This window comes from Corythoichthys intestinalis, chromosome 11 (assembly GCF_030265065.1).
Source record: "Corythoichthys intestinalis isolate RoL2023-P3 chromosome 11, ASM3026506v1, whole genome shotgun sequence".
Taxonomy (NCBI): domain Eukaryota; kingdom Metazoa; phylum Chordata; class Actinopteri; order Syngnathiformes; family Syngnathidae; genus Corythoichthys; species Corythoichthys intestinalis.
The window spans coordinates 47,996,228-48,068,316 of record NC_080405.1 but is presented as its reverse complement, the minus strand read 5'-3'; the positions used below and the strand labels follow the sequence as shown (position 1 = coordinate 48,068,316).

Genomic DNA, 72,089 nt, shown 5'->3' with positions numbered 1-72,089 from the left:
CGAAAAAGAAAAAACTATCCAGTGAGCGGCAGTTCTGTGGGCGGAAATGCCTTGTTGATGCCAGAGGTCAGAGGAGAATGGCCAGACTGGTTCGACCTGATAGAAAGGCAACAGTGACTCAAATAACCACCCGTTACAACCAAGGTAGGCAGAAGAGCATCTCTGAACGCACAGTACGTCAAACTTTGAGACGGATGGGCTACAGCAGCAGAAGACCACGCCGGGTGCCACTCCTTTCGGCTAAGAACAGGAAACTGAGGCTACAATTTGAACAAGCTCGTCGAAATTGGACAATAGAAGATTGGAAAAACATTGCCTGGTCTGATGAGTCTCGATTTCTGCTGCGGCATTCGGATAATAGGGTCAGAATTTGGCGTCAACAACATGAAAGCATGGATCCATCCTGCCTTGTATCAACGGTTCAGGCTGGTGGTGCTGGTGTAATGGTGTGGGGAATATTTTCTTGGCACTCGTTGGGCTCCTTGTTACCGATTGAGCATCGTTGGAATGCCACAGCCTACCTGAGTATTGTTGCTGACCATGTCCATCCCTTTATGACCACAATGTACCCAACTTCTGATGGCTACTTTCAGCAGGATAATGCGCCATGTTATAAAGCTGGAATCATCTCAGACTGGTTTCTTGAACATGAGAATGAGTTCACTGTACTCAAATGGCCTCCGCAGTCACCAGATCTCAATCCAATAGAGCATCTTTGGGATGTGGTGGAACGAGACATTCTCATCATGGATGTGCAGCCGACAAATCTGCACCAACTGTGTGATGCCATCATGTCAATATGGACCAAACTCTCTGAGGAATGCTTCCAGCACCTTGTTGGATCTATGCCACGAAGAATTGAGGCAGTTCTGAAGGCAAAAGGGGGTCCAACCCGTTACTAGCATGGTGTAATAAATAAAGTGGCCGGTGAGCGCATGGCATCCAATGAGTTAGTAGTCATCCAATCCATTTGAAGTGAGAGGAAATTCAGCTGCCACCCTATCAAACTCATTTAAACATTTAAATTCACAGTAGAACTATGATTGGATGTCTATCTTAATCTTGGGAAGGCAGCATGCATAGCTGGCGGCCATCTTGAGAGTCGGAAACTCGATCTCAAAGTCTACAAAGTGTGCATCGACATGCTTTTTCTTAGTACAACTTTTCACCTGCTTTATGATTCTGCGTTGGGCTGGCGGCATAGCTACGCCGTCGACCCTGCACCGCCGATGAGCATTTGAAATTTTGCTTAGAAGCAGCACTTTGTGCTGTAGTGTGCTGTCCAGTCACTCGGGAGGTGTATCCTTATCTCTGTGTTGTTTTGTGAGCTTTCACAGGGCTTTACATAGCACTCCTTGGTTTCCCACAAATTGTCCTATTGGTCTGAATTAGGGTTGTTCCGATCATGTTTTTTTTTTTTTTAACTGGGGGGCGCCCCACTATTTGAGAAGTACTGCCCTAAGCAAATCATATGACGTGGCTAATTTAGCTTAGCACAAAAACATGTTGGTTCGCCTCACATAAATGACAACATAGTAACAGAATAAACACACCGAAATGATATCAGACCATCTGTTAAAACGTGCAAACTTACAGATTTTTGTTTTTTCAAGGGTTCTCAACAATGTGTAGTGCAGAGGAGCTGTGTAGCATCTGTAAACCTCAATAATTCTTTTCCAACTAAATTAAAAAGTTCTTTATGCCTGATGTTTCCAGTAAGTCACCACTAGAAGCTAAGCGCACATAGCAAAACCAAGGAAAAACTGTAGAAATTGTAGAACTTGTAGAAATACCACCTAAAACAAACAATGCAATGCAATAAATGTCTGCAGCATAAGACACTCTTAAACATAGGCAAAAGAATATGTGTGAATGTTTTCTCCGCGAGATTTTGAAAAATAAACCTCTTTGTGAAAGTACACTCCTGTGGAAAGAAACTTCTTCATATTCAAGTTCAAAGACTGATATTTATTTACAAGTTAAAAATAGCCATGTGAGAAATTAATAGCCAAGTTAATTGAAAGTTCATATAATTTAAAGAAATAATTGAGAAGAAATTAATATAATCTATGCAATTTTTTTACCCTGCCTATTAAAAGAATCGGAATCAAGAATCGTTTGAAACCGGAATCGAAACATGGAATTGGAATCGGAACCGTTCATATTCAAACGATGCCCAACCCTAATTGTAGTATCGGTATCAGTGCAACACCACTATAAATAGTACCTCAGGTGTGACGAAAAATATCACTACATCTTGTCAAAATCAAATTATATTTGGTAAAATGCCAAAATCTGAAAATTAGGGTCCATGACGGCAAACAAAGGAGGAAGAGTACAAGTAAGAGGCAGTAAATATTTCAACAATTCCCTTCGTAAAAGGCTAAATTATTAAAACGCGTCACGACTACAATGAATGTTTTTAGTGGGGACCGTAACGTGTGCAATATTAATAGCATTCTCCAAAGCCATCCGTCATGGAGTAAACAAAGAGGCTTTTTAATTGAACCCGATGCAGGGAATTTGGCTCCTGGCGGCGTGTCGTGACGACGGCAAAAGCAGAGTTGCTGAGTCGTTGTTTGATCTGTGGAAAATTTTGAGGAGGAAACCTGCTGGGACGTAACATTGTGGTGGAAAAATTTGGGGGCGTGGTTAGATGACAATTGAAACTATAATGGCTATCTCTGAGAACAACCTAAATATAAAGTGTCTCACCTGTATCAGCCCAAAAAATTGTATTGGTGTAACACTCATTTATAAGCTTTAAAAATAGTTTTCCATTGATTTGTCAATCTTGGTCTCCCTGGCATTTGAATAGGCGAAGTGTAGACTTTTGATATTGACTGTAAAGCACGCAGAGGAGTACTAGTAGTTCTTGTAAATATCACCACGAGGATAGATTTGTCTTCCTACGGCATTTACCATGACCGCGAGGAGCTCTCTCATCGTGTCAACGCACAATATCCATCTCACGCCTCCAAGGCAATGAGAGGGTACGAAGCAACTAAAGCGACCCACGAAAAACCAAACAATGACTTTCACTGGCTGTAAATGTGAACAATTATTCATTTGTAATGTGTCTTTAAGTCCGCCTGAATTTCCTCACGGTGTTCATTAAAAAAGCATGAGTGCCGAACCTCCCCGTGAGAGCCCGCAATATGGAACTGAATCACTCTGATTTGCAGACGGACGGCAGATTAAAAATAAATTGTGCTCTAAAATATTTACAGGCTTAGGAGGGTAGGGTGTGGGGGTTTAATGGAGATTTGTTACTTTGCTTTTCGGCGTGGAGCTGCTGACTCAATCTAGATGATTGAAAATTGGATCCAACATTTTAGACCCAAAAAGACAAAAAATATTCCCAATTTTTTTGTCAAGATTTGTAATATTGATGTCCCATTGACAACCAAACATGCTCAATGGAACGTTTTGAAGCTTGATAATATTTTATTCAACTTGTTAGGATAAACATTTAAAAGAAAAAAAGGAGATTGAATAGTTTTAAAATGTATTAATTCAACAGAAACAGCAGGTATGGTCATCGGCATTGTTGTTCTTTGTACATACTATTGTCAAAATGGGTTATATACAGTGGACCAACAGTGTACAGTGGAATGAAAAAGTATCTGAACCTTCTGGAATTTCTCACATTTCTGCATAAAATCACCATCAAATGTGATGATATTTGTCAAAATCACACAGATGAAAATACAGTGTCTGCTTTAACTAAGACGACCCAAACATTTATAGTTTTCCATATTTTGATGAGGATAGCATGCAAACAATGTCAGAAGGGGGAAAAATAAGTAAGTGAACCCTCTGTCTAAGGATGTACTTCTCAAATAGTGAGGCGCCCCCCCGAGCGATGCCAGGGGGGGCGCATGTGACCTCGGGGAATATGCTTTTTTTTTTTTTTTTTTTTGCCGTACTGGAAAAAAGTGTACTTGCACATCCACTCAGTGGGTGGCAGTGGCGTCCTCATTTTCAGAGTGCCCGCAGTATTTTTGAACTAAGCAAGAGCACTCAGCACTAGGGATGGGAATCGAAATCAGATTCCAATTCGGAACCGGTTCCGAGTGTTTCGAGGCCTCGACATCATAATGAAATAGCCTTAACGATCCCTTTAACGAGTCCTGAAGACGCATATTGCGTCGTGACTGTCTTGTTGTCCAAACACATCAAACTAGCATGGCACCAAGAACCACCCGCTCCAAAGTTTGGCTACACTTCACCAGGAAAGAGGGTGAAAATGAAAGGTTACGATGGTTTAGCACGAGCATTGCAGCCGTAAACATAACAATGACAGCACGAGATTCAAACGATCGAAAGTGTGTCTTCACTTCACGAGGAAAAATTACAACAAAACGACTTGCAATCATTGCAAGGTGGAGATAACTACATCGGGAGGGAAGGTAGAGATAACTGCATCGGGAGGGAATAGACTGTCGGGAGGGAATAGACAGCACTGTCCTCACCGAGACAGCTATACAGCTAGCTAAACTCCGAAATGACGATACAGAAGACGTTGGTATAATTTGCTGACTTTATTCAACCATCACTTGAAGAGTGAAACTAAAAATAGAAATGAAACAAATCAATTTCGTCCCCAGTAACAAACAGGTTTGCATCAACGTAAATCAGCGATGATTAGCTGTAATAACAAAACAGTTAGCATGCGTTCGCTAGCATTAGCACATCGTTCAAACCACTACACAACTGGATTTAAGTGTCCGATCGCGAGTGGAAACACACAACAACAACAACACAAAAGATGATACATACAGGCGTTGCCTCTGTAGATATTGTACAAGCATTAACAAAGAACATAGGGTCGTAGCAGTGCTTCCCTCTCTAACTCTCACGCTTTCTCTCGCGTTCTTCTTCACGTGAGGAAGCGCAAGGATGCCCCCACTTGAGCGTGAAAGCACCATAAAAACTAAAAGGCATGCACTTCAATATACTGGTAAATAATGCTTTAACAGGGGTCCCCAAACTACGGCACGCGGGCCGAATACGGCCCGCCCTAACATTCAGTCCGGCCCCCTGAACAATACCAGAGAGCATTTTGATTTTTTTTTTTTTTTTTTTTCCTCAATAGTGTTATTTATTTTCTGGCCTTTTTCTGTGAAGAACTCAGAGAGGGTTATTTGGTTATTATCTATTTGATTAATAGTGCTATTATTATTAATTATTATTATATTATATTATTATTTTTATTTTATTTACTTTTGTTCCGTGAAATATCCAGAAAGGGTTATTTGATTGTGGCTTTCTGAAAAACAATAATTTTTTTACATTCAGGCACTCCTGCAATCGTCACACTTTTTCTGTTACAAACTGACCCCGGCCCCTTAGAGAAGGGAAAAGTTATGCAGCCCTCACTGGAAAAAGTTTGGGGACCCATGCAAGTTTAACACATATTGCTAACGGCAGACCAACTACCGATATGCTAATATATACCAATATTTTTTATTTCTATTAGAAAAATGTTTCAGTAAAATGTTAAACATTTTTGTGCATTTGCCACTTTTTGCCACAGTTAATATTGAGGCTTTGGGCCTCTTTTGACCTTGTTGTGAATGTGTAAGGTTGTGACTTCTGATTAAACAAACTCAATGCCAATCTAAATGTTTGTTCTTTTTTTCCCCCCAAATTAGAATCGATAAGAGAATCGATAAAGAATCGAATCGTTAAGCAATATCGATAATGGAATCGGAATCGTAAAAATCCTATCAATTCCCATCCCTACTCAGCACACAAAAAAGAGATATGAAGAGCAGTGCGCCGCCGCCATTTTCGAAAGCCGTTTTCCGGACGGACTCACTTACGCAGCGACCCACTGTCTTCTTCGGTTCTCACGTCTCCGCCCGAGAAGTGCCACTTTCGGCTTGGGATCGTCACAACAACCGCCCTCACCTACGGTTCTACCTCGGCCGCCGAGAATGCGCTTTTTTTCGTGCCGTTTGCCTTTTAGCTTTGACTTTTAATACAGTGTGTGATGAGGAAAGACCACTGTTTACTGTGTCTAAAAATAATTATAGCGGACAGCCGGAAGCCAAATCAATTAAGACGCCACTTAAAGACATTAGACCCCGATCTCATTAATAAGCCGCTTGATTGTTTTTCAGCGAAAACTTGCCGAATATTGCCAACAATCGTCCTGCTTTGTCAGTGTTATGTCAGTACACCAGCGAGCATTGTTAGCATGCTCAATGCAAAATAACCCCACACAATTGCAAAGGAGGTGATACTGTGAGCAGCAAAAATAAAAACTGTCCTTCTGTCCAAAGACACTCTTTTTTTTCTTTTATTCAGTTTTGTTTTTTCGGTCAAATTTTGGGGCATATTGTCCTCATGCGTGAATGTTTCTAATCAATTTAAATTTGTTATTATTTACTGATTTTATTACATTTTATTTTTCTGTATCAAATGGTCAAAAATGTACCTTGAGTGTATTTTTACAGTATGGATGTGACTTTTTTTTTTTTTTAACTCAGGCAAATTGATGCGCGTTATGTATTTCCTGTTGCAAACAAAACAATGTTAATAATGTTATACCTTATTATAAGTTGATCTATGTTACTTTTTTTCTTTAATAGAAAAAAAGGACACAATGTTAGGCAGATGCGTACTTATAATAGTAATTTTATAGACAAATGATACTATTTACAGATTTACAGTGGCGGCAGAGAGTTTGGGGGGGCGCGAAACATTTACGTCTTCCTTGGGGGGGCTAACAGAAAATAATTGAGAAGCACTGGCCTAAGGAGAGAGCAATTGAAACCAATTTTTACCAAACATTTTAAGTCAGGTGTAAGCCCAATCACTGATAAGTGGTTTGAAGCTCCCCTGCCCATTATAAAACACACTCCTGGTAAGAATAGTCTTGGGAAGCATTGTCTGATGTGCATTATCGATCAGTCAAAAGAGCTGTCTGAAGACATACGATCAAGGATTGTTGATTTGTATAAAGCTGGGAAAGGATACAAAACCATCTCTAAGTCTCCATGTAGATCTCCTCCAGAGCAGTGATGTTTTGGGCTGTTGTTGGGCAACACGGACTTTCAACTCCCTCCACAGATTTTCTATGGGGTTGAGATCTGGAGACTGGCTAGGCCACTCCAGGACCTTGAAATGCTTCTTACGAAGCCACTCCTTTCATGCCCTGGCTGTGTGTTTGGGATCATTGTCATATTGAAAGACCCAGCCACGTCTCATCTTCAATGCCCTTCCTGATGGAAGGAGATACTCACTCAAAATCTCTCGATACACGGTCCCATTCATTCTTTCCTTACACAGATCAGTCGTCCTGGTCCCTTTGCAGAAAAACAGCCCCAAAGCATGATGTTTCCAGCCCCATGCTTCACAGTGGGTATGGTGTTCTTCGGATGAAATTCAGTATTCTTTCTCCTCCACACACGAGAACCTGTGTTTCTATCAAAAATTTCTATTTTGGTTTCATCTGACCAATACAAATTCTCCCAGTCCTCTTCTGGATCATCCAAATGCTCTCTAGCGAACTGCAGACTGGCCTGGACGTGTACTTTCTTCAACAGGGGAACACGTCCGGCAGTGCAGGATCTGAGACCCTGGCGGCGCATTGTGTTACTGATAGTAGCCTTTGTTACTGTGGTCCCAGCTCTCTGTAGGTTCTCTGTAGGTCATTCACAAGGTCCCCGCATGTGGTTCTGGGATTTTTGCTCACCCTTCTTGTTATCATTTTGACGCCACGGGGTGAGATCTTGCATGGAGCCCCAGGTCGAGGGAGATTATCAGTGGTCTTGTATGTCTTCCATTTTGTAATAATTGCTCCCACAGTTGATTTCGTTTTACCTATTGCAGATTCAGTCTTCCCAGCCTGGTGCAGGTCTACAATTTTGTCTCTGGTGTCCTTCGACAGCTCTTTGGTCTTGGCCATAGTGGAGTTTGGAGTGTGACTGACTGAGATTGTGGACAAGTGTCTTTTATACCGATAATCAGTGTTGTTAATAACGGCGTTACAATATAACGGCGTTACTAACGGCATTATTTTTTTCAGTAGTGGGTAATCTAATTAATTACTTTTCTCATCTTGGCAACGCCGTTACCGTTACTGAGGACGGAAAGGCATGCGTTACTATGCGTTACTATATTGGTCGAAAAGTCTGAGGGAGTCGGACTCACCGAGACGACAGAGCAGGAGTATGGAGGAGGCAAGAAAGTTGTGACGCCGAGCAAACGCGATGCTAGGTAGCTCCAATAATACATGTTGTAGCCGATAGCTAGTACAAACTACGCGCGCATGTTATGGTAGATATGGTAGACATGATAGCTATCACATGTACTGTACATAGATATAACTAGATGCAAAATGACAGACATGGCACTAAATGAGTTAGTAGACAGCCGCCATCTTAAAGCAGTACTTTTTAGGACGGCTCTGTTGTAGAGAACCTTCCTAGCGAACCTAAGTAACTTTTTTTTCTAAAATACTTCTGAATCGGCAAAATCTTGACTTGAATCTATCTTTAAATGATGAAACAGTTTTAAAACTTTCATATGTCATAAGTAGAGAGAAGGGAACTAATGCAATAATGGGAGCAATTTTAACAACTTTTAACAGCTGATTCAGGGTAAAGGGTAAATTAGGGTAAAGAATTGGGCTCGGGCCAATTGTACCCAAAACCTTCACAAAAAACTTCACATAGTGTGGCCAATGTTTTTTGGGTTTTTTTTGGGAGGAAAAAAAAAAAAGTAATTATCACCAATTACTTTGCCAAGTAACTAATTACTCTTACATTCAGGTAATTGAGTTACTAACGCAATTACTTTTTGGGAGAAGTAATTTGTAACTATAATTAATTACTTTTTTTCAGTAAGATTAACAACACTGCCGATAATGAGTTAAAACAGGTGTCATTTTACAGGTAACGAGTGGAGCCTCGTTAGAGCTCGTTAGACCTCGTTAGAAAAAGTTAGACCTCTTTGACAGCCAGAAATCTTGATTGTTTGTAGGTGACCAAATACTTATTTTCCACTCTAATTTCAAAACAGATTTGGATTATAGAAGATTTCATTGTATATTTGTAATATCTGGACGTTATTTTTGCTGTGAAATATTCCCTTTTAAAAACTATATTTCAGCTAAGCGCATCATCTTATCTTTCTGTTTGACCCTCCTGTCATCCAAACACACACTTTTTACGCTTGCAAACCGGACTCCCTAGAGACCCTGGCCCAGGTGTCGCTGACCCCCAGCATCCCCCTAAACACCGCCCCTGTTTAAGTCCTATTTACTTAAAACGTTGAGTTCAAAGCTTTACCTTGTTTTTTTGAGTGTTCCATCAAATCTAATCAGGCATTAAAAATGGTGGCCAAGTTGCTTCCTCTGCTAACACATCGCCACGTTTGCTTTTACTCAGTTGGTGTTTGTTCAAGGGGGGCCACGTTGCCAATTGCCCTTATTGTCCACTCCTTTTACTTACAACTGAGCGGGAGGAACTATGGATGATGTATAAGCAAAGATGTGGCACTCATGTTCTACACACACATTACAGACGTCACTGAAATAGTCTGAAACATACAACTTATCAACTGCACAGCCCACTTTAATGTATTCAAATAGGCGTGCGTCTCATTTTCACAAGAACGTATTAAAAAAAGATAATCCCATTTGTAGGAGACACGGCAGAGTTAAATATATGAGCAAGGTGTCCCCAATTTACATTTACTGGAAAGGAGTAGCAAGGTAATGAAAGGGCTGCTTATTATTAAGCCTTTCATGCATGAATTATATATCTTTTTTTATTTATTTTAAAGACTTACAAAGCACTTACAGGTAGTCCCTGGGTCAAGCCCGTCGACAAGGGCAGGCAACCAGATATGTTGTCTCGGGCCTCAGGACCAAAGGGGCCCTTGAATGACCCTTAATTTATTTTACTTTACATTCACATATTTCTTTTTTATTTAAATCAGTGTCTGGTTAAATATTATGTTCTACTCGATATATGGCGGAAAACGCTCAGATGACTTGAAGTTCCGCTCTGAGACCCCCAATTTAGCCAACTTTCAAAATTGTCCGATATGCATGTGTGATACATCATTGGAAAGCTTAAAATTTCAATTTTCTGGGAGAAAAAAAATTTGAACAGAAGGGCATTTAAAAAAAATTTTTTTAAACAGTAAAACCCTATCTGGAGGTGAGAGCACGCGAGAGCAGAATTACAGACGCCATGAATCTAACGAGATATTATCGCGTACTTACCTTGTTTTGATCCAAAAACTGGTTTTTTTTTTTTTTCACTTTTTCTTTGTTTGGAGTGATTATTTATCATCTAGCATATCGGAGAAAATGCGACAGTAACAACAACAAAAATACAATTAAGCGATAGTTATGAGGTAGATATCCGTGACATTTTTAAAGACGCCATTTTTTTCATTGTGACATAATTTGTTTAAAAGTTTAAAATATGTGAGTGAATAAATTTTTAAAGTCGTTTTTTTTTTTTTTTTTTTTAACGAAATATGAGACATCAATTAATGATTCTAAGCTAAAAATGACAGACATTTTGAATAATAAATATCATTAACCGGGCAAGGGAGGATGATGACTAATCTTCCGAAGCGGATACAACAGACGTGGGCCTCCATGATACCCCCGGCCATCCCTCCCTACACCAACTTGGACATCAACTGATCCAATGAACCCACTCAAATTGACAATATGCGAAATTCCATGGCAACCAATGACTTTTTGAATGATATGTGCGTAAAAAATTTTTTTTTTTTTTAAACTGAAAATAACTGGACTGTAACACAAACATGCTAGACTGTGCGTCCCGGGCTGTTGGGGGATGGGTATCGATAAGCATTTGCTTTTTCCCGTTTTCCTTTGTCTGTCATCGTCTTTTTTTTTTTTTCGGGCAAATTATTCCTTCGTCTGTGTCAATGTTTCTCCTTTCTGGCCAAAATATCCCACACTCTGAAACTGTCAATGATTCTGATGATGATGACAATGACAATAAATTCATTTTTTTTTTAAATTCATTCATTAATCACCTTCATTTTATGGCTGGGTTGAAACAAAAGCGGTTGCGCCACGTCTGTAAACTGGGGTTTCCAGGGTAAAACAGACAAATTAAAAATAGTTTGGGGGCTTCATGCGCCATGAATCTGCTATGGCAGCATATAGATAGACATTGTTTTTATCAAACTCAACAGTTGTTTTGGCTTAAAATAGAGCAGTTTCTTTTAAAGAGGAGTGCAATAGCAGAAACTGCTTTTTCAGTCTTGTCTGTTTTTTCCGCCATATACTTAAAAACTTAATTTTTTCCTTGTTTTGCAACCCCCCCCTCCCACCCCCACCACCACACACACCCTCTCTGTCTTAGCAGAGAATGGTTTGACCCAGCTCTGGCGCACTCAAGGCTAAATTACGTACGTGCTCTGTAGCGGGAAATTAAAATCTGTCATTGTTATAAACTCTAAACATGGCAAGTCGTCATAAATCGGGTGCGCAAAAAAAGAAGAAAAGAAAAACGAAAAAGAGATGAAGATCATTGAGGTGACGTTTTTAAAAGGAGGACAAGAAGCCACAGAACTAGGGCTAGAGTTGGCTGTGGACGATGATGTCGGTAAGTGAACAACAGCCGCTAACACTGAACGTTTACATCCGCGATCACCGTGACCAAAGCCTGATTCGAGTCTGTCACCGTCTGCTTGTAGCCTTTTGAGCTGAGGGTATGACAAGACATGCTGCTCGCGTTGAGCCCAGGAGACAGAAGATAATGAGAGATCAGGGATTGATAGGGCTTGATAACCCCAGGGATGTAGAGGGAGCAGGCACAGGATTTTTAGTTATACTGTTTTGTTGCTTAGCAGGCAGGCATAGCACTCTCAATTGTATTGTATTATAGCCTACATGGGACAATAGATGGAAATTGTTTGTTTATATTGTGTCACATCACATTACGATCTGTTAAATTTAACTGTCCATCTCAAATTAAATAATTTGAAAATTTACACTGTCATTGCTTGCAAAGCGTTCAAAGTACTGCGTATGTTGTCGTGACAAACCGGTGGCAGGGGTGGGGTGGCGGGGCTATAATGGTCTCTTGTCCCTGGGCCCCTGCAAGTCTGTTGACAGCACTGCCCTGGATTACGACGTACTCGACTTACGCGATTTTGACTTTACGATGCCGAATTCTCGTCCGCCATTTTGTCTCCAGTCATTGTTAACAGTTAATATGCTGTGTTCTGTTCTCACTAGACGTGAAGTTGTTTGGCTTTACAGACAGCAAACAAGGCAATTATGCTTTTTGAAGCTTTTTACTTCCTTCACTTTTGACACTTTGTACAGCTGTAACACACATATGTGAATGAGCATAAGGACACGCATTTTGACAATAAAACTCTTAACACAAAACAACTGGTGTTCAAACGTCCATCAATTTAGTTTATATTAACATTGTACTAGTTTATAATTTTAATTATAAAAATAAAACTACATGATAAATAATGATGAAAACTAGAGATCCGATCACGTAATTTTCAAAGTATCGGAATCGGCAAAAAAATATCGGCCATGGCTTTTTTTAATATATATATTTTTTTTATTTAAATCATTTTCTAATTGTATTTAACGTTACAGACATAATATGTTACACTTTTCCAGAGTCTTTAGTTTAGGCTTTGGGTAGGGTTATCAAATTTATCTCAATAACGGCGGTAATTAATTTTTTAAAAAATGTATCCCGTTAAAATATTTAACGCAATTAATGCATGCGCTGCACGACCCACTCACGCACTGTCGCGCTCCATCTGTAATGGCGCCGTTTTGCCAAAGTAGAGAGCTAAAAGGCAGCGTAAAATGAGTAGAGTGAGTATTGGCAGCCTTTAAAGTCTTATTTTAATTGGCTAATACCTTACAATCCCTCTCTCGACGATCAGAATAACATGGGAAGCAATGTGGGAAAGCAATGTAGCAATTGATCTTGTTCTTAAAACCTTGAATTATATCCCATCGCAGAGAGGATATATGAATTGGTAGCACTACGCACAGTCATGGTTTCACTTGTCAAGGTTCCACTTCTCATCAAGCATTGGGCATGGCCTTCAGTAACATTTACTGAAAAATCAACAAATACACTAGATGGCAATATTTAGTCACAATATACAAAGTCACAAGTCTTTCTATCCGTGGATCCCTCTCACAGAAAGAATGTTAATAATGTAATGCCATCTTGAGGATTTATTGTCATAATAAACAAATACAGTATTTATGTACTGTATGTTGAATGTATATATTCGTCCGAGTTTTGTTCATTTTTTTCTTAATGCATTGCCAAAACATATATAATCGGGAAAAATTATCGGGAATGATTGGAATTGAATCGGGAGCAAAAAAAAAGCAATCGGATCGGGAAATATCGGGATCGGCAGATACTCAAACTAAAACAATCGGAATCAGATCGAGAGCATAAAAAAAAAACATGATCGGAACAACCCTAATGAAAAAAAAAAATTTTTTTTTAAAGCTTATTAAACTACCAACAATTGCTCTGTGTTAAAGGCCTCATTTGCCAGTTTTTTAATAGCTGTCCCAAAAGGGTTAAAATCATCATTTAGCATGACTTAATCCGAAGTTAATTCATTACAGTGAAGAACAAAGTCCTATTTTGTCAGGATGAAACGTAATAATCACAGAATTAGGACATTAATGTCTCTTTCAATGAGGAAAAACTATTTATTTTTGTATTTCGGAAGAGAATCTTTCCTAACCCCCTAAAGAAAAAATCAACTATAATCTCCCCCATCAAAAGAAATTAAGCCTTTTGTGGTTTGAAAAAATGTTCGGATTTTTAAAGTCATAACTGGCAGATTTGAGCTTGTCTGAAATGTGTTTTGATCAGCCTTCAAGTATCACCCTGAGTCCTAGATGAAAAATAGGCGCCAAAATGGGTCTAAGCTCACTTTGTCAGTATTCTTGCAGCCACTTTGAAGGGAGATTTTAGTTTTGAAGAAGAAATAAAAAGCCGACTTTATTAGTTATTCTGCTATTCGTGCGAGAGAGATGCAAAGTGCTTTATGCGTCCCTGGAGATGCTGTACATATCAATTAATGTATGTAAATCTGCAACTTGAAGCATTTGAAGGCCTAAACATCAGCTTTGAAGAAAAAAAGTCTCTATCACAAAATAAAATCCACGTCATACAGCAGTCAGAAAAAAATCAATACACTTGTTTTTCGACAGCTGAAACTTGGGTTTTAGCTGAGGTTGGTCGAGTTGCCAAAATTTTTACTCAAGTAAGAGTAGCGTTACTCACAGACTTCATAATGATATTGACGGGACACATTCCCCAGAAACTGCGCCACGCCTTCAAGTAGGGGCCCGTCCCACACTTCGCTTCAGTCGGTCAAGTCGGTCGCAATTATTCTCAAACACATGCAGCGATCCAACGCCGGGTTTAGGTTGAAAAAGTACGAAAGCTGTACCACATTCAAACAGGGAGGATGTCTCAGGAGTGATTTGTTCGAGGATTCAAGGTAATTATTATATTTTTCGTACCATGCATGCATTTTGAAACGTCGTGAAAATAAATCAATGGGAGAAATTAACCGCTATGGCATTGGCATCATAATTGGCAATATTTACGTAAAATAAATGCTAACTGCCCGTTTTTTTTTTTTTGCTTTTAACCAAGAGTCGAGACTGTTTTACTTTCATATCAATAAAGAATTCAGGGATTAAAGCATTTATTCACAAGAATTTTCAACGTAAAAAGCTCTTTGTGGTGATAAGGCGGCGCCACAGTGGCTTAAAAACTAGCAGTACATTCGGCATATCTACGTAAAATAAATGCTAACCGCCCGTTTTTTTGCGTTTAACCCTTTAACACCGAACGTGTCGGATGCGATACGTTTACGCATATCATCTTTGAAGCCTCGTAACGCTGTAATTAAGTCACCCACGTGCCCCTGGTTGCTCTCGTTTGAAAGTACGGAAGTTGATGTCCACACCAGTTTTTATTTGAAGTCAATTGACCAAGTAAAACGGGAGATAATGTCATTTGAGTTTTATAGTTTTATTGAACTCATAAATATGCATTAAAACGCCGCATGGACCATGTGTCTATCTCCATATTTCCATCATTTCTTGTCCTTTTTTCAAAACCGAAAGCAGCACAAAAGACGACATATCCTAAGAGCCGTTGTGATGTCAAGAAGGACGAACCTAATGTGAACATTTTTAATAAATTGACGAGCAAGGTGCCAACTAAGGAAGACACGCGTAGCAAGCAACGGCGCGGTTTGATTGAGCGAGCGACTTTGAAACGTGCAGAATGAATCGAAAACTAAATTTAGCGCAAGCTAATGCATTATTTCATTAACTCAAGGAATAGAATGAGCTGTATTTGTGATTGTTTTCCTCGGATCAGTCGGCGTCTCGGGGAGTAGAAGTGACAGCAGCGCGCAAACGGCAGATGAGTAGGCTGTGTGACGTTGTATGTGACGCAGTTTAGTGACATGTTCAAAAACTTTATTGAGTGCGCAAAAATTTTTTAAAAAACTTTATTGGGTCGCATGCCTAAAAAAAATTTAACTACTTGTCAATATTTTTTAAAATACTTTTTTTTCAATGTTTATTATTATTTTTTCTTCACTATGAATCTTTTCAATTTTTATATAGATGTGTGTTCGAGAAGCTTGATTGCATGTACATATATACCTTTGATAAGGTGATGGGTACAATACCTAACTTCACAAAGAGATATCCTCCAAACCCTTTTTGTTTTGGATATTTTTCTTACTATTTTGCACTGTATATAACATGTTTTGACCATAGTATGTGTGAAGGCCAAAAACGCCTATGACCATAGCTGCTGTTTGTGTTGAATTGTCAAACATAAAACTATTCAATCTTATTTTTTTCTATTGAATGTTTATCCTAGCAAGTTAAATAAATATTATGAAGCTTCAAAACGGTTGGTCGAGCATGTTTGGTTGTCAGTGGGACTTCAACATTACAAATTTTGAAAAAAGATTTTGGGATTTTTTTTTTGTCTTTTTGGGTCCAAAATGTGGATTAAAGTTGGTCAGTGAAGAAAACAACAGTTTGGACATGAAGTTCAAGGTATCCTGAAAAAAGGGACCCATCTTGGCCATTGTGAACAGTTTTTTCTTTGAAATATAAAGGCAACATCAAAGGCATGCAAATTCGGCCAAAATAGGCTTAGGTGTTAAAGGGTTAACAAAGAATCAAAGACTGTTTTACGTCCATATCTATAAAGAATTCAGGGATTTAAGCATTTATACACAAAAATTTTCAACGTAAAAAGCTCTGTCTTTGTTTCTACTCGGTCAGCTTTGACGGAGATAGGCCCCTATTAATCGGCCCTGCGCCCCGTGTCCCATCAATATATTATGACGTCTATGTGTTATTTCTAAGTAACATTACTCATTCATTCATTCATTCATTCATTTTCCATGCCGCTGTTCCTCACGAGGGTAAAAGTAGTCATACAAACATGTACTTCAATTTAAGTAAATAAATATCCATTGGAAAGAATACTCAAGTAATGAGTAATGTTGTGAGTAACTGCTTGTTGCTTTCTGATTTTTTAAAAATAATGTTATATTTTTTTTCTCAGCCCAACTTCATCTTTATGAACAGTTATTATTGTACTGTACTATAGCCCAGTGGTCCCCAACCTTTTTTGCACAAGACACCGGTGTGATATGGGCCTTTTTTTCACGGACCTGCAATATGTGAGCAGAAAATGTCAATAAATATAAAATAATACGACGGGGCTAAAATCGAACATTAAGTGCAGGGAAAATGTAAATAACCATTATAACCTTTTTTAGCAGCAGTCTCTCCTAAAACTTGACGGCAAAGATCCTTGGTCGCAGGCATAATGAGTTCTCCAATCGTGAAAGGTTTCTTAGCTTTAGCAATACATTTCGCCACAATGTATGATGCTTTCAGTACACGTTTGTTGCCTTGTTTGCTAGCTTTTAGCCACATATTATGCAGAATGAACATGATTGTAGGCTCCATTTCTGGCTCAGAACTTGGCCCTTTCCCTGTAAAAAAGCTGTCCTGAGACACATCCAACACCAGCTAACTTTACTGTTTCCATTGGCTGATGCTATGCTGCTATAGGTGTCCAAACACCCCAGTAATGGCGGCCAACCACTAGAGGGTGACGTACGCAAATCTCTACTGAGATTAGTCAAGAGGCACAGGCCAGATTGCGGTCGTTGACAAATTATTTTTACCAAAAATGTACCATTACAGCCCATTGACATTCAACATGGCACCCAAGTAAGTCGATGCCATTGACGGCCATGCACGTCCATGTACAGTGCTGGCCAGAAGTATTGGCCCCGCTGCAATTTTGTCAGATAATGCTCAATTTCTCCCAGAAAATGATTGCAATTACAATTGCTTTGGTAGTAATATTTTCATTTATTTTGCTTTCAATGAAAAAACACAAAACAGAATGAAAAATGTTTTAAACAATTATCATTTTACACAAAACTCCAAAAATAGGCCAGACAAAAGTATCGGCACCATCAGCCTAATACTTGGCGGCACAACCTTTAGACAAAATAACTGCGAACAACCACTTCCGATATCCATCAAGGAGTTTCTTACAATGCTCTGCTTGAATTTTAGACCATTCTTCTTTGGTCAACTGCTCCAGGTCTCTGAGATTTGAAGGGTGCCTTTTCCAAACTGCCATTTTCAGATCCCTCCACAGCTCCAAACGTCCTTGCCAAGTATGTTGATGCCATTGACAGCCATGTATCTCCATTTCATTAATGGCCATATATGTCGATTCGATTATTCATGTCAATGCATTCGAAACCAATTTACACATATTTAAGTCGATGCCATTGGCGGCCATGTACATCAAAATATCAACAGAAAATGACCTGATATCAACAGGAAGTGACCATATAATATCTCCTAATCGAGAGGATATGACCATAGGCGGAGTTTGACTTTCGGGGCAGGGGGGGCACAACATGTTGATGACCCCGAAACGTAGTGTAAGCAATAAAATTAACATACAAGAATATTTATAATAATAAGTTGACAATGAGTGTTTTCTGTTTCCCATCATTCTTGAGCAGAATTCTAAATCAGGCTGCTTAGGAAATACTTTTTGTCAAGATCATTATCCATTGAATATGGTACGCTTACCGGTGTCATGTCAATGTACTTACACCCGTCAAAAATTGGATCCCCTGGGCGGAGCCATATGGAGGTAGATTTGTGTCTTTAGTATTCAATCAATACAAAAGTTGCATCAAAATATATATTTTCAACCAAAAAAAAAAAAAAAAAAACTCACTTCAATTTTAAAAAAAAAATGTGTTTGAATGCAAAAATAAATTTGAAACTCAAAAAACTCCCAAAAAATGCATGTGAAAGCTATTTTTCTCTGATTTTTTTTTTTTTTTTTTTTTTTTGATTGAAGCAACTTTTTTGATTGAAGTAATGTTGATTTGTGTTTGGGCCACATTTTGGCTAGGACATTTTTGTCTTTATTATTCAATCAAAAAATAAGTTGCTTCACAAAAATGTATTTTCAAAAAGAAAAAATCACTTCAATCAAAAAAAAAGAGTCGTAGAAAAAGTTTTTGAATGCAAAAAATAAAATTGCCCTCCCATAATATTTTATTTTTTGAAAATTCGATGCAAAATAAATGACCGTCTAAGGTGCTAGTCACATGATCTGTTTGAAAAATAATTTTGACCCATTATCAAAATTTTTTTTTTTGTTCATTTCATTCATTTTTGTTGCAGTTTTATTGCTTTACAACTTTTATATATGTAAGAAAGTCAATTAACATGCAATGACACTTTTCGGTCACCAGGGGGCCTGGCACCCCTGGCACCCCCTTAAAATCCGCTTATGGAAATGACCCCAAATCAAATGGATGTGACCCCAAGGGGTATACCTGCGAAAGCAAAGCTACCATTGCAATTTCTCCAGAAACAGAATTTTCTAGTATCAAGATAATATTAAGAACTGGATGAAATTAGTTAAGTTAATTTATATGATCAAATTTGTAAGTCATACTTAAATTTCTGTATATATGCCTATCAATACGTGGGAGAACTTACGCTAATAACGTGTTTGAAAATGGAGGGGTGATTGAGGTAAGCCTGGATAATGTCTCTGACGACACTTCATTCGGTTGTCAGTCCACTTTTCAACAGCTTTCAAGATGATGCCACTAGCAGACATCATCCCAGCTGAATGACCTCTTCCCTGAGCGGCGCGCTTATGTGATTGTGATGTCACGCAGCATCATGGTGCGTTCAAAGGTATCTACCACCACCGCACGTTTTTGTCGCTTCTCTTCTAAGAGGAGACTGAAGGTTAGTAAACCAGGTGCACAGGTAGAAAGCAGAGATGGACTCTTACGGCGTTTTTGGGGATCGCTTAGTCCCTGGAGCCCGGCTGTACTCGGCGTCCACTAGTTACAAGGTGCTGTCATTGCTCAGCAGCGGAACCTTCGGGAAAGTGGCCAAATGCCGCAAGATGGATAGCAACAAGACTGTGGCGGTGAAAATGTTTAGAAATCAAGGCAGCTTTGCGGAACAGGCCAAGGTTGAGGTAGGGTGAACCTGGCTCAGGTAAAAAACTAAATAAATAAAGATAATAAGTATTTGTGTAATCTGGCGATAGAAATTGCAGCTTGCAGTCCAAATTTGACGATAGACTTATCACTGTGCTACATTATTCATTTAATATGTCCTATCTGTAGATTGACACGTTGCAGAAAGTAAAAATCCTACATAACTCCAAAAGACACTTGGTGCTGTGGAAACGTATCTTTAACGACATGGGCCACATTTGTTTGGAATTTGAGTACCTGGACAAAAGTCTTTACGACCTCATGAAGGAACGACAATTCAAAAATCTCCAAGTGAAAGAGATTCGACCCCTGGTCCATCAGGTATATTCCACACTTGGACAACAATGAGAAGATCATTGATAAAACATCCATCATTTTTTAGCTGGCCATCGCTCTGGACCACTTGAAGCGCGTTCATACGATCCACGGAGACATCAAGTTGGAAAACATCATGCTGATCGACCACCAGCGGCAGCCATACCGAATCAAACTCGGCGACCTCGGATTGGCCCAAGGCGGTTCGGTCAACAAACAGAACTCTAATAGTCAGAGCCACCAGTACCGGTAAGGAACTGGAAAAACAAACTGGATTCTCAGTCGCCATTTCAAAATTTGAAATTGTTTAGATTCTGTTTGCCGTTTGCTGTTGCCATTTTCCCTTAGTGGATTCTCAGTCGCTATTTCAAAATTTGAAATTGTTTTGATTCTGTTTTTGCCGTTTGCTGTTGCCATTTTCCCTTTTGGAATATTTTGTCCCGAAACAAATCCAATAGTAGGACCAACTGTACCTGTTTGTTATTGGAATAATAAAGACGATAGATTCTTTAAATCCATGAGGTTTGAGTACAAAAAGTACATCTCTTTCAGCTATTCATTTTTAGTCATTACAATTTAATTTGTGTAATTGCATTTTTTTTGTCACAAAACATACTAGTCCTTCTCAAAAAATTAGCATATTGTGATAAAGTTCATTATTTTCTGTAATGTACTGATAGACTTTCATATATTTTAGATTCATTACACACAACTGAAGTAGTTCAAGCATTTTATTGTTGTAATATTGATGATTTTGGGGGAAAAAAAAAAATCAAGAAAAAAACAAAAATCCCTATCTCAAAAAATTAGCATATTTCATCCGACCAACCCAAAATAGTGTTTTTTAACACAAAAATTATTAACCTTTAATTAATTATGAATGAAATATTTATTGTCATCAACGGTATCATTGACAATCATTGACAATTACAAAATGTGATATACTTTGCCCGAAGGAAGAAAGAACCAAAGAAAAAAAGACAAGGGCAGACGGGAGGAAGCATATGCTAATCAGTTTCCCGTCCCTCCATACAGCTAAAGACGCACAATCAGACATGGTACAGTTACATACATTACATGGCCACAAACTGTACAATGACACAATCAACAATCTGGGTTTTCAATAACTCAGCGTCCAGTCAAGCAGCTACATTGCGGTTGTTGATCACACAGCAATCTCGTACACGGATTAGTGTTCTGAGTTTCAGGGCGCTCAAGGTTATGGCCTTGCCATTGTCCCCGACATTCTAGCATCTATTTGTTGAGGGAACATTTTGTTGTGGCTATGTGTGTGGCAAAAATTTATAAAAAATTATAGATTATAAAATTTAAAAAAATATTTTAAAAATTATATCAGCTATGCACTCAATACTTGGTCGGGAATCCTTTTGCAGAAATGACTGCTTCAATGTGGCGTGGCATGGAGGCAATCAGCCTTTGGCACTGCTGAGGTGTTATGGAAGCCCAGGATGCTTTGATAGCGGCCTTAAGCTCACCCACAGTGTTGGGTCTGGTGTGGCTCAACTTCCTCTTCACAATATCCCACAGATTCTCTATGGGGCAGTGACGTGCGGTGAGGTTCATGGTTGGTGAGGCACTGACTCCTTTAGTGTCAGATTTCCAAATATATAAACCAAAAAGGGTAGCTTATTCAATTGGCTACTGGTTATTTCATATCTCATCAGCATTCTTCACAAAACACGCACACACGGTACATATTATCGATACGTAAAAGTAAGAAAATAACATGCATTTGCGATAATTCATGCAACATAAATGAGAGTAAAGAGTGGTGTACAAAACCACAGAATTCAATTCTGACCTTTAGTGAAATATTCCGTTGTTTTTAAAACTTGTAATTCTGATACTTTAATCAATTTATTACAGATTGCTAAACAAAAAGTGTGAAAAGAAAAACAAAGAATATTTTATTTAAGGCCAAAATTTAGTTTTTAAATATTCTATTGTATTTTTCTTAGTCTAAGCTCTTTTAAAAAAATTTTTTTATAAGATTGAAATGAAAACTGTTTGTGGTCTTGCACCTGTCCTTCACCACAAAAACCGCCGTTACTTTGGAAGAGCATAGGTTTGGTCTCAACATTCGTAGGGACGATATAACAGCATAACCTGCATGTAGGTACACTTTTTGCTGGGGACGGGACATTAATAAGACCAAACAGATTGGATGAAGGGGGCAGAGGGCCACATTTCTCATGTATATGAACCTAGTTAATTAATAGGCAAAATGATCAATGCAAAATAAATCCTTATCTACTGATAATAACTTTTATGTGCATTGGTTCAGATGATACACTGTTCGATTCAAACCTTTGTTTTAAAAAAATACTAAAGAAACATTTTGAAAACTTCCTGAATAAATGTCTGGTTTTTATTAGCATAAACATAATGAAAATAATTTACTTAATAATGGTAGGGTCAATTCTATCCTTACAACATATGGAACTATTGAAAGATCTAAATTCTCTATATAACTGAACATTATATCATGCAAAAAAGGTAAGGTTGCTTAAACGTTGGTGGGGACAATTTTAGCATCCTGAAAAGTTGGTAGTGTTATGTCCCTACCGTCCCTATGCAAACCTACGCCCTTTTTGTAAAAGTCCTCCTTATTTTCCTTTACCTTAAAAAAATCTCTCCACCTCAATGGAGAGGATTGCTTCAATTAGATCGCTGTGTTCTATTTGACAAGCCAGAACACACAGTGGATGTGTCCAAATGTCTAGCTAACCTTTCATCTTTCTGAGCAAAACCATGTAATCGTTCTACATATATGCCACGTTTAGAAGAGCTTACACGCTCATCGTTACCACGAAATGTTAACTCCTGTTTAGCTAGGATGCAGGTTGCATTAATAAGGTATTTCAAACTCTTTACCTTAGCATTCTGGATGCTACCGTTGAGCTTCCGCTGTTCGTCAAAGCCAAATCAATCCTTGAGCTTCCAAAAGTTTTTAAGGCAATCAGGCTTTGAATGTGAGTGGTCGAGCTCTCGTGTTTGCTGAGGCTTCGTGGTAGTTCTTTAATGTCACAATATCTCGTGTTAGTCCAGACATTGGCACAAGTTGAGAAAAAAAGGCAGGGAAAGCAGCAAAGCCGATTTTTTCGAAGGACAGCCACATAGCCAGTCTTTTCGGGTGTACCAGTCCGTTTGAAAAGCGCGAGTTATCTTCTGTCCCGTAGTTTGAAGCAAACCTTTTAGCTCCGGTGTTGTTAATCGCGTCCACTTTTGACGGAAAGTCCAGTTTCACGTACGCCCCCTTTCAGTGCGGCAGAGTACTATCTGCCGCAAGCTGTGCCTTTTCACTGCGGTTTTATTTCCCATCAGCAAAACTAAATATGTCGCTAACAAAAGTTAAACTTTAAGCCGTTAAAGACATTAGCCAGACTGTGGAAAATCAGGTCAAATAAACGTATCTGGAAACATTATAATGGCGACATGCAGATGGACGGCAACCAGCACGCTCCAATTCCATGTATCAACCCAGTTTGTTATGGATTGCGCAATCAGAGGTGAGGCTTTACTCGTTGCTGCCGCACCTCTCGTGTTCGTTATTTGAACAGGAAATGTGCAAATTCAGCGATTTGGACTATAAAAAATGTTTGAAATGAGTCATACATAAAAACCAATGGACAAATATTAATATAAATTTGATGCTATAATTATTTTTTTGTCATGATGACAGGTGAGGCTCTGCCTCACCTGCCTCCCCTGACCGCACGTCACTGCTATGGGGTTCAGGTCAGGCGAGTTGGCAGGCCAAATGAGCACAGTAATGGCATGGTCAGGTGCCAGGTCATGCTGGAAAATGAAATCTTCATCTCCATAAAGCTTTTCAACAGATGGAAGCATGAAGTGCTCCAAAAACTCCTGATAGCTAGCTGCATTGATAAAACACAGTAGACCAACACCAGCAGCTGACACGGCACCCCAGACCATCACTGACTGTGGGTACTTGACACTGGACTTCAGGCATTTTGGCATTTCCTTCTCCCCACTCTTCCTCCAAACTATGGCACCTTGATTTCTGAATGACATGCAAAATTTGCTTTCATCTGAAAAAAGTACTTAGGACCACTGAGCAACAGTCCAGTGCTGCTTCTCTGTAGCCCAGGTCAGGTGCTTCTGCCGCTATTTCAGGTTCAAAAGTGGCTTGACCAGGGGAATGCGGCACCTCTAGCCCATTTCCATGTTTCTGCAGGTCCCCCAAGGTTCTGGAATCGGCCCTTCTCCACAATCTTTCTCAGGGTGCGGTCCCCTCTTCTGATTGTGCAGCGTTTCCTGCCACACTTTTTCCTTCCCACAGACTTCCCACTGAGGTGCCTTGATACAGCACTCCGGGAACATCCTATTCGTTCGGAAATTTCTTTCTGTGTCTTAGCCTCTTGCTTGAGGGTGTCAGTGATGGCCTTCCGGACAGCAGTCAGGTCGGCGGTCTTGCCCACGATTGCGGTTTTGAGTAATGAACCAGGCTGGGAGTTTTTAAAAGCCTCAAGAATCTTTCGCAGGGGTTTTGAGTTAATTCGTTGATTCAGATGATTTGGTCAGTAGCTTCTTTAGAGTACCTTTTCATGATATGCTAATTTTTTCCCCCCAAAATCATCAATATTAAAACAATAAAAGGCTTGAACTACTTCAGTTGTGTGTAATGAATCTAAACTATAAGAAACTCTAATTTTTATCACTACATTTCATAAAATAATGAACTTTATCACAATATGCTAATTTTTTTAGAAGGAATAGTAGTTCCAATGTTCAGACCCAGGTGTTCAGGTGAGAGAATAGAATATCAAAAATGGTGGAACCTCGATGTGCTTACTACGTCAGTACAAAAAGTGTAATAGGCTTTTGCCTAATTGAGTACTGTTCTTCAGGGTCAACATGACTGTTTTCCTTTTGGAATAAACACAATGTTTCTCTAGGGATCTGGAAAACCAAAGGCAATGAATCCCCAGTTTTCTAATCTTACCTTGGTTGCACTCTTCTTTTCATGTGTAGTATTACCATTACCATTGCACTTTTGAGACTCACAGTGGGGCAAATAAGTATTTAGTCAACCACTAATTGTGCAAGTTCAAGTTCTCCCACTTGAAAATATTAGAGAGGCCTGTAATTGTCAACATGGGTAAACCTCAACCATGAGAAACAGAATTTGGAAAGAAAAGAAAAAAAAACAGAAAATCACATTGTTTGATTTTTGAAGAATTTATTTGCAAATCGTGGTGGAAAATAAGTATTTGGTCAATACCAAAAGTTCATCTCAATACTTTGTCATGTACCCTTTGTTGGCAATAAAGGAGGCCAAACGTTTTCTGTAACTCTTCACAAGCTTTTCACACACTGTTGCTGGTATTTTGGCCCATTCCTCCATGCAGATCTCCTCTAGAGCAGTGATGTTTTGGGGGTGTCGTTGGGCAACACGGACTTTCAACTCCCTCCACAGATTTTCTATGGGGTTGAGATCTGGAGACTGGCTAGGCCACTCCAGGACCTTGAAATGCTTCTTACGAAGCCACTCCTTTGTTGCCCTGGCTGTGTGTTTGGGATCATTGTCATGATGAAAGACCCAGCCACGTCTCCTCTTCAATGCCCTTGCTAATGGAAGGAGATTTTCACTCAAAATCTCTCCATACATGGCCCCATTCATTCTTTCCTTTACACAGATCAGTCGTTCTGGTCCCTTTGCAGAAAAACAGACCCAAAGCATGATGTTTCCACCCCCCATGCTTCACAGTGGGTATGGTGTTCTTCGAATGCAATTCAGTATTCTTTCTCCTCCAAACACGAGAACCTGGGTTTCTACCAAAAAGTTCTATTTTGGTTTCATCTGACCATGACACATTCTCCCAGTCCTCTTCTCGATCATCCAAATGCTCTCTAGTGAACCGCAGACAGGCCTGGACGTGTACTGGCTTCAGCAGGGGGACACGTCTGGCAGTGCAGGATTTGAGTCCCTGGCGGCGCATTGTGTTACTGATAGTAGCCTTTGTTACTGTGGTCCCAGCTCTCTGTAGGTCATTCACTAGGTCCCCCCGTGTGGTTCTGGGATTTTTGGTCACCGTTCTTGTTATCATTTTGACACCACGGGGTGAGATCTTGCATGGAGCCCCAGATCAAGGGAGATCATCAGTGGTCTTGTATATCTTCCATTTTCTACTAATTGCTCCCACATTTGATTTCTTTAAACCAAGCGTTTTACTTAATGCAGATTGTCTTCCCAGCCTAATGCAAGTCTACAATTTTGTCTCTGGTGTCCTTCGACAGCTCTTTGGTCTTGGCCATAGTGGAGTTTGGAGTGTGACTGACTGAGATTGTGGACAGGTGTCTTTTATACCGATAATGAGTTAAAACAGGTGCCATTAATACACGTAACGAGTGGAGCCTCGTTAGACGTTGTTAGAAGAAGTTAGACCTCTTTGACAGCCAGAAATCTTGCTTGTTTTTAGGTGACCAAATACTTATTTTCCACTCTAATTTGGAAATAAATTCTTTAAAAGTCAAACAATGTAATGTTCGGGGGGGGGGGGGGGGGGGTCCCACATTCTGTCCCTCATGGTTGAGTTTTACCCATGTTGACAATTACAGGCCTCTCTAATCTTCTTAAATAGGAGAACCTGCACAGTTGGTGGTTGACTAAATACTTATTTGCCCCATGTTTCTGCAAGGAAATGGAGCACCAAAGTCACAGTCAAGAATTGGATGACTAAAGACAATAGATAGTGGTGTCCAGCTATTTCAAAGACAAAACATGGGTCCTCTGTGTGTGGAGTTTGTTTTAATGTTTGCATTATCTTTCTCAAAAACTTCCCTGAAATTTTGGGTTGGGTAAATCAGATGGTTAACCCTTCAGAGCACTCAAAAGTCGATTAAATTGTGCATTTACCCACTTTCAGGTCTCCAGAGATCTTACTGGGGGCTCCATTCACTGAAGCAACAGACATGTGGTCTGTCGGCTGTGTGGCAGCTTTCCTATATATGGGCACTCATATGTACCATGGCAGGAATGAATACGAAATGGTAAACTACCGGGATAAATTCCCCTGAACAGGAAAGCCTGACAAGTTGTTCTTACCCACGGTCTCTTGTGTCGTGTCTTCAGATAAAGTTTATTATGGAGACTCAAGGTCCGTTTCCAGAAGATACCATGATTTCTGGACAGAAGACTTGTGACTTTTTTCACAGAGACAACCAAAACAGTACCTGGAAACTGAAGGTAACTTAAATTTCAAGTAAAAATGTTGGCGTTCGGAGGTTTAAAAAAAAAAAAAGGCAAAACAACCCTCTCTCCGCAGACACCTGAACAGCAAGAGACAGGATTTGTGCCACGAGACACAAGGAAGATCAAGTTGATTTCTCTCAATCACCTTCAGCAAGTATGGCAAAAATGTTGCCACCCAGATAAGGACCAAGCCTCTCCAAGAAAAGACACCAGTAATAAATATTGTTTTGTTTTGTTTTGTTTCAGCTGCAGCCGTTTGATGGCAAGCACACCAAGGACAAAGATGTGTACGCAGAAGACAAGCAGACGTTTGTGGACATGTTGAAGAAAATGCTCCACCTCAACGCTTCCCAGCGACTGACTCCGCGACAAGTCTTGACCCATCAATTTGTCTCTATGAGCCACCTGAAACTTCATCGAGACATCAGCCCACAGTATGTAGTTGAGCTGAGTGAAATGAGGGTTGCCAATACTGTTTCCAGGGCTTTTAAGCAATGGTTAAGATTAGTGTTGCACGGTACTGATACAGCACTAAAATGACGTCATCGGTATCAGGGAATACTTAGAAGTAACGTGCTGATGCTGTGCAATATGTACTTTGTGATACAGTGGTACCTCTACTTACAAAATTAATTGGTTCTGGAAGTAGTCTTGTAACCTGAAAATTCCGTAAGTAGAGACGCATTTTCCATGTAAATGCCCTAATCTGTTCCAAGCACTACTGAAAAGCCACATGAAATTTAATACTCGTGCTAAAACTGGAATAAAACAACTGCCAAACACATTTGAATCATTTTGTACACCTAACCTAACCGTTAATACCTGCAATGAAATACTGTAAATGATACAACATAACGGAAAGGAAAATATAAAAATAAAATATCTTGCCTTATGTGTGTGGGCTTGAAAAAACAAAAACGCGAGGAGACTTGTGCTCTTTTGGCGAAGACGTCAAGCCCACTATAATAACAACACCGTTGCGCCTGTGCACGTCATCATACTGCGACACCCACATTGAAACTTCATCAACAATAGGCCAATAGCAGAGCAGAATCGTGTTACTGAAGCATGATGGGATAGATTATCAGGGTCCCCCCAGGATTGATCAATCTAAATTCAAGACTTTTAAGAGCTTTTTTAATGCCATTTCAACTGAAAATTAATACTTTTCTCGCACCCATTATTTAGATAATATTTAATCATATTAAAAAAATAAAGCACTGAACAACAAATTTAACCTCAATTACTAAGTGTGTTTGACAAAAGAATGCACATTTATTAAAGATACAATTAAAACACATTTAAATACAAGGTCTTTCAAAAAAAATTCCCCCCAAGATAAAATGGATTTTACACTATTATTGTAAAGCAACTTCAGAAATTACATTTGCAATACAACAGGTTTCCCTTTTAAGAGGACCTAGTCAAGGTGGTAGGTCGGTGATTGTCAAGTTGGCCACCTTAACTGTAAAGTGCTTGCAATTGGCATTTGGCAGTGAAAGTTTAAAAAACAGCCACTAAATGGCAGTAGTTTACAATTAATTACCACAAAATAAAAAAGCTACACATGACCATTTCCCTTGGTAGTTGTTTTTTTTCTAATCACATTACAAGAAGTATACAAAACGCATGTTAATACTTTGTTAGCTATTGAAGACATTTCTTTTAATCAGAGAATATCCATACTCTTATTTAATCAAGAAAAACATTTAAATATACCAGGAGGTGTTGTACTATCACCTACATTATAATTTGCCTACCACCATGCCATGTTATCCAGATCAACGTTACCCCGCACTCGTTCCAATAATAGACAGTGTCAACCGTGTTGTGTACCTGAGAGTGATGGTGTATCTACTGCTGCATTCCAGAGAAGTGGGAAGTCGGATTTATCCCACTCGGATGGTACCAGTTCCGACCTCAAAGCGTTCCAAGCAAATGTAAACAACAAGGCCATTTTATTTTGGCCATCCAAAGACATTTTGACCTCCAGCAAACCTGCCTTCCTATAAGCGATCAAATATTAGATGAAAAACGACGGCTGCGTTATAGCCCACACTGTAAACTGCCTTTTTTTTTAGTTACATCCTTTGCTGATCGTCAATATAAAAACAAAGCACAACAAAGATAATTCACTGTATGAGAAAAAAATACATGGCGTCTCAAATAAACTTGATTTACTTCATTATTGTGTTACGTTTCTTGAGCGCCATTTTGTCCAGTGACGTCAGATTGAAACAACTCAGGGTAGTTATTTTTTCTCCGACTTCGCGACTTGAACCTCCCAGTTCGAGTGGCGTTCCAATGATATTTTCCTAGTCGGAGGTCGGAAAAGTCCAACACTTTTCTGGAACGCAGCATACGACTCCGGTTTACCATGCTAAGGCTAGTGCACCTGCCAATACCCCATTGAACATGGCTAACTCTTGAGTTAAAACTGCGAAATTCACATTTATTCGAAAGGCAAACCGTGCAGAAATAAATTATTGCATCCAACACATTTTAATTGGAGAAATTGGCAACTTACTTTGAAATGTTAAGCAGGTCCACTGTCACATGACCCATAAACTGCGACCCAAAGTATCTGGATGCGACTTGGTCCAACTGTTTGGACTTGGTTGTCTTGTTGAAGCTTTCGTCGAACATAACAACTAAGGCAACTGAGCAGTTCCTTGCGTTAGCACACAGTACTGTGCGATTGCCTGCTGTTGTGATGTTAGTGCTAATGATGCTAACGGCGCGCACGCACGAGGTGCAGTGCATCGTAAAAATTCTACGCGTCATCTTCGTTATGGATTAATAAAAATTTAAAAAATCATCACGGATATAATTTAGGTTGCACTGAGATGTTCTTAAAAATTAAAACCACGGTGAAAAAAATTCCAGACTTACGACAGCTATTTTAATACTTTTAATACCTTTAATAATGGAAAACTAAATTCAATGCTTTTTTAATACTTTTAATAACCCGCGGGTACCCTGATTATGACCAATAGGGCTACAGGATCTTATTGCGCGACATTTGAAAGCAGAAAGCAGCAAGTAGATGCGTATCTACTGCATTACAATACAGGTAGTCCCCTGGGTTACAAATAAATTCCGTTCCCAGTCTGGCAATGTAACCTGAATTCCAGTGTAAATCGGAATTAACCCCTTAAGTACCTCTAAATACAAAATAACTGTCCACGTCATATAAATAAGATCAAGTAAAAATAAGATACTGTTTGGTACGTTGTGTTAAATGCGGTTATATTAAATGACTTTTTGGGCTTCATTTATGAGTGAGTTTGCTGAGATAAAAGGGCGCTGTGGAAAAAGTAGGGAGGCAAGAAATGGGGGATATCATGGCCGCTCAGGTCGCCTCTCTTAATGCAAGCCCGCCATCAGAACTCAAAAAAACGGATCAGAACTCGCAAGAGAAGTTGGCGCGGGGGAGAAGCAGCGGCAGTGGCAGCAGTAGCATGAGAACAAGGAAGTGAGAAGTCTGAAAAAAAGCGCATTATTGGCGGCCAGGGAAGAACTGGAGGTTGGGGCGAGGTTCATGACTCTCCCAAGCCGAAAAGAGCGCTTCTCGGGTAGACACATGACACCCGGAGATGACATTAGGGTGGGGTGGGATGTCAGGAACTGCAAGGCGGCAGCCACACTGCTGGGGGGAGGAGGCATGGCAAGAATTAGGTACTGTTTACACAATTAAAAAAAAAAAAAAACGACTGAAGACAGAATGGCGGAAGAGACTTTGGCGTCGTAAAGTTGAAATCGCGAAAGTTGTGTACATCGTAACCCGGAGACTACCTGTACTTTACTGATTTTTGCCTCTCCTATCCTGAAATTTCTTTCGTAACAAGAAGCAACATTTTCCTGCTGAGGTGTGTCATAACCTGAAAATTCAATTTGTAGAAAGTTTCATAAGTAGAGGTACAGCTATATCTAGTTTCCAATTATTCTACCCAAGATGGCTGGCAGTTATGTACAAAAAAAGTCATTACAAAAAAGGAAAACATCCTTCTGCTGTGATTTTTAGTGAGATTATCACCAGTAGATGTTCAATCCATTTGAAGCAGGAAGGTGGCAGCAAACTATTCATTCGCTGTCAACCCTCCCACTTCGGAAGGATTGGACATCAGCAACATCAATGACAGGCAAACAAGCTATGATCAATTACTTTACAGCCAAGTGAGTGGGCAGTAGTTAAGTATTAAAATAATATACAGAGGGGCAAATACGTATTTAGTTAACCACTAATTGTGCAAGTTCTCCCACTTGAAAATATTAGAGAGGCCTGTAATTGTCAACATGGGTAAACCTCAACCAGAATGTGGAAGGAAAAAAAAACAGAAAATCACATTGTTTGATTTTTAAAGAATTTATTTGCATATCATGGTAGAAAATAAGGATTTGGTCAATACCAAAAGTTAATCTCAATACTTTGTTATTTACCCTTTGTTGGCAAAAACAGAGGCCAAACGTTTTCTGTAACTCTTCACAAGCTTTTCACACACTGTTGCTGGTATTTTGGCCCATTCCTCCATGCAGATCTCCTCTAGAGCAGTGATGTTTTGGGGCTGTCGTTGGGCAACAAGGACTTTCAACTCCCTCCGCAGATTTTCTATGGGGTTGAGATCTGGAGACTGGCTAGGCCACTCCAGGACCTTGAAATGCTTCTTACGAAGCCACTCCTGTGTTGCCCTGGCTGTGTGTTTGGGATCATTGTCATGTTGAAAGACCCAGCCACGTCTCATCTTCAATGTCCTTGCTGATGGAAGGAGATTTTCAGATCAGTCGTCCTGGTCCCTTTGCAGAAAAACTGCCCCAAAGCATGATGTTTCCACCCCCATGCTTCACAGTGGGTATGGTGTTCTTCGGATGCAATTCAGTATTCTTTCTCCTCCAAATACAAGAACCTGTGTTTCTACCAAAAAGTTCTATTTTGGTTTCATCTGACCATAACACATTCTCCCAGTCCTCTTCTGGATCATCCAAATGCTCTCTAGCGAACCGCAGACGGGCCTGGACGTGTACTTTCTTCAGCAGGGGGACACGTCTGGCAGTGCAGGATTTGAGACCCTGGCGGCGCATTGTGTTACTGATAGTAGCCTTTGTTACTGTGGTCCCAGCTCTCTGTAGGTCATTCACTAGGTACCCCCGTGTGGTGGTGGGATTTTCCCTCACCATTCTGGTTATCATTTTGACGTCACAGGGTGAGATCTTGCATGGAGCCCCAGATCGAGGGAGAGTATCGGTGATCTTGTAGGTCTTCCATTTTCTAATAATTGCTCCCACAGTTGCTTTCTTTTCACCAAGTGTTTACCTATTGCAGATTCAGTCTTCTCAGCCTGGTGCAAGGCTACAATTTTGTCTCTGGTGTCCTTCGACAGCTCTTTAATCTTGGCCATAGTAGAGTTTGGAGTGTGACTGACTGAGATTGTGGACAGGTGTCTTTTATACCAATAATGAGTTAAACGTGTGGTTCTGGGATTTTTGCTCACCATTCTTGATATGGTTAGAAGAAGTTAGATCTCTTTGACAGCCAGAAATCTTGCTTGTTTGTAGGTGACCAAATATTTTCCACTCTAATTTGGAAATAAATTCTTTGTGAAATGAATTCAATGTGATTTTCTGTTTTGTTTTGTTTTTCCAAATTCTGTCTCTCATGGTTGAGGTTTACCCATGTTGACAATTACAGGCCTCTCTAATCTTTTCAAGTAGGAGAACTTGCACAATTGGTGGGTGACTAAATACTTATTTGCCCCACTGTACATTGTATAGTTTTTTAAAAACTGTGTGGGAATTAGTATCGGGAGCCAAAAAATGGTCTCGGTGCAGCACTTTTCAGCCACAGCTAGCGTTTTAAGAAGATATTTCAAGTTTGTGTATAGTTTTCAAACCACACTTTTATTAAAGCTACGGCTAAAGTTTGTGCATACGCATGTGGTCCAAACATTTGTAATATAACCTACCATTGTTCTTGCAGTGCTAAGTCATGCTATAAGTTGATGTCCTACTGCGAGAAAGAAACATCTCACTCTACGAAAAGGAAATCCTCTTCAACCTTGCAGAAAACTACCTCAAAAACCAACCGGGAGAAGCACTCCAAAGTCCACAAGAAATCTCATGAAGCAACATGTAAGCCCTCCAAAAGGCTAAAAACCGGAGATGTAGACAACCGGATCAACCAAGATCACTGCACTAAAGAATCAAAACAACCTGTTGGCGAAAGAAGTCTCTCGCGGACCTCCAATCCCTCTAGACTAAGGTCTAAGGACGCAAAGTATATCAAGCTAAAAACCAGATTTGCTGTACGCTTCATGGAGGAGCAAAGCGCTATGGATGAGAACCAGACTTGTGGGAACAAACAATACCAACTACTCCATGCTGGAGCAGGATCTAAATCCTTGGCTTTGGGGAAGAATCCTCCTCATAGGGTGCTGTAAAAGACAAAAAACTGTTAAATCCTGCACATCTCAGTGGAAATTTCACTGAGCCCGTACTTCATTTACGCACACTTAATGCGCACTCAGCACTATTACAAATATGCAATAGAAATGACTGGTTTCAAAGAAGGTCTAAAAGTAGTGTTTACAACCCAGGTTAAACCTAGGTTTCGATTAATATTGCACCAATTCCATTCCGATACCTACCTTTGTGGTATCGGCTGATACTGTACTGATACCATGTTTAATAAAACAAAAATATGTATATACATTTTTTATGCTAAATTTCTGCACACTCATGTGAAAGTAAAGTACAGTAATTCTATCATAGCTTGGTCAAGCATTGCTTAACTCTTTGGCTGTGGTTGACGTTGCTAGACCATAGCCTTCACTATCAGTTGATAAGAAAACTCCTACATTGTGGCACGACTTCCCATAGGGGGCCGGGCCCGGCAGAGCGTCGTGGCAGCTTTCACTGCGATAAACTCAACACACGCTGCATTCTAACGCCGGATTTAGGTGGAAACAGGACAAAGGTTTTAGTGCATACACGAACGCAGGAGTGTCTCAAGAGTGATTTGTTTGAGGATTCAAGGTAATTATTATATAAAATAGCTCCATGAATGCACTTTGAAACGTTGTGAATACAATGATATGAATGGGAAAAATTAGCTTAGCTTGAAATATTTACGTAAAATGAACGATAACTGCCCATTTTTCGCTTTTAACCAAGAATCTAGACTGTTTTACGTTCATATCTATAGAAATTCAAGGACTTACGCACTTATTTACAAGAATTTTCAACTTAAAAAGCTCTTTGTTTTGTGATCGGCGCCATGTTAGATTATGTATCCATACATGATAGTGTAACTTTACATTTAAATAATCAGGTAATTTTTGGCCAACTACAAAAAATGAGTAATTTAGACATTTCTGCGTCCATACAAAAAAAAAAAAAAACCTGCTTTTACGTGTTTTATTTTATGTAACATTTCGGTCTTAAAATGACGATGGCCAGGTAGTAGCAAGACGTGCTGAGGCAATAGTGACACCGGAATTCAACCTAAATAAGTTGTGATTGTATATAGAAAAATGCAAAATGTGCTTTTGTTGAGTAAAATTGAGATGATTCTCCATGCTTTACTGAAGTATTAAGTTTTTAATGTAAAAATTGGATTTATTATTGGTTGAAAACTAACAAAACGACAAAATTGCACTAAATTAAAAAAAGTCGCTATTTCAGGCAAAGACTGATATGGTATGTTAAATATTGCTATTGATCCTGAAAATATAGGTGATTATCTCTCCATTTGGTGATTTTTGTGCATCTAGCGCAGGGGTGGGCAAACTATTCCACAAATGGCCACAGTGGGTGCGGGTTTTCATTGCAACCTATCAAGAGGACACCTTTTCACCAATCTGTTGTCTTACAAGTGCAAACAGTTGATTGCAGTCAGGTGCTTCTTGTTTCCCCGGACCTCTCATTGGTTAAACTGCCTGTGCTGGATCAGTTGTAACAAAGACCAGGACCCACTGCAGCCCTTGAGGACCGGTTTGCCCACCCCTGATCTAGCGTCTGACCCCAAATGTTGCAGCCTGTATAGGGATGTCAAAATGAACACTCAGACCACTTTGTTTTGCTTTTAATAGCTCAAAAGAGATTGAGGCAAAGTGGCGAGGCAAAGTTCCTTCGTTCAGCAGACAAAGCTAGTCGATTGCTGATCACTTTTCTCACAGAGGCTAAACTAGCGGAGAACATATCTCACATCGTTTCACGGTTATTTTAAAAATTATTTCAAAGGATATCAATACTGTTTACCATTTTAAAATCCATTTTTAACCGCTTTTTATAACACTCGCTTTAACATTTTACCTGTGTTTTCATCCGTCTTTTTAATTAACATATTTAGGAATTTTATCAATCATGAAATATTTTCAATCTATTAAGACACTCTCCTGCAGATAAAGATGTCGTCATGATAATTTCACGAAATAAAAGGAACTTTTTCCTTGGTTGCTTTTTACTGAGAATTTTTCCAGAACACAACGGCACTAAATAAACTATGAATCAATACGCTTGCATACAGTAAGGCTAGTATGCTTGGAATGGGATTGTCCACACTGTCACCAACTGACCTCTGTACTGCAAGGATGGATACTGGTAAGGCTCTCTTTTTTTGTGTCTGAATCGGGATTTGATTAGGGAACGACTTTGAATTTTTTGATGCCGCTGCTCATGGAGACTCATAAGGGAGGTGTCGGTTTTGGTTTTAGGTCGCTAGCAGCTTTGGTTTTGAAAATATTTGAATTTTAAGTTTTTGAAAATAAGCCCCCTACGGAGTGGCCCCAAACCCCTTTTCCCACCATATGATAGCATACCTGTTGCAGTTTCGGCGAAATTTGTACAAGTGAGCACTGATTTTTAAATGTGTACGCCGTACGTTCAAAATCTGTACGTTTTTCGTGCATTACGTTTTTTTCTCCGTTCGGATTTTGTCACCATTTCGGCAATGAGACAATGTGCGTTATGATGCGTTGCTACGTTGGTTGAATGACGCGAGAAAAATCGGGAGACTGAGAGAGAAGAGTGTTGTGACGCTGTAGCAAACATGATGCTAGGCTAGGTTGGACCAATATTTCCTGACTGTAGCCAACAGCCTACAATCTACGCCTAGATATCAAATGCTAATAGAACTACATGCGAAATGACAGACGGCAGCGTTAACAAACAGCGGCCATTTTAAAGCAGTAGACTCCTCAGAAAGACTCTGTTGTAGTGAACCTTCTTAGCGAACTTAAATAACTTTTTATCTAAAATACTCCTAAATCAGCTAAATATTGACTTGAATCTATCTTTAACTCTTTTGCTCCCAGAAACGTATAAATACGTTCTATTTTTAAATGCTTCATTGTCCCAAAAACGTATTTATACGTTTTTTGCGTTTTTTTTTTTTTTTTCAAGAAGAATCTATAGCTTGCGATCTATCTGAGAAACAAAAAACAAAGCTCCAATCCCATTTTAGAGCAATAAAACTGGCCACTGGAGGGCAGTAGCGCATTTTGTAAAGACCTGCAACCCGATTCAACAGCAATGAAAGGCCGGGCAGTACGGTCGGAGCGCTGGCGGCAATATGCCAGGCGGCGGACGACCAAACAAAACAATCGAGAGGACGCCTGGAATGCCAGGCGCTGGACGATGGAGCAAAATGACTGAGACCACCATGCAGCGGGCTCGCCAAGCAGACACCGCGGAGATTCAAAAATAATCCATCTTTGTGAGACAGACAACGATGAGGGAAAAGTTTACACGGCAGACGCGACAACAACGGCGTCATCTCGGCGACAACAGGCATCATCTCTCAGTTATGTGTAAACAAATTGTTACTTTGCTATCAAAAGCTGTATTTGTCTTGTTCAATATGATATTTTGTAAAAGGAAAACATTATTCAGATGTTTGGGATGTAACTAATGCAAAAAATAGCTGTGTTAAAGTCAAAGTCATGTTTGAAATGTATGCGTTTACAAAAAGCTCATTTTCTCGGTTTTTTTCATCAGAAATTGGAAAATTGCTCAAACTAATCTATTTTCTAATGCTGATTTCTAAAGAATGGAAAAAGATATGAACTACCTTTTTTCTGCTGAAAGAAGAGAGTAATCTTTCTTTTGGTGGGTTCCATGTTTTTATAGCTATAGAACAGAATTTTCTGTGGGCCTTGCAAAATCAGTCAAAATCCAGAAAAACGGCCCGGAGCGAAGGGCCTTGCTTTGGTGAAAATGGCTGGGAGTGAATGAATTAAATGTAGGGCTGTCAAAATCATTGCGTTAACGGGCGGTAATTATTTTTTTAAATTAATCACGTTAAAATATTTGACGCAATTGACGCACATGCTCCGCTCAGATTAAAATGACAGCAGTGCAATGTCCGCTTGTTACGTGTTATTTGTTTTTTGTTGCTTGGCGCCCTCTGCTGGCGCTTGGGTCCAAGTGATTTTATGGGTTTGGGGAGTGAGCATGGTGTAATGACATCAACAATGGAAAGCTACTAGTTTACTTTTTGATTGAAAATTTTACAAATTTTAATAAAACGAAAACATTAAGAGGGGTTTAATATAAAAAATTCTATAACTTGTACTAACATTTATCTTTTAAGAACTACAAGTTTTTCTATCCATGGATCGCTTTAAGAGAATAATGTTAATGCCATTTTGTTGATTTATTGTTATAATAAACAAAAACAGTACTTATGTACCGCATGTTGAATGTATATATCCGTCTTGTCTTATCTTTTCATTCCAACAATTTAGAGAAAAATATGGCATATTTTATAGGTTTGAATTGCGATTAATTACGACTTAATTAATTTTTAAGCTGTAATTAACTCGATTAAAAATTTTAATCATTTGACAGCCCTAGTTAAATGATAAAAAAGTTTTAAAACTAACATGTCGAAAGTAGACAGAAGGGAACTAATGCAAAAACAGTAACGATTTTAACAACTTTAACAGTTGATTCGCAACATTAAACGATTTCCAAAATTAGCAAAGGTTACTACGTTTATTCATTTATTATTATTTCTATTTATTTTTGGGGGGGAAAAAAACAAAACATGAAAGGTAACACCAGTTACTTTGCCAAGTAACTAATTACTCTTACCTTCAGGTAACTGAGTTACTAACTCAATTATTTTTGGGGGGGAAGCAATTTGTAACTAATTACTTTTTTAAAGTAAGACTAACAACCCTGGTGATAAAGAAGTCTGCAGAATGAACACAATTTGCAACTATTGCTGATCACTTCTCAGAATTAGCAAAAAAAAAAAATGTTCCCTGACTCAAAGATTGCATCGGTAAGTTCATTTCATCAATTTACCTTTTTAAGTCACAATTGGACACACTAACGAACTATCTTCAAGTCAAACTGAATTGCGAGCTGAAGTGCCATAAAATGCAGCCATCAAGACATGATAGAAATTGCCAAAAGTGCTACATACAATTATAACAAAAGTCACTGTTAAATTTTAGTAATCATGATGTAGCTGAAGATATTGATTGTTCTTTGATTCCACCAGGTTATATGTTACAATTTTACAAATAAATTCATACTATTTTAAAAATCGAGTTTTATTTTTGTTTCATATTGCACGCTATTGTATTGTATCAATTGTATGAAGATTAGTGACCAATTTGTAAGGGCTTACGTCGCTATTTGTAAGATTGCCAACGGCCTCGGGTTGACAGGTATGTGATAGTGAAGTCTATGGCTAGATTTCCAATCAATTAAAATGGGCGGGTGGCAGCGAATGAACAGACATTCATTCGCTGCCACCCTCCCACTTCAAATTCATTACCCCCACCAAAACAGCCTCAAGGCGACCATGTTGAGAGGGGCGACGTTCCCATAGAAGTCTATGCAGTGATATTAAATTAAGTCATAACAAGCTTATTTCTTTAAAAGATTAGTTTATCAATCTCAAAAATTTGCTATTTAGTGGCTGCCATTAGCAGCACTAGATGTCAAATCCCTTTGAAGTGGGAGGGGATGGCAGCAAATGAACGAACGCGGTTTGAAAACTACATCTCAACGAGTACACATTGCGTAGCATAGGCACTTAATTTCTTAGTACTATCCCAACATCGATTATGTCATTTTAGTGCCAATACTAGTATCGGTGCAACATTATTTTAAAGTAGAGTTCAACTCAGGCCGATGACATGACGCAATAGCGGCTTCATTTCTATGGCCGAATATCGCACTGTGCACGTTGGCCCGGCGGACAGGCTTAGGTGGCGAGCAAAGGTGCTGATCCAAAGTGACATTTGAAAAGTGGCGGCCGGCACAATGTGCATTCATGCGCTACTGCAAAGAAGACACGAAAACCACCTTGATCTGACCTGATAACACTTGACTTGCGAGTCAACCGTCCGCTGACTGTTTGCTAACTCAGTGACATGATAAAGGAAAAGAAAAAAGGAACTAAATGTTAATGTTTACATTTCTGTTTCTAGAAATCATTGTCATTTTTGTTTAGTGCTAAAAAGATTAGAATTTGAAAACCTGTTTTTGAACGTATTCATATGTGAGTATACGTCACAAGAAGTGTTGTCTGATTAAAGTTTCCTTAGTGTCTGTGCGTTACTATTTTGTTATTGCCTCATAATGTATGTACAATGAAAAATATTGTAGTCATGTACGAAGAGCATTTTAAATAGAAAATGTAAGAAAGGTTCACAATACTGTTCATTTCCATGGTCACCCCTCACAGTTACTTCCTACTTTGGTCTCGAGTCACACACGTTAAGTGTTTTGGGACTGAGAAAGGCGTGTGCCGGAGAGGGTGCTCATTCGAGCCGAGTGCAGCCACCTGTTCAGATGTGCGAGGCAATGTTGATCTGTGTGCGTATTTTTCCTTCATTCTGGAGGGTTCCAGCGTTAGGTTGGAGCTGCTACATGCGCGGCCGTTTTGTAGTTTTGCCGTTGCAACGGCGGGTAGTCATGCTAACATTATATGAAGCATAAACAACGAACTGATAACATGCTTGGTGTATTAACGTAACATAGCTATTAAGAGTTATTCAGATAACTATAGCATAAAAAACATGCTAACAAGAAACAAATATATAATAATATGTTAATTTCACACAGAAGTCGATCCAGAGAATCTATGAAAAAAAAAAAAGTAACAGTCTGAGAAATAAGGTATTTAAAAATATTTATTCATTTAATTTTTCATTTTATTTGACATTATTTCATTGTACTTGTTAACTCATTTGCTCCTAAAGACATATAAATACGTTCTATTTTTAATTGTTTCAGTGTCCCAAAGACGTGCAGTGGGGAAAATAAGTATTTAGTCAACCACTAATTTGTGCAAGTTCTCCCACTTGAAAATATTAGGCCTGTAATTGTCAACATGAGAGAGAGAATGTGGAAAAAAAAACTGAAAATCACATTGTTTGATTTTTAAAGCATATATTTGCAACTCAAGGTAGAAAATAAGTATTTGGTCAATACCAAAAGTTCATCTCAATACTTTGTTATGTACCCTTTGTTGGCAATAACGGAGGTCAAACGTTTTCTGTAAGTCTTCACAAGCTTTTCACACACTGTTGCTGGTATTTTGGCCCATTCCTCCATGCAGATCTCCTCTAATGCAGTGATGTTTTGGGGCTGTCTTTGGCCAACACAGACTTTCAACTCCCTCCATAGATTTTTTATGAGGTTGAGATCTGGAGAGTGGCTAGGCCACTCCAGGATCTTGAAATGCGTCTTACGAAGCCACTCCTTTGTTTCCCTGGCTGTGTGTTTAGGATCATTGTCATGCTGAAAGACCCAGCCACGTCCCATCTTCAAAGCTCTTGCTGATGGAAGGAGATTTTCACTCGAAATCTCTCGATACATGGCCCCTTTCATTCTTTCCTTCACACAGATCAGTCGTCCTGGTCCCTTTGCAGTAAAACAGCCCCAAAGCATGATGTTTCCACCCCCATTCTTCACAGTGGGTATGGTGTTCTTCGGATGCAATTCAGTATTCTTTCTCCTCCAAACACGAGAACCTGTGTTTCTACCAAAAAGTTCAATTTTGGTTTCATCTGACCATAACACATTCTCCCAGACCTCTTCTGGATCATCCAAATGCTCTCTAGCGAGCCGCAGACGGGCCTGGACATGTGCTGGCTTCAACAGGGGGACACGTCTGGCAGTGCAGGATTTGAGTCCCTAGCGGCACATTGTGTTACTGATAGTAGCCCTTGTTACTGTGGTCCCAGCTCTCTGTAGGTCATTCACTAGGTCCCCCCGTGTGGTTCTGGGATTTTTGGTCACCGTTCTTGTTATCATTTTGACGCCACGGGGTGAAATCTTGCATGGAGCCCCAGATCGAGGGAGATTATCAGTGGTCTTGTATGTCTTCCATTTTCTAATAATTGCTCCCACAGTTGATTTCTTTACACCAAGCGTTTTACCTATTGCAGATTCAGTCTTCCCAGCCTGGCGCAGGTCTACAATTTTGTCTCTGGTGTCCTTCGACAGCTCTTTGGTCTTGGCCATAGTGGAGTTTGGAGTGTGACTGACTGAAATTGTGGACAGGTGTCTTTTATACCGATAATGAATTAAAACAGGTGCCATTAATAAAGGTAACGAATGGAGCCTCGTTAGACCTCGTTAGAAGAAGTTAGACCTCTTTGACAGCGAGAAATCTTGCTTGTTTGTTGGTGACCAAATATTTATTTTCTACTCTAATTTGGAAATAAATTATTTTAAAAAATCAAACAATGTGATTTTTTTCCCCCACATTCTGTCTTTCATGGTTGAGGTTTACCCATGTTGACAATTACAGGCCTCTCTCATCTGTTCATGTAGGAGAACTTGCACAATTGGTGGTTGACTAAATAATTTGCCCCGCCGTATATCAATGTGAAATGTGAAGAAAAAGTACTATAAATACATTTTTTTAGTTATTTTGAAGACACAGTTAAGGAAATTCATTATATTAGAATATGAATGTGTGAATTTCTGCATGATGACTGCATTGCATACTCTGTTGAAAAGCAAAGACGATATGAGCACTTGATGGAAAGAAAAATCTCCATTCACGTCATGACTGCACTGAGTGGGCTGTGACACATCTCATCCCAGCACATAATCATCCCACACTGAGGCGGAGTTTTCAGTCATGAATCATGTGTTGAGCCATCTTAAAGTAAAATGACACCGCCAGGGATACTAACCGCACACCATGTTTGCACTCTTTAACACCTCCACATCCAAGGGCAGGACATATTCGGAAACATAATATCGGTCTCGATACGATAATAAAATGATGTCATCAGTATCAGGGAGCACTAAGAAATAATGTACCGATGCGACTCAGTGTTTGCTCCTTGAGATCTACTTTCCAACCACATGTTGCCCTACCCAAGATGGCCGCCAGCTATGCACAGTGACATAAAATAAGGCTTTCTGCTGTGAATGTCAATGAGTTTATCAATAGTAGACGTCCAGTCCATTTGAACTGGGAGTGTGGCAGCGAGTTTGTACATTTGCTGACAACCCTCCTACTTCAAATGGATTGGACGTCTAGCACCGTCAATAGTAGACGATGACTTAAACAGTGTCTGACCAAATCATGGATGGGTTATGAAGAAATTTAGTATTAGAAGAAAAGTATATTTGTTTATTTCTTACAAAAAAGAAAAAAAACATAAGTATCGGTACAGTATTGGCCGATACCACTCACAAACATTATCAGGAGCCAAAGAAATGGTATCAGTGCAATACTACAACGCATGTCTATAATGAGTAGACCCGCCCAACCAAAAAAATCTCAAGGACCTTTGCCCAAAAAGACACAAGAAATCTATCATTTTGACTGAATCTTGCAATCTTTTCAGTAATTTAGATAACTTTCAAGTGCCTTTCAAAGACAAACCTATATTAAGGCTGATTTAAACTTATGCATTGTGGTGACGGCAGACCTACGCCGTTAACGCAGACCCGATTTACTTTTTTTTTCTTTTCTTTTCTTTTCTTAGGAGAAAACAGCAAACAGGAAGGGGTTATGGGGGAACAGAAGAAAAGAAGGAGAGAAAAGAAGCACAAACGACAACAAGAAATATATTTAACGCACACTAACCTTACCTACACTAACTATGAATATGTTGGTGCTATCGTTAGCTAGTTGTTGTTCCGGTTGACACCATGTGCGGGGCCTGATGACCAAGGGGGGGGGGGGGGGGGGACTGAAAGATAAGTGATTGGCAGGGGTGGAGTGTACACAAATCAGCCATGTGGTCTAGAACCCAGTATTTGTGTGAAAACCCTTGTGAGTGTGAGTATGTCGGCAACCTAGTTTATGCAGTTTTATCGTTAATCCTGACACCGAGGTTTTCTACTTGACTGTGTCTAATTGCACCTAGTCATGCATGAATCTAATCAGACATGTGATAGTCACGCAAATTAGTGGAGATGCCGCGTGGGTGACGCCCCAGGGCCATGGCCCCTCCCCAGCCAACCATGGGGGAGGAGGTCAAGCCAGCAAAAGGGCCGTCGTCATCCGCCCGGGATCCAGGGTGGTCCCCTGGGCCATCCACGCCCCTATCAAATGGCCTTCATGGTGGGATAAGGGGACGCGCCAACACGCCCCATGCCCACCCGGCCCATGAGCAACCACCGCGGCCCCCCAACCGGCACGGTACACCGTGGGAGCCCCAATGTCCCGCCAAGCCCAGGGCAGGGCAGGACCCCCCACCGGAGCAGGCTATACCCAGCCAACACACAGGCATCCAGCCACCGACCCATGCCGGACTGTAAGGCTGACACCCATGCAGAAAAGAGAGAAGACAAGGAGTATGCCGAGAAGCCGCCGCGGGGTGACGCAACATCAGAGCTCTGCCACCCCTGCCTCTGCCCCTGTCAGCCCAGATAGAGAGGAGGCCACGCCCTGGGAGCCACGCCATAGAGCAAAAGTGTGGGACCCACCTACCACCCTATTACTGTGGCAGACCCAATTTACGACCCATAGCCTAACATGTGCCTCCATAAAGGCTGTTTAATGCTTCTATGCTCCGGTGACGGCGGAGTAACGGCGTAGGGTCTTCACCGTCATTGCGCATTCAAAGTTCTGCGTCTAGGGAACACGTTGCTCTGTAATTTACCGCCGTACCACTAGAGGGGTGTGGCTTTGTCTTTGTATGGTTTTGGGGGACTCTTGCCGAATTCCTTTAGTTTCCCCCCGGTCATTGACAGCAATGGCAACAGATATGGAATGTGTGTATTTGCACCTGAAGCCAATTAAAATTGAACGACAAATGTTGTAAATGCAAATGTTGAAGCGGAGTCGACACAGATGTTTGCGAATGTTTGAAATAGAGATGTCCCGATCCGATATTTGGATCGGATCGGACGCCAATATGGGCAAAAAAAATGCGCATCGGTATAGGATCGGAACACTGGAAAAATTCCGATCCAGACTTCCGATCTAGTTTTTTTTTTTTTTTAACTCCGGTCCAGGTTTTCCAGCGCACCGATTTACATAATCCATTCCAGTTTTTGCTTCGGTTTCCCTAAAGTCCGGTCCGCATTTTACGGCACACCTTCAACACACTACATTTACATTACCGTCTCCCAATTTACCGAGAGACTTTATAGGTAAAAATGTCAGCTGTGTGGGATCATTTCACCTTAAAGGATGACAAAGACGAAGGGGCAGAGAGCAACATATGCCACAATAAAGTCAAGTGTAGCGGTAAAGCTGTAAGAAGTTTTAATGCAACCAACCTAATCAAGCATTTGGCGAAATACCACCACAAACAATATGAGGAGTATGTTAAGAAAACCGAAGACAAAAAGAAAGGTCCTACGCAACTAACACTGGCAGAAACTTTTGCTATGCGTGACAAACTGGCACTCGACAGTCCTAGAGCCCAGGGAATAACAAGAGTCATTGCCGAAGAATTCGTTCTGGATGACGAGCCATTATCTCACGTGAGTAAAGACGCACCATCCCACACGCGATTCGGCCGCTGAAGATTCGAGAACGATTCACAAACATCCAAATTCCGATTATTGAAATATGTCAAGTAAAGCGGGACTAATACACAGCGCGGTCTTCGGGACGCAATGAGAAAGGGACCGCATTGCGTCCCGAAAGTAAACATAACTTGTCTTAGACCCGGGTAATGCCAATGGTCAACTCACGGCTTTAGCTCAACTCATGCCGCTGGATAAACACAAGAATACCTGACTTCTGCTGACAGCCGCAACAAACTACGTCAACGTCGTTTTACTGGAGATAATAGAAATCATATGTATATAGAACCAGAAGCTACACGACAGACTCGACTGCGTTAGCAACATTGAAGTATTGAAAACCAGATGCGTTAGTAAACAGCCGCCATCTTAAAGCAGAAGACTTCCCTAGTAGGCTGTTGTGAACCTTCCAAGCGAACCTAATTAACTTTTTATCTAAAATAGTCCTAAATCGGCAAAATCTTGACTTAAATCTATTTCCAAAACAGTTATAAACTTTCACATGTCGAAAGTAGACAGAAGGGAAAATATGGAATAACGGGAGCAATTTTAACAACTTTAACAGTTGATTCACATAATTAAATGAATTGAATGTAGTTTAAAGCTGCCGATACAGAATGGGGACTTGAGTATTTTATTTACTGTTTTAAAATGTTAACTTGATACTGAAATAGTTGTTTAATTAAACCTGAGAGGCTTTTTATACATTTTTTGTAACTAATGCACGAAACATTAAAAGCATCTAATAGCTTGGGGGATTTGTGGGATTTTCCACTGAGGTTGTTGGTGTGTTTTGCTTTTTTAAGACAGTTTACAATATTATTTGCACGTTTTACTGACTGACTATGCCATTTCTGTTTGTTATTTATAATGTTTTGTGTTTGTCACTGAAAAAACAGGTCAGTTTCTTGTTACTAACCGATGTGTGTTATTCAAACTCACCTAATTCAGCTGGCTAGTTGTTATCAAGGGTACTAAAACCTTTTTCAACATGAGTCTGACAAGTAAGGAGGCTAAATAACTTTAAACTTTAACACATGCTCAGATAGGTCGGTATCGGCCAGTATCGGTATCGGATCGGAAGTGCAAAAACCTGGATTGGGACATCCCTAGTTTGAAAACATCGATGTTGTTGCACTGAACCGGAAACAACGTTCACAGTCCTTCTACGTTCACATCACACGCGTTGACATAATGCATAGTCAGGATTTTTGGGCGGTGCACCTCAGGCTAAGGCGTAGGGTTGTAAATCGGATCTGCGTTAACGGCGAAGGTCCGTCGTCACCGCTAGGCAGAAGCATAAGGCCTGATTTATGCTACTGCGTTCCGTTGATGGCGGTGCATCGGCATGGACCCTATGTCGTCATTGAGCATTCAAAGTTCTGCGTCAAGGGTACTCGTTGCTCTGTAATTCACCACCAAGCCACTAGAGGGGTGTGACGTTGTCTTTGTACGGTTTTGGGGAGACTTGTCGAATTCCTTTAGTTTTTCTCCGGTACAGGAGATGGAACGTGTGTATTTTCAGCTGCGGCTAATCAATATTGAACAATAAATGTTGAAGCGTTGGCGACACAGAAAATATTTGCGAATCTTCGAAAACTGCGGTGTTGTTGCGCTGAACCGGAAACAACGTTCTGAGCGGACCAATCACAGTCCTTCGGAGTTCACGTCACACGGGTTGACATGACGCGTAGTCAGGATTTTTTGGAGGTGCACTTCAGGATACGGTGTAGGGTCGTAAATCGGGTCTGCGTTAACGGCGTAGGTTCGCCGTCACCGCAACGCAGAAGCATAACTCAGCCTTAAATTAGGTTTTAAATCCCGGCTACGCATGACGTCAACGCGTCGTGACGTCAAAGGACTGTGATTGGTCCGTTCAGAACGTTTTTTTCTGGTTCAGCACAACGACGTCTTTTTCAAACATTTGCAATGTCTTCTGTGTCGCCTACGCTTCAACATTTGTTGTTCAATATTGATTACATGCAGCTGCAAATACAAACGTTTGAACGGAGGAAAACGAAAGTATTTCGACACGAGTCCCCCAAAACCGTACAAAGACATAGCCACACCCCTCTAGTGGCTTGGCGGTGAATTACAGCGCAACGTGTTCCCTTGATGTAGATTGTAGAACTTCGAATGCTTAATGACGACAAAGGGTATCACCGCAACGCAGAAGCATAATTCTGTCCTTACATTTTGTCCAAATTGTAACCACTTAGACTAGACAGATGGAAAAATACTTTATTTTCATCACTGCCAAAACATGGCAGCAAATACCGGTGACTCACTCATGAAGCATAAACTTCAGTTAGCTTTACAAGGTCAGAGCTTGACCAAAGCGATGGCTGCCATCCCATAATAATATGACTCCCCCACCACCACTCGCTGCAAACATGGACACCGGCCAACATCCGACACACACTGCAAGCTAGAGAAGTGAATGAAAGCATAGAGAGGAGAGTCGAGAGTGGTGGTCTCCAGAGACGTGCAGCTGATATGATCAACTCTGCCTGTCAAGCTCAACCAGCATATGCACACACATAACAAGAAATGGGGATTATGAATGAAATGTCAACAAGTTCACATTGGTATTTTGTAATATTTCATTTTTAAAAGACCGACGATTACTGTGTGATATCAGCTTATATTCTATCGATGCCACATTTAAAAAAAAAAAAAGACATACTGTGTGCATATACAGTGGGGCAAATAAGTATTTAGTCAAACAATAATTGTGAAAGTTCTCCCACTTGAAAACATTAGAGGCCTGTAATTGTCAACATGGGTAAACCTCAACCATGAGAGACAGAATGTGGAGAAAAAAAAAGGGGGGAAAAATCCCATTCATTCAAATCACAAGAATTTATTTACAAATCATGGTGGAAAATAAGTATTTGGTCAATACCAAAAGTTAATCTCAATACTTTGTTATGTACCCTTTGTTGGCAGTAACGGAGGCTAAACGTTTTCTGTAACTCTTCACACACTTTTCACACACTGTTGCTGGTATTTTGGCCCATTCCTCCATGCAGATCTCCTCTAGAGCAGTGATGTTTTGGGGATGTCTTTGGACAACACGGATTTTCAACTCCCTCCACATATTTTCTATGGGGTTGAGATCTGGAGACTGGCTAGGCCACTCCAGGACCTTGAAATGCTTCTTACGAAGCCACTCCTTTGTTGCCCTGGCTGTGTGTTTGGGATCATTGTCATGCTGAAAGACCCAGCCACGTCTCATCTTCAATGCACTTGATGATGGAAGGAGATTTTCACTCAAAATCTCCCCATACATGGCCCCATTCATTCTTTCCTTTACACAGATCAGTCATCCTGGTCCCTTTGCAGAAAAACTGCTCCAAAGCATGATGTTTCCACCCCCATGCTTCACAGTGGGTATGGTGTTCTTCAGATGCAATTCAGTATTCTTTATCCTCCAAACACGAGAACCTGTGTTTCAACCAAAAAGTTCTATCTTGGTTTCATCTGACCATAACAGATTCTCCAGTCCTCTTCTGGATCATCCAAATGCTCTCTAGCGAACCGCAGACGGACCTGGACGTGTACATTCTTCAGCAGGGGGACAAGTCTGGCAGTGCAGGATTTGAGTACCTGGCGGCGCATTGTGTTACTGATAGTAGCTTTTGTTACTGTGGTCCCAGCTCTCTGTAGGTCATTCACTAGGTCCCCCCGTGTGGTTCTGGGATTTTTGCTCACCGTTTTTGTTATCATTTTGACGCCACGGGGTGAGATCTTGTATGGAGCCCCAGATCAAGGGACATCAGTGGTCTTGTATGTCTTCCATTTTCTAATAGACCCTACTCACGTGACGTCACAGCCACGCCCCCGCGCCATGATGTCCGCATACTCGCCATAGAAATGCATTAGCGCTTCGTAAATTCTTCCTATTATTGCACGTTTTACTGCTCGTCAACATTAATACTCAAAATGGTGAAGTCGTGTGTGGCGGTCGGTTGCAAAAACAGAGAAGATAGACGGAGAGACTTGAATTTTTACCGTATTCCGAGAGACACGAAGAGGAGGCCGCGATTGACTGCTGCAATTCGACGAGACAACTGGGCTCCAAACGACTACCACAGATTATGTAGTAGTCATTTTATATCTGGTAAGATGCATTTAATATATATTTAGAGGGTTTCGGGCTGACAACCACAATTAAGATCATTGCTAGGCTGATCGCCGACAACATACACGTATGTATGTAGTTAGTGCTATCGCTAAACCATATAAACATTAAAAGCCCTAGCTCCATTGACAAATGACATGAAATACATTAGACTTGACAGTGGATGTTAGCAAGAACAAAAGATTTTCAATTGAAAATTTCGTAACTCACCTTCCGAGCACAAGATTCCTGCCGAATTTTCGTGTACGAGGACGTGTTTCACCTAACCAGCAACGTAGCATTTATAAGCCTCCAAGCTCTTAAAGTTTTTCAAACTTTCGTGAGAATAGGCTGATTTTGTGTGGGTATCAGATGTCAGGCGAAGCCAGCGGGTCGAAAAACATCGATTTAGGCATCAAATACGGATCTGGCGAATGGATAAACTGAAGCTTTTCCACGTAACGCCTTTTATGCAACGGATCCAATGAGTTTACAGCGTCAGATAACACCGGGGCTTCCATGAATTGCTCTATAACTTGCTCGACTAATAGAAAACAATGAGAATAGGTCTGAAAAAGAGGTACAATATGGCGGCCGGAAACAGCGACACGCCCATTTTGTGACGTAGGTGAGTAGGGTCTATAGTTGCTCCCTCAGTTGATTTCTTTACACCAAGCGTTTTACCTATTGCAGATTCAGTCTTCCTAGCCTGGTGCAGGTCTACAATTTTGTCTCTGATGTTCTTCGACACCTCTTTGGTCTTGGCCATAGTGGAGTTTGGAGTGTGACTGACTGAGGTTTTGGAGGTGTCTTTTATACTGATAATGAGTTAAAACAGGTGCCATTGATACAGGTAACGACTGGAGCTTCATTAGACCTCGTTAGAAGAAGTTAGACCTCTTTGACAGCCAGAAATAGGTGACCAAATACTTATTTTCCACTCTAATTTGGAAATAAATTATTTAAAAATCAAACAATGTGATTTTCTGTTTTTTTTTTTTTCCACATTCTTTCTCCCATGGTTGAGGTTTACTCATGTTGACAATTACAGGCCTCTCTAATCGTTTCAAGTAGGAGAACTTGTTCAATTGGTGGTTGACTAAATACTTATTTGCCCCACTGTATACTGTATATCTTAGAGGCGATTGCTCTAAGACAGCAAGGGAAGCTCAGCCTCCCCCAAAATGTCAAAAAATAAAATGTATGCTGTTGTGTGTGCATTTCATTGACTAAATATCCACTACAATGTGCTCAACTTTTGTTCAGAATTAGCTTCTTATTACTGGTTATGATGTGGCTTGCTTTTCATTCATTCGTGTGGAAGCTGTGCTTCTCCAGAGTTGAGAGTGCATTGTTTCACTTCAGCGAAAAGAGACGAGTCATTGGCTAAAGGCTGGGATTATCCCTCCCTTCGGACGGCGTGCGTGTGATTTTGCCATGTGACATTTTTTTTCCCCATGTGGCAAAATGTATTTTGGCATGTGGCTTTTTTTTTTTGCCATGTGGCAATTTTTTTTTGGTATGTGGCAAAATGGATTTTGGCGTGTGACATTTTTTTTTTGCAGGCCGTGCACGTCCATGTCATTGACGGCTATACACGTCCAAATTATCCATTCATTTTAAATGCCATAAAAATGTCTGGCTGTGATTTTTGACCATACACTTCCCATTACAGCACATTGACAATCAACTGGCACCCAAGTCAGGCTACGCCATTGACGGCTATGAACGTCCAAAGAGCAGAAAAACATGTGTGGCTTTGATTTTTATGAATAGGTCAAAAATCACAACCACTCGTTTTCTGCCATTCAAGATGAACGGAAAATTTGGACGTGCATCGCCGCCAATGGCATGGTCCATGCATGGCCTGCAAAAATGCCATATACAAAAAAAAAAAAAAAAAAAAGCCACATACCAAAATCCATTTTGCCACGCACCAAAAAAATGCCCATACCACAATCCATTTTGTTACATACCAAAAAAAATACTGCATGGCAAAATCCATTTTGCCACATACCAAAAAAAACAAAATGCCACATGCCAAAATACATTTTGCCACATGGCAAAAAAAAAATGCAACATGGCAAAAACAATTTTTCCACATACCAAATATCACTTTTCGATCTCGCTGTCTTTGATTGACAGCGAAATGAGAGAATCAGTGATCATGTCGTATTAACATCTGCAGGAGGCAATTTTCAATTTTCATGCTGTTGTTCTGAGGTGAACCACAGACTCTTGTAACCGTCCTAGCAACACTAGCTTTGTTGAAAACGACTAGCGAAAAATCAAGCTTCAATATCTCGTGTTGTTTTCTATTGTAGCTGTTTTCGTTTGGAGACTTGACTTCTGGCACTTTAGTTTCATTCCCTACAGAGCTGCGGGTGCTGCTGACTCCCTCCACTTTCACAAAGCATTTAGAGGTGGACACACTTTGAGCTTTCCCTAATTGAAAGGCTAGCATCCACCACTGATAAAGTCATGTGAAAAAATTAGGACACCCAATTAAATATTCAAGTCTTTAATACGAAACGTTCACATATTAATGTCTGATCTTGGTTTTCTTTATCTCTAGAAAAGAAAGTAATTTAATTGCAGGTAAACAACAAAACCATCACAGAATCCACCTTGAATTCTATCGTGTATCAGAGGGTGCTTGAGGAACATGCGAGATCATCTGTGAAAAAAATTAAGGCTGAAGCGAAACTGGACCCTGCAACATGACAATGACCCAAAATATACCAGTAAATCTACCAAGGACTGGATTAAAATGAACAGAGTCCTGGAACGGACGAGTCAAAGTCCAGATCTTAATCCCATTGAGATGCTGTGGGATGACTTGAAACGGGCTGTACAGGCAACAAACCATCTCATATCTGAAAGTATTCTGCATTGAGGAGTAGAGGACCTTCTTCAGACCGATGTCAAAGACTGGTAGATGTCTACAAAAAGCAAGGTGGTAGGGTGTCCTAACATTTTCCTCTGTTAGAATATCCGGAGCCCCTCAGGGGACATGGAAGAAGGGGAAAAAAAAGGACAGAGACAAAAAAATGCGCCCAATTTTTTTGTTTTTGTTTTTTGTTAAGGCAAAAAAAAAAAAAAAGTTGAGGTCGAAAACTTTTTTTTTTTTTTTTTTTACCTTGAAGCAATTTACAAACAAACAAACAAAAAACATAATTCCGCTATTTTGAACGTGCGTTGTGCGGCTCATTTTTCAGGTAAACAATGACAACAATGGCGCGTGTTCACCCGTGGGACAGGTTAATTTAGTTTTACTTTGAAATAGGCCTAAAAAATGATTACATAAGATCAATTCTTGATATTAAGCGCAGTTTCCAAATAAGCAGGAGACATTTGAAGCGAGTCTTAAATTCAACCGGACATTTTCGTCGGAAAACGTTCTGTGATTTGGTGAGTATAGCAACCAATTGCTATACTCCGGACAGCTACATGTTTACCGATGAATGTCCAGCAAATGCAGAGAACACGGACTATGTGTAAGAAAAAAGGACGTTCATCTGGGTATTATCTTCCAAGATTTTTTTTCTATTTGCTTCGATGTTAACTTTTTTTGTTTGTTTGTTTTTTCTTCAATGCAAAAAAAAAAAAAAACTTTTTTGCCTTGATGTGAAAATTTTTGGCTTCGACCTCTATTTTTTTTTTTTTTTTGCTTTGACGGAAAAGAAATCTTCCTTGTCCCTTTAGGGGCAGTTGTTTTTTTTTTTTAGTTCAACTTTTTTTTCCCCCTTCTTCCATGTCACCTTAGGGGCGTCGTAAGAATATGCATTTTTCTTTATAAATTTGGTTTAATGAGTAAAACCATGTTAATTTTTGTTGTTTACCTGCAATTAAATCACTTTCTTTTCCAGAGATAAAGAAAAACAAGATCAGACATTGAGATGTGAACATTTCTTAATAAAGAACTGAATATTTCATGGGGTGTCCTAATTTTTTCACGACTGTACATTTGTATATACAATATAAATATGTATATTTTACTTTTAATACTAAATTTATGCATACTCACTTGACTGTAAAGTAATTCTATCATGGCTTGGTCAGGCACTCCCTAGATCAATGGCGTCCAATCCATTTGAAATTCAAACGGCTTGGACGTCTACTAGCGATCAGTGTTGGGAGTAACGCCGTTATAAATAACGCCGTTACGTAACGGCGTTATTTTTTCAGTAACGAGGTAATCTAACTAATTACTTTTTCCGCTGTTACAACGCCGTTACCGTTACTGACGGTCAAAAGCGGTGCGTTACTTACTCTGAATAAATTGAAGAAACTACCAGCAGTGTCGAGTCGACTCTCTGCTCTGTTGATTTGTCATCCAAGACTTGGGGTGCGTTCAGGTTCGAGAATAGCGCACGTACTTCTGACTCCAAGCTGTTTGTCCCTGCTCATTCAATTAGACAATGCTTTCCAAAGTTTGGTAACGTTTCTGTGTTTGCTACACCTGATGCTAGCCTCGTTCCCATCTCCCACTGTCAGCCAGCAATAATTCTGCTTCCATCTCGAGGACGGCAGACGCTTTGAAGGTGACGTGAATTGTCGGGAAACGAGCCTACCTGAATGCAGCCCCTCGAGAGATGCGATGGAAGTGGTTGTGATTGGCTGAGGGTTACAGTCATGTGTCGTGGTAAGCCAATCAGAGCCGGTGGTTTAACAAGCAAACCGGAACAGCGCGTGCGGCAAACACACACGCAAAACAGATGCACAGGGTCGGGATGGCAGAGCGTTCAGAAGAAAAATTGTCCTTTAAGAGGTGGAGATATAGACACTATTTCAAGTTTGTCGAAATTAAAGGAAAGAACCTGCATGTAATGTGCAATTTATGTCCCGGGGCAAAGCTTTTGTCGACATCTGTGGTAAGCAATTCAACAAGTTAACTACCTGTCTGTTCTTCTCTATTCCACTGACTCGAATACTGCTCAGAAAATTTCAAATTCTTTGACATACAACAAGTTCTTTTTAAAGTAACGGAAATAGTTACTTTCCCTGGTAACTAGTTACTTTTACTATAGAGTAATTCAGTTACAAACTCACTTACTTTTTGGAAGAAGTAGTGAGTAATGTAACTAATTACTTTTTTAAAGTAACGTGCCCAACACTGCTAGTGATAAACAAATTGATGGGACAATTAAGTCATTTTAGTACTGTATCTGTACCAGTACTGATACTTGGCGCAACACTAATGCCTACCAAAATTCACGTGGTTGTGGTGGATGAACTGTCTCAAAATTTCAGCAAGCAGAAGCATTACTTTCTTTGTAAAGGTCATCTTTTTGATACAGCTCTTGTAAATCATCTAATCACAATGGCGCACTTACTTGCATTGAGTGAAAAATATTGATCTCTCACAATGCCATGGTGTGAAAACCCCTGTTAGTTCATTAAATGCATGTGTGTTACTAGCAGTATCTGTAGCCTTGGAAACCATCAGGAATGTGACAGATGCTGGAGAAATATCATCCTCGTGCAATAAATCTCATACAGTAGCTTACTTTTTTTACATCATGATGCAGGTGACTCGTTCATGTTGAATTTTGTTTTGTTTTTTTAAACCCTGAGTCACGCTTTGTCACGGGAACATGCTTGGACTCTTACCAGGTCCCTCTGGAGTTCAACCATCACTTGTCAATTTTTTGTCTTAGGATGAGGCGCAATAGCGCTTTCTATTGGCCTCCTCTGGTAAAACATCATGTTTCGAAGCCGACTAGTGCTCTCCACTGTCTGTCCATGATAAAAGAAAAAGCAGACAAAATCAACACAGCCTCTCACAGGGCCTATTTCCACCTAAATCCTTTTTTTTTTTTGTTTTTGTTGTTGTTGTAATGTTCGTCTAGCCTTCCTGCCAGTTCATTTCCATTCAAGCGTGGGTGATATTTAATGTGTGAACAGCGTGTCGCTTTGACACACGCACACAGTTGGTTCTCCCTAGTCGATGACTCATTTTATCAGGATTATTTTTCTCTTTTTTTGATGGTTGCTCTGTCAGTGAGCTAAAAAAAAATTTTTTTTTAAGTAACCTGACTACAGTGTATTTTTTGGCAGCCCTTTTAATTTTTGTCTTACTTTGTCTTTTGGACGATAATCCTTATTAGTTTTAGTCATATTTTATTCATCTCAAAATGCGTTTGTCCATAGACTTCACTATCAGTTGACGGAACACGGGGTTTGGGGCCGATCCGTAGGGGGCCTATTTTCAAAACATTAAAACTAGGGCTGTCAAAATTATCGCGTTAACAGGCGGTAATTAATTTTTTTTAAATTTATCACGTTAAAATATTTGACGCAATTAACACACATGTCCCTCTGAAACATTAAAATGACAGCACAGTGACATGTCCACTTGTTACTTGTGTTTTTTGTCTCCCTCTGCTGGCGCTTTGGTGCGACTGAATTTATGGGTTTAAGCACAATGAGCATTGTGTAATTATTGAAATCAACAATAGCGAGCTACTAGTTTATTTTTTGATTGAAAATTTTACAAATTTTATTAAAACGAAAACATTAAGAGGGGTTTTCATGTTAAATTTCTATAACTTGTACTAACATTTATCCTTTAAGAACTACAAGTCTTTCTAATCATGGATCGCTTTCACAGAATGTTAATGTTAATGCCATCTTGTTGATTTATTGTTATAATAAACAAATACAGTACTTATGTAAAGTATGTTGAATGTATATATCCGTCTTGTGTTTTCTCTTTCCATTCCAGCAATAATTTACAGAAAAATATGGCATATTTTATAGATGGTTTGAATTGCGATTAATTACGATTAATTAATTTTTAAGCTGTGATTAACTCGATTAAAAATTTTTATCGTTTGACAGCCCTAATTAAAACTGTTCAGACCAACCGGACATGTAGATTCCCATTCTCCGTGTCAAACAACTGAACAGGAAAAAAAAAAAAAAACCTTAAACTGAAAATATTTTCAAAACCAAAGCCACTAGTAAACTAAAACTAAAACATACAGTGGGGTGAACAAGTATTTGATACACTGCCGATTTTGCTGGGTTTCCCACTTGCAAAGCATGTAGAGGTCTGTAATTTGTATCATAAGTTCTCTTCAACTGTGAGGGACGGAATCTAATACAAAAAACTGAAAATCACGGTTATGATTTTTAAATAATAAATTTGCATTTAATTGCATGATCGAACTTAATATTTGGTACAGAAACCTTTGTTTGCTATTACAGCCACCAAACGTTTCCTGTAGTCCTTGACAAGGTTTGCACACACTGCAGCAGGGATTTTTGCCCACTCCTCCATGCAGATCTTCTCCAGAGCCTTCAGGTTTCGGGGCTGCTGCCGGGCAACACGGACTTTCAGCTTCCTCCATAGATTTTCTATCGGGTTCAGATCTGGTGATCTGGCTTCTTACGGAGCCACTCTTTAGTTGCCTTGGCTGTGTGCTTTGGGTCGTTGTCATGCTGGAAGACCCAGCTACGACCCATCTTCAGGGCTCTCACTGAAGGAAGGAGGTTGTCAGCCAAGATCTGGCGATACATAGCCCCATCCATCCTCCCCTCAATACAGTGCAGTCGTCCTGTGCCCTTGGCAGAGAAGAAGCCCCAAAAAATGATGTTTCCTCCTCCATGTTTCACGGTTGGGATGGTGTTCTTGGGCTTGTACTCATCCTTCTTTTTCCTCCAAACACAACGAGCCGAGTTTCGACCAAAAAGTTCAATTTTGGTCTCATCTGACCACATGACCTTCTCCCATTGCTCCTCTGGATCATCCAGATGGTCAGTGGCAAACTTCAGACGTGTCTGGGCATGCACTGGCTTCAGCAGCGGGACCTTGCGTGCGCTGTAGGATTTTAATCCATGACGGCGTAATGTGTTTCCGATGGTTTTCTTCGAGACTGTGGTTCCAGCTCTCTTCAGGTCATTGACCAGGTCCTGCCGTGTAGTTCTGGGCTGATCCCTCACCTTCCTCATGATCAATGATGCCCCACGAGGTGAGGTCTTGCATGGAGCCCCAGAACGAGGCAGATTGACCGTCAACTTGAACTTCTTCCATTTTCTAATAATCGCTCCAACAGTTGTTACCTTCTTACCAAGCTGCTTGCTTATTTTCCTGTAGCCCATCCCAGCCTTGTGCAGGTCTATTATTTTATCCCTGATGGCCTTACACAGCTCTTTGGTCTTGGCTATTGTGGTGAGGTTGGAGTTTGTTTGTTTGAGCATATGAACAGGTGTCTTTTATACAGGTAACAAGTTCAAACAGGAGGGGTTCTTAAAAAAGAACTGAGAGCCGAAATATTTATTAGTTGGTTATGTATCAAATACTTATTTCATGCCGTTAAATACAAATTTATTATTTAAAAATTATACAATGTGATTTTCTGGATTTTTGTATTAGATTCTGTCCTCACAGTTGAAGAGAACTTATGATACAAATTACAGACCTCTCCATGGCTTGCAAGTGGAAAAACCAGCAAAATCGGCAGTGTATCAAATACTTGTTCTCCCCACTGTACACCTCCCTTAGGCATACATAAGTCTCCATGAGCCGCGACATCGAAAAATTCAGTCGTTCCCTAATAAAATCCCAATTTTTTTTATTTTTTTATTTTTTTAAATAAAAGTATAACAAAACTTACAATCACCTATATTTACAGGATCAATAGCAATATTTACCATATCATATTCGTTTAAAATAGCAACTTATTTTTAAGTTTTCAACATCTAATAAATCACTCAATTTTTTACATCAGAAACTTAAAACTTGAGGAAAGCATGCAGAATCATCTTAATTTTACTCAACAAAAGCAAAAATGGCATTTTTCTATATTCAATTACAACTTATTTAGGTTTAATTACGCTATTGTGTAGATACAAAATCCAACATGGCGGTCGTCACAAAACAAAGAGCTTTTTAAGTAGAAAGTTCTTGCAAGCAAATGCCTAAATCGCGGAATTTCTGTAGATATGAACGTAAAACAGTCTATATTCTTGGTTAGAAGCAAAACACAGGCAGATATCATTCATTTTACGTAATTATTCCAAGCCAACGTTACGGAATTTTTTAATTCAACATGGCGGCCGTCAGAAACAAAGAGCATTTTAAGTAGAAAATACTTGCAAATAAATGCTTAAAATCGCAGAATTTCTGAAGATATGAACGTAAAACAGTCTAGACTCTTGGTTAAGAGCAAAAAAACGGGCAGTTATCATTCATTTTATGTAAATATTTCAAGCCAATGTTACGGTATTTTTTAATCCAACATGGCAGCCGTCACAGAACAAAGAGCTTTGTAAGTTGAAAATTCTAGCAAATAAATGATTAAATCGCAGAATTTCTATAGATATGAACGTAAACCAGTCTAGATTCTTGGTTAAAAGCAATAAAGGGGCAGCTATCATTGATTTCACGCAAATGTTATGTCAAAGTTATGGTATTGTTTAATCCAATATGGTAGTCATCACGAAACAAGGAGCTTTTTAAGTTGAAAATTCTTGTAAATAAATGCTTAAATCGCGGAATTTCTGTGGATATGAATGTAAAACAGTCTAGATTCTTGGTTAAAAGCAAAAAATGGGCAGTTATCGTTCATTTTACGTAAAGATTTCAAGCCAAAGTTACGGTATTGTTTAATCCAACATGGTGGCCGTCAAGGAACAAAGAGCTTTTTAAGTTGAAAATTCTTGCAAATAAATGCTTAAATCGTGGAATTTCTGTAGATATGAACGTAACACATTCTAGACTCTTGGTTAAAAGCACAAAAAAAAAAAAAGGGGCAGTTATCATTCATTTTACAAGTTAAAGTTCAAGTTAAGCTAATTTTTTTCCCATTCGTTTCATTGTATTCACAATTCTTCCTTCTGCGCTCTGTTTGCACCCACATGAGAGTGAGTCAATTCCTTTGCAAGACCCACCAAGAAGTCCACCCGTCCCTCTTGCCTTCCGATGCATGCCTGATACAACACATATGCATTCAGTGCTGCCATGTCAATCATATAGTAGAACAAGGCTTCTGGCCATCTCCATGTTCCTCCGTTTTTGAGAAAGCCAAGGGAGCCCTGGATTTGCAAATATTCAAGATGCTAATTGCAACTATCCAGAGTGAAACCCCCCTTTACACCTGGGCAGTGACTCCACAGGAGTGTATTGGGTTTGATTGCTTGTTTGAGTGGTCTATTGTTTGACAAAGCCAAGTAGTCAGTTTGGTATCGGGGGCCATCTGACACCCTTCTGGTCTTTCTTTATAGCCCCAAAAAAAACCCTGGTATTTCCAGTGCTAATAGTAAAAGTAGTCGTCCAAAAATTTACTCAAAATTTACTCAAGTACAAGTAATAAAGTAGTCGTTGTAAAGAATACTCAAGTAATGGGTAACATTGTTACATTTGATTGGTATAAAGGAGTCGTACAGTTATTGTTGCGATGAAACAGACGGCCGCTGTCAGCATCTCTGGCAAAAATTAAGTCAATATTTATGATAAAGAGGAAAAATGTAACAACTCTAGAGTAGCCCAAAGTAGTGGAGTAAGTGTCTCTTCTTCACAAATCTACACAAGCTACTCAACCCAAAACCCTAACCCTCTGGCAGCAATCGAATCCCATTTCAAATGGATAGAACGTCGATCACAGTCATTGGCAGCGAATGGGTTGAATAAATCAGTCCCTAAAATAAAGTTTCTCTTGTCTGTAACTGTACGCTGTCAGTTTGTCAAAAGGCAAGAGAGCAAAGGGGCAGCTCGACACAAGGAGGTCAAGATATTTCTGATGTCTCGACTCCCCCGAGCGGGAGGAGGCGTCGCGTCGAGAGGACGTGTCAACGGACGTGTCCGTCATGCATTTTTCATTACGGGTTGCTCTCAGTGGGACTTGATGAGACAAGCATGTAGAAAAGTCTGAGTATTTCGACTGAACAAAAAACGGACAGTCATCAAAGTTTTGTTGGAGGGAATTGTTGTCACGCTCTATAATCAGGTGATAATTCAAACTAAACGTGTTTCAGATCACTTGTGTGTCCAATGTGTGTAACTGTAATTTGATAACAACCAGACAAATTCTAGATGAGAAGACCTCCTGGAGATGTGGTTAAGCGGAGCCCAAAATGGCCGCTTTAAACTAGCGTTGCACTGATACCAGTATCGGTATTGATACAGTACGAAAATGACATCGGGCTGAAGTAAGAAATAATATGCCGATGCTATGCAATATGTACTCTTTGAGCTCCAGTTTTCTAGTTAGAATTGAAATGAGTTTTTCACTAGTACAGTGCCTTGCAAAAGTATTCGGCCCCCTTGAATCTTGCAACCTTTCGCCACATTTCAGGCTTCAAACATAAAGATATTTAATTTAATTTTTTTGTCAAGAATCAACAACAAGTGGGACACAATTGTAAAGTGGAACAACATTTATTGGATAATTTAAACTTTTTTAACAAATAAAAAACTGAAAAGTGGGGCGTGCAATATTATTCGGCCCCTTTACTTTCAGTGCAGCAAACTCACTCCAGAAGTTCAGTGAGGATCTCTAAATGATCCAATGTTGTCCTAAATGACCGATGATGATAAATAGAATCCCCCTGTGTGTAATCAAGTCTCCGTATAAATGCACCTGCTCTGTGATAGTCTCAGGGTTCTGTTTAAAGTGCAGAGAGCATTATGAAAACCAAGGAACACACCAGGCAGGTCCGAGATACTGTTGTGGAGAAGTTTAAAGCCGGATTTGGATACAAAAAGATTTCCCAAGCTTTAGACATCTCAAGGAGCACTGTGTAAGCCATCATATTGAAATGGAAGGAGCATCAGACCACTGCAAATCTACCAAGACCCGGCCGTCCTTCCAAACTTTCTTCTCAAACAAGGAGAAAACTGATCAGAGATGCAGCCAAGAGGCCCATGATCACTCTGGATGAACTGCAGAGATCTACAGCTGAGGTGGGAGAGTCTGTCCATAGGACAAAAATCAGTCGTACACTGCACAAATCTGGCCTTTATGGAAGAGTGGCAAGAAGAAAGCCATTTCTCAAAGATATCCATAAAAAGTCTCGTTTAAAGTTTGCCACAAGCCACCTGGGAGACACACCAAACATGTGGAAGAAGGTGCTCTGGTCAGATGAAACCAAAATTGAACTTTTTGGCCACAATGCAAAACGATATGTTTGGCGTAAAAGCAACACAGCTCATCACCCTGAACACACCATCCCCACTGTCAAACATGGTGGTGGCAACATCATGGTTTGGGCCTGCTTTTCTTCAGCAGGGACAGGGAAGATGGTTAAAATTGACGGGAAGATGGATGCAGCCAAATACAGGAACATTCTGGAAGAAAACCTGTTGGTATCTGCACATGACCTGAGACTGGGACGGAGATCTACAAATCTACAATGGAATGATTCAAAAATAAACGTATCCAGGTGTTAGAATGGCCAAGTCAAAGTCCAGACCTGAATCCAATCGAGAATCTGTGGAAAGAGCTGAAGACTGCTGTTCACAAACACTCTCCATCCAACCTCACTGAGCTCGAGCTGTTTTGCAAGGAAGAATGGCCAAGAATGTCAGTCTCTCGATGTGCAAAACTGATAGAAACATACCCCAAGTGACTTGCAGCTGTAATTGAAGCAAAAGGTGGCGCTACAAAGTATTAACGCAAGGGGGCCGAATAATATTGCACGCCCCACTTTTCAGTTTTTTATTTGTTAAAAAAGTTGAAATTATCCAATAAATTTTGTTCCACTTCACGATTGTGTCCCACTTGTTGTTGATTCTTGACAAAAAATTAAAATTTTATATCTTTATGTTTGAAGCCTGAAATGTGGCAAAAGGTTGCAAGGTTCAAGGGGGCCGAATATTTTTGCAAGGCACTGTAGACTTCCAATCCATTTGAAGTGGGAGTGTGGCAGTGCGAAGTCTCGCGCTGTCAATAGCTAACAATGACTTAAGCAGTTTCTGACCTACTCATGTTGGAATTCAAGTGAGTGTGCAGAAATGTAGAATAGACATACAAGTACACGTAGTCTCCGGGTCACGAACGAGTTCCGTTCCTACGCTGGCGACGTGACCCTAATTACCGGGTAAATCGGAATTATCACATTAAAAAAATAACATTCCAAAATTCCAAAAGTAATTAATTTTCTTCCATGATGGAGGATACACCGCCCTCTGGTGGCAATGTTGGGTGTGGCTGGACTGTCGCTTTGGCTTCTATGACTGAGTAGGAGACTCGTCTGACATGCATATAGGACGGCTGCCCTCTCGTTCGGCCAACATAAAGCTGTAAGTTTGTTAAGCTAATATACAAGTGAAGAAAATAAGTAGTTCAACACCCTGCTATTTTGCAAGTTGTCCCTCTTAGAAATCATAGAGGAGTCTGAAATTTTCATCGTAGGTGCATGTCCACTGTGAGAGAGATCTAAAAAGAAAAATCCAGAAATCCCAATCCATGATTTTGCAATTCATTTGTGTGATACAGCTGAAAATAAGTATTTGAACACCTGCCTATTGTAACACCCGATTCAAGATGACGGGGTTCGGTTGTGAATGCAATTTTGTTTGGGCAAAGAACTAGGTTCTCGGAGATTACAAAAAGGAAAATAATGTTTAGTAACTGAAATAACTGGAGTCGAGATGAGTAACAAAATAATTATATTAATACAAAACTATTTACAATTTAAGCCGGCAATATATACACAAATATATACAATAAAATAAACAAAAATTCAAACCAGACAGGCCGTCTAAATTCAAATCAGTTGGTTTCCTGGCATAAGCTCGCCTTCTTCATCCGTTGGAAACGTCTTTATCCAGAGTGTTTATCCAGTTTCAAATTCTTCATCCACATCCAAGGAAAGGAATGAAAGGAGGAAACAAAAAACCCAGCCAGCATAACAATAACTAAATTATTATATACAGCCTTTTATCAATACTTGAATCTTTTCGCTATAGCTATAGCTTTTTTTCCCTTTGTCTAAATATTACATTGTACCAGTAATATTCACCTATTTCAAAAATATCCAAATCAAAGTATTCAAATGCAACATGACATCATCATCTTAATTAATACAACACAATGGTCACATCATTTTGTGCAATTTCATAACACAACAATTTTTCATTGAATCTGAAGTTTTTCCCTCATTGCTAACGTTGGAGTCGCGTTAGCATTCATGTTAGCGTCGCAATTAGCATTAGCATTTCACTAGCTTCGTGCCTAGCATTTAGCCAGCTCAGTGAGAACAAAACAACTCACCAAGACGAAGTTTTGCTTCTAATGTGAACTTGGGTGGATGCAGGCTCCAATCCTCCGGTTCACATACACTACAAGTTCAAAATGACATTCTCAAATTAGCAATGATGAATGTCTGCAGTATTTTCCCTTAATTTTGTCAACACTCACCGACGAATAGGGATGGGAATCGAAATCCGATTCCAATTCGGAACCGGTTCCGAGTGTTTCTAGTGTTTCGAGGCCTCGACATCACAATGAAAAAGCCTAAACGATCCCTTTAACGATCCCTAAAGAAATTTGCGTCGTGACGTGTCTTGTTGTCCAGACGCATCAAACTAGCATGGCGCCAAGAACCTCTCGCTCCAAAGTTTGGCTACACTTCACCAGGAAAAAGGGTGAAAATGAAAGGTTACGATAGTTTAGCACGAGCATTGCCGCCGTAAACATAACAATGACAGCACGTAGGTTCGAACGCTCGAAAGTGTGTCTTCACTTTACGAGGAAAAATTACAACAAAGCGACTTGCAGTCATTAAAAGATGGAAATAACTGCATCGGGAGGGAATAGACTGCACTGTCCTCACCGAGACGCTAAGGCTCAGTCCTGGCTATACAGCTAGCTAAACTCCCAAATGACAATGCAGAAGACGTTGGTATAATTTGCTGACTTTATTCAACCATCACTTGAAACTAAAAATAGAAATGAAACAAATCAATTTCGTCCCCAATAACAAACAGGTTTGCATCAACGTAAATCAGCGATGATTAGCTGTTAACACAGTAATAACAAACAGTTAGCATGCGTTCGCTAGCATTAGCACATCGTTTAAACCACTACACAACTGGATTTAAGTGTCCGATCGCGAGTGGAAACACACAACAACAACACAGAAGATGATACATACAGGCGTTGGCTCTGTAGATATTTTACAAACATTAACAAAGAACCTAGGCTCGTGGCAGTGTTTCCTTTTCTCACTAACTCGCTCACTCGCTTGGATGCGGCATTTCTTCTTCTTCGCGTGTAAGCGCGCTCTTCTTCGCGTGAGGAAGCGCAAGGGCGCCACCACTTGAGCGTGAAAGCACCATAAAAACTAAAAGGCATGCGTTTCAATATACTGGTAAATAAAAACAGGGGTCCCCAAACTACGGCCCGCGGCTCCATATTTGGTCAGGCCCCCTGAACAATTCCAGAGAGCATTTTGAATTTTTTGGGGTTTTTTTTCTCCATCAGTAGTGTTATTTATTTCCTGGCCTTTTTCAGTGAATAACTCAGAGAGGGTTATTTGGTTATTATCTATTTAATTAATAGTGCTATTATCATTTATTATTATTATATTATATTATTATTTTTATTTTATTTTGTTCCGTGAAGAATCCACAGAGGGTTATTTGATTGTGGCTCTCTGAAAAACAACAATTTTTATACATTTACGCACTCCTGCGATCGTCACACTTTTTCTGTTACAAACTGACCCCGGCCTCTCATCAGAGAAGGGAAAAGTTATTTGGCCCTCACAGGAAAAAGTTTGGGGACATTGCCAAAGGCAGAACAACGACCTACAGTATATGCCAAAATATAACCAATATTTTTTATTTCTATTAGAAAAATGTTTCAGTAAAATGTTACACATTCTTGTGCATTTGCCACTTATTGCCACAGTTAACACTGAGGCTTTGGGCCTCTTTTGACCTCGTTGTGAGTTTGTAAGGTTGTGACTTCTGATTAAACAAACTTGATGCCAATCAAAATGTTTGTTGTTCTTTTTCCCTAAATTAGAATCGATAAGAGAATCGATAAAGAATCGAATCGTTAAGCAATATCGATAATGGAATCGGAATCGTAAAAATCCTATCAATTCCCATCCCTACCGATGAAATGTAATTTCCTTCTTCTAATTTGTTCAAACGGGCTTATTTCAGCGTTGAGTAAATTATTTCATTTCAACAAGGCTGATTTATTGGCTCCAAGCGCCGAGGAAGTTCACTACGTCCTTCCTCCTTGGCATCCAAGCGGAAAAAAACAGAAAATAAAGAACCTTCGAGACGATGTCTCGAGAGGGCGGGACCATGTTAATCGGACCAAATAAAAAACTATTATCCTCACGTGTGAACGCACAGGGGGAAGTAAAGCATAAAAAAAAAAAAAAAAATTAAATTCTTTTTACAAAATAATTGCACTTTCAAAATAAAATGGCTTCATAATTTCTGTACTGGGTTACACTATCAACTAGAATTCTGACCCTGAAAGACTTGTTACTCCGCCTATTAAAAGTCCACCTCCACTCCATGTGTTATCCTGCATCAGATGCACTTGTTTGAGGTCGATAAATGCATAAAGCCTCCTGTCCACCCCATACAATCGGTAAGACTCAAACGTGTAACATGGCCAAGACCCAAGAGCTGTCCAAAGACCTCAAGAGACAAAATTGTACACTTCCACAAGGCTGGAAAGGGCTACGAAGCAATTACCAAGCAGCTTGGTGAAAAGAGGTCCACTGTTGGAGTAATCATTAGAAAATGGAAGAAGCTAAACACGAGGGTCAATCTCAATCGGAGTGGAGCACCATGTAAGAGATCACCTTGTGATGTCTCAATGATCTTTAAAAAAGGTGAAGAATCAGCCCAGAACTGCACAATAGGAGTTGGTCAATGACCTAAAAAGAGCTGGGACCACAGTTTCCAAAGTTAATGTTGGTAATACACTAAGACGTCATGGTTTGAAATCATGCGTGGCACGGAAGGTTCCCCTGCTTAAACCAGCACATGCCAAGGCCCATCTTAAGTTTGCCTATGACCATTAGGATGATGCAGAGGAGTCATGGGAGCAGGTTTTTTGGTTAGATGAGAGCAAAATAGAACTTTTTGGTCAAAATTCCACAAACCATGCTTGGAGTAAGAAGAATGATGAGTACTATCCCAAGAACATCATCCCTACTGTGGAGCATGGGGGTGGTATCATCATGCTCTGGGGGTGTTTTTCTGCATATGTAACTAGACCAGGGGTGTCCAAACTTTTTGCAAAGGGGCCAGATTTGGTGTGGCAAAAATGTGGGGGGCTGACCTTGGCTAACGTCCTTTACAATATATTTAGGCAAATATTAGTAAGCCATTCTGTGTGTCATATTTGCTTTATTTTTTTTTTAAATTGATAATTTCAACAATCTTGCAACTAGCCTTTGTGGTGTTCTATTTCGACTCTCGGCCTCTTGTGAAATATTGCTGCTGTAAAGTTAAACTAGCTTAAAGTTGCTACAATTTCTGGCTACGTATCTTCCCTGTAATCTTGTCGTACTTGTTTTTGGAATATCGCCTCACATTGAACTCTTTAAAAACACCGACTGTCTCTTTCTCTCTTTTTGCTTTCCGTGACAGCACAGAAACTTGACTGATCTAGAGAAGATCTGTGTGGAGGAGTGGGCCGAGACCCCCCCGACCCCCTGCAGTGTGTGCAAATCTGGTGAAAAACTACAGAAAACGTTTTACCTCTGTAACTGCAAGCAAAGCCTACTGTACCAAATACAGTGCCTTGCAAAAGTATTCGGCCCCCTTGAATCTTGCAACCTTTCGCCACATTTCAGGCTTCAGACATAAAGATATGAAATTTAATTTTTTTGTCAAGAATCAACAACAAGTGGGACACAATCGTGAAGTGGAACAACATTTATTGGATAATTTATACTTTTTTAACAAATAAAAAACTGAAAAGTGAGGCGTGCAATATTATTCGGCCCCTTTACTTTCAGTGCAGCAAACTCACTCCAGAAGTTCAGTGAGGATCTCTGAATGATCCAATGTTGTCCTAAATGATGATAAATAGAATCTACCTGTGTGTAATCAAGTCTCCGTATAAATGCACCTGCTCTGTGATAGTCTCAGGGTTCTGTTTAAAGTGCAGAGAGCATTATGAAAACCAAGGAACACACCAGGCAGGTCCCAGATACTGTTGTGGAGAAGTTTAAAGCCGGATTTGGATACAAAAAGATTTCCCAAGCTTTAAACATCTCAAGGAGCACTGTGCAAGCCATCATATTGAAATGGAAGGAGCATCAGACCACTGCAAATCTACCAAGACCCCGCCGTCCTTCCAAACTTTCTTCTCAAACAAGGAGAAAACTGATCAGAGATGCAGCCAAGAGGCCCATGATCGCTCTGGATGAACTGCAGAGATCTACAGCTGAGGTGGGAGAGTCTGTCCATAGGACAACAATCAGTCGTACACTGCACAAATCTGGCCTTTATGGAAGAGTGGCAAGAAGAAAGCCATTTCTCAAAGATATCCATAAAAAGTCTTGTTTAAAGTTTGCCACAAGCCACCTGGGAGACACACCAAACATGTGGAAGAAGGTGCTCTGGTCAGATGAAACCAAAATTGAACTTTTTGGCCACAATGCAAAACCATATGTTTGGCGTAAAAGCAACACAGCTCATCACCCTGAACACACCATCCCCACTGTCAAACATGGTGGTGGCAGCATCATGGTTTGGGCCTGCTTTTCTTCAGCAGGGACAGGGAAGATGGTTAAAATTGACGGGAAGATGGATGCAGCCAAATACAGGAACATTCTGGAAGAAAACCTGTTGGTATCTGCACAAGACCTGAGACTGGGACGGAGATTTATCTTCCAACAGGACAATGATCCAAAACATAAAGCCAAATCTACAATGGAATGGTTAAAAAATAAACGTACCCAGGTGTTAGAATGGCCAAGTCAAAGTCCAGACCTGAATCCAATCGAGAATCTGTGGAAAGAGCTGAAGACTGCTGTTCACAAACACTCTCCATCCAACCTCACTGAGCTCGAGCTGTTTTGCAAGGAAGAATGGCCAAGAATGTCAGTCTCTCGATGTGCAAAACTGATAGAAACATACCCCAAGCGACTTGCAGCTGTAATTGGAGCAAAAGGTGGCGCTACAAAGTATTAACGCAAGGGGGCCGAATAATATTGCACGCCCCACTTTTCAGTTTTTTATTTGTTAAAAAAGTTTAAATTATCCAATAAATTTTGTTCCACTTCACGATTGTGTCCCACTTGTTGTTAATTCTTGACAAAAAATTAAAATTTTATATCTTTATGTTTGAAGCCTGAAATGTGGTGAAAGGTTGCAAGGTTCAAAGAGGCCGAATACTTTTGCAAGGCACTGTACTAACATTCTGTTTATTACGTGTTCAAATACTTATTTGCAACTAAATCACTCTCATAAATCGTTAAAAAAAAACATACATTGTGATTTCTGGATTTTTCTTTTCAGATGATCTCTCTCACGGTGGACATTCACCATTTCAGACCCCTCCATGATTTCTAAGTGTGAGAACTTGCAAAATAGCATTGTGTTCAAATACTTATTTTCTTCACAGTATGTTTGCGTATGCATTTTTAAATAAGTTTAGGGCTACAGTTTGTGGAGTTATGTGTGAGCGATTTGCTATGAAAATTGTAAATTTGTTAGCAGTCGTAGCATTTAAGATAGCGGACTTTTGCTAGGCAAATTAAGCTCATTTAATCTACTAAATTTACATTTTGATCAGACGAGATGGACGTTTGAACACCAATTGTTTTGTGTCAGGGGTTTTATTGTTAAAATGTGTGTCGTTTTGAACATAAGTGCACATGTGTGCTACAGCTTTACAAATTGTCAAAAGTGAAGGAAGGAGAAAGCTTCAAAAACCACAATTGCCTTGTTTGTTGTCTCTCAAGATGAACAACTTCACATCTAATAAGGACATAACACGTCAAGTTAATAAAGTTGAAAATAAGATACTGTGTAGAACAATAATGTGTTTTTTACGCAGCTTAAAAAAAAAAAAAAAAAAAAAAACACGACTGGAGACAAAATGGCGGACGAGACTCCGATGTCGTAAACTCGAAATCACGTAAATCGAGTCCGTCGTAACCCGGTGAGTACATGCTTTTATTTATTTATTTTTCAAAAAACGTGGTGTCAGTACAGTATTGGCAGATTACACACTGCCAGGTGTTGGAATCAGTATCACTAGCCCCAAAAAAATATTGCTTTAAAATTACTTTGACCCAAATTTGTGTTTTTTCAGTCCATTTAAAATAGATATTTGCCTGTAAGTGAAACTGTCTTTGTGGAATGAATTTTTAGCCCAAATATCATGTTTGTTTGTTTTTATTTGAAACGGACTCTAACTGTATAGCGTTGTATTAATTGAGATTGAGTTCATATAGAGGCAAACCCCAGATGAGAAAAGGTGGGTAAATAGCCTGCATCCTCTTGTAGTAATGTGCTGCCTCAATTACACCACTTGAGGGCAGAAGAGTAGCTTTTTTTCAATGGCTGTGTATGGAGAGAATGTTTTCAAATAGTAATATTGACACTAGATGACGCCATCGTTCTATGTTTATAAACTACACTGTGAAAACCTTTGCAATTAGTGATTCATTCTCCAACAAAAGCCAGGTATTCTTGAAATTTATGAGTGTTATTTGTTTTTCTGTGTGCAAATATTCGTATTTTTTAACATGATGCCTGCAATACGTTCCAAATTACACTTCTCCAAATTACACTTCCACAGTTTATAACTGGAAGTAGTCTGTGGAAGTGGCCCACACCCTAAGGCCCAGTCCAGAAGCTCCAAATTTCCTGTTTTTTTCCGTCATATTCCTCATGCAAAACATACACAAGCTGCCATTTCCTGATGTTTGTTCAAGAAATGGAAGCCTCATTATATAGTCCATTACATTCAATAAACTGCCTCTATACAGGAACATTTTGAAAATTGGAGCTCGCAGTGCATTCAGGCGACACTCACCAATAGAGGCAGTCCTGTCGCTCTTCAGTCGCTACATGTTAATTGTATGTAGCAGGTTGATATGTCATTTGTGGTTAGGGTTAGGAAGCCAGCTGGGACTCTGTCACTGCAAATGTGTCACACTGATGGCTTGTTCGTGACTTTCACTCTATTTGCTAGATATAGTTATTCCAACAGTCTTATGTTTTCATTTCACAAGGCTTTTTTTTTCCACAGCACTGCTCCAGTGCATGCATCTGGTCGTTAGATTTCAGCTTCAGTGCTGCTATGTACGGTGGCCCTGAAGTTGAAAACACAAAGGCAAATACAAAAAAACACAATGGCAAATTCGAAAACATAACGACAAACAACACAACGATAAAACAAATTAAAAATCAAAACGCCAAATCACATGACAAAAATCAAATGAAAAAAAATACAGTGCCAAATCACATGACAAAAAAAAAAAAAAAAATTAAAAACAAAACGCCACATCGTACAACAAAAAAACAAGCGAGCGAGACTCCGGCGTCGAAATCAGGTAAGTCGGGTACGTCGTAACCTGGGGACTACATGTATTGCGAATATATAATAGAATATAATATAATATGATATAATATAATATAATGTAATATAATTAGGGCTATCAAACGATTAAAATTTTTAATCGAGTTAATCACAGCTTAAAAATTAATTAATCGTCATTAATCGCAATTCAAACCATCTAAAAAATATATTTCTGTAAATTATTGTTGGAATGGAAAGATAAGACACAAGACAGATATATACATTCAACATACTGTACATAAGTACTGTATTTTATAATAACAATAAATCAACAAGATGGCATTAACATTAACATTCTGTTAAAGGGATCCATGGATAGAAAGACGTGTAGTTCTTAAAAGATAAATGTTCGTATAAGTTATAGAAATTTTATATTAAATTTTATATTAAAATGTTTTCATTTCAATAAAATTTGTAAAAATTTTCAATCAAAAAATAAACTAGTAGCTCGCCATTGTTGATGTCAATAATTACACAATTCTCATGGTGCAGAACCCATAAAATCAGTTGCACCCAAGCGCCAGCAGAGGGCGACAAAACTCCAAAAAAACACAAGTAACAAGTGCATATGACCCTGAGCTGTCATTTTAATCTGTTTGAGCATGTGCGGTAATTGCGTCAAATATTTTAACGTGATTAATTTAAAAAATTAATTACCGCCGGTTAACACGATAATTTTGACAGCCCTAAATATGATGTAATATAATATAATATAATATAATATAATATAATATAATATAATATATAATTACAGAAATTAATTTTGGAAAATTTTTGCCTTTTTTTTTTTTTTTTTTGAATGAAATAAGTGTTCCGTGGCTCGAAAAAAAAAGCCACAGAGCAAACCATTTTCTCCTCATAGCATTGAGTCTATCTGACAGGAGGAAAAACTGGTTTGCTCAGTGGAAGGTTGACTCGCACTTGGTACAGTGTTATGAAAAAATATCTGAACCTTTTGGACTTTCTCACATTTATGCATAAAAATCACCATCAAATGTGATATATCTTTGTCAAAATCACACAGATGAAAATACAGTGTCTGCTTTAACAAAAGCCACCCAGACATTTATAGATTTTCATATTTTAATGAGGATAGCATGCAAACAATGACAGAAGGAGGAAAATAAGTAAGTGAACCCTATGGCTAAGGAGACATAAAGGGCAATTGAAACCAATTTTTACCAAACATTTTAAGTCAGGTGTGTGCCCAATCACCGATGAGTGGTTTAAAACTGCCCTGCCCACTGTAAAACACACACCTGGTAAGAAATGTCTTGATGAGAAGCATTGTCTGATG

At 39.6% G+C, this 72,089-nt stretch overlaps 1 protein-coding gene across 1 annotated transcript; it reads left to right on the top strand.

Moving 5' to 3' along the window:
• The first annotated feature begins 19,489 nt into the window (after window positions 1-19,489).
• LOC130923740 (homeodomain-interacting protein kinase 2-like) lies at window positions 19,490-27,548 on the top strand. Its single transcript, XM_057849666.1, has 7 exons — window positions 19,490-19,956; window positions 20,018-20,199; window positions 26,862-26,985; window positions 27,068-27,181; window positions 27,261-27,341; window positions 27,434-27,495; window positions 27,542-27,548. The coding sequence occupies exons 1-7, from the start codon at window positions 19,843-19,845 to the stop codon at window positions 27,546-27,548; spliced, it is 684 nt and encodes a 227-aa protein (XP_057705649.1). The 5' UTR covers window positions 19,490-19,842.
• Window positions 27,549-72,089: the final 44,541 nt, after the last annotated feature.

Bases quoted from the DNA above. Each gene is read 5' to 3' on its own strand.
- LOC130923740 (XM_057849666.1), top strand. From the start codon at position 19,843: ATGGGCCACATTTGTTTGGAATTTGAGTACCTGGACAAAAGTCTTTAC. The intron at 20,200-26,861 runs GTAAGGAACTGG...ACCCACTTTCAG, and splicing joins AGTCAGAGCCACCAGTACCG to GTCTCCAGAGATCTTACTGG. The intron at 26,986-27,067 runs GTAAACTACCGG...TCGTGTCTTCAG, and splicing joins GCAGGAATGAATACGAAATG to ATAAAGTTTATTATGGAGAC.